This window comes from Macaca nemestrina, chromosome 11 (genome assembly GCF_043159975.1).
Source record: "Macaca nemestrina isolate mMacNem1 chromosome 11, mMacNem.hap1, whole genome shotgun sequence".
NCBI lineage: Eukaryota > Metazoa > Chordata > Mammalia > Primates > Cercopithecidae > Macaca > Macaca nemestrina.
In genome coordinates this window covers 84,775,125-84,847,213 of record NC_092135.1, presented here as the reverse complement: position 1 = coordinate 84,847,213, position 72,089 = coordinate 84,775,125, and the positions used below count along the sequence as shown (strand labels likewise).

The following is a 72,089-nucleotide window of genomic DNA, read 5'->3' as shown; positions in this document are numbered from 1 at the left end:
ATTTCAGGAAAAATAAAGTTAGTTTGAATTCTTAAAGCCAGGTAATTTGTAGTCTGAGAAAAGTAAAGCATGTTTTAAATATGTATTGTGGAGAATGGGAACATGAAATAACTAACACTGAGAACCCAGGTGCAATTGAAAATGAAGAACCAGCGCTGGCACCATCCTGACCTATTCTGTGATTTTCACCACCAGTGCTCAGCCAGCCACATACTGAGGCATGCAGGGGCCTTTAGGTTAATCCAGGATTGATGGTGCATGAAACAAGAAGTCAGTGGGGCAAAGAACAAGGGAAAATGAGGCTTGGAGACAGCTGAAGTTTCAGTGTTTCAATAACAGGCATAGGAGAATAACTGAATGCTAGAGTTTAAAATGTGGTTCTTGTCTGTGGCTGCATATCGGTATCACCTGTGGAGCTATATAATATACTGATTCTTGGATCCCACCTCTAGAGATACCAGTTTAATGAATCCGAAATGCAGAAATTTTGAAAATGTCTCCAGATACTCTAAAGTGCAACCAAGACTGAGAACCATTGAGCTGTAATGGATATGGAATTGATAATTGGTTGTTTGACTCTAACATTTGAAAGGAGAAGAAGTAATTAATTATTTTTTAAAAAGTCTAGAATGTAGCTTAGAGAATAGCTGGATAAAGTGCTGTGGAAGTAAAGGACACCACAGATGTGGGAATTAAAGACCTGAGTGGAGAAGCAGATGAGCCATGTACATAGACGATAATGTTACCCAAGGTGATGGCCAAACTTGGAATGGGAGTCAGTTGGCTAGTTTAAGTTAATCTTGGATTTAAAAGACAAGTAGGAGCCAGAAGTTGATGATTTACTTTACAAATTATATAACATAACTCAAACAAATCTAAAACTTAATATCTTATATGAATTTATACAATGTTAATATATTTCATACTATTATGTATAAAATATAAAATGAGATAAACTGTAAAGCTAAATATGTGGTATTAATAAAATCAGTTCAGATGACTTCATTGACCTCTTCAGTGGGGAAAAATGTAGTATTGTATCTGTGACCTAGAAAGCATAGAATACAGAACAGAAGCAGTCATCTGTATAAGCAAATGACATTTTATGGGGATGAATTTTTAACATAAATGAATGCAGCAACCCTTTTTTTCAGAGTTTATATTCACCTAATAAGAAACTGAGTATTCCTCTTCCCTGATGTTTACCCACCTCAAGATACTTTATCTAAGTTAACAGTGAAAAGGAAGAAAATATTTCTAACAATTTTTCACCTGGTCCTACACTCTTCTAGTTCCTACCAGTTGGTCAACTGGAAAGAAAATACTTATATAACACTAGATAGTATTTGACAGTGCTACAATAGCAACTGCTTATATTTAGATTAGAATGTGACTTTGTGGCTCTTTACATGACCATTTCATTTGGTAAGACTATACTAATGAGGTCCTTCGGGCATTTCAGAAAACAAATTGCTTTGGTTGAAGTTCAGGATTGATTCATCTTACAACAAAATTTTTATGTGGTTGACATAATCCTGGAATTTTCTCTTTAAATTGCAGTGTACAATTTGGAATTATAATAGACATGTTTTGCTTGCTTTGTTTTCTAAATTGCATGTTACATTCATTTTTTAAATATTTTCCTTTCTCCGGGATTTTTTGGTAGTGTCAATTCTGTGTATCCATTGATAGCCTATGACTTGACTGACTAGGAAAGTATCATTAACAATAATTATAGCATCCAATTTCTCCAGTATGCTTTCACTGGGTAAATATAGTTGTTAAAAACTAAATCAATACAAATCTTTCCCTACAGTGCTCAAGTGGAGCTTTCATTATTATATCCACCACATATTAGAATGTTATTTAAAGATGCTCAAAAAAAGACTAGATTGTAACTAGAGTGAAAAATGTATTAATCATGAGCAATATAACCAGAAAGAAAAGTAGTCCATCCAAGCAGAGATAAGTAGACATTGTTTACTAGCCTACACTTATTTCTATTAGAGAGACGCTAGGAAAGCCTCAGATCAAATATGTAACTTATTCTGATCCCATGTACCTAAAATCCATTTCTGGTTATTTGTGGGGAAAAAAAAAGCACTCTGGCAAGAGGACAGGAGTGTTGGATTATGTTGGCTCTTACATTCCTTATTGTCAAATAACATGCTGTCTTTCTGATTTATACACTTCTGTCTCCTGTGAATTTAGTTAGTGTGAGTCATCCAACACATCCTTATTGTCAAATAACATGCTGGCTTTCTGACTTATACACTTCAGTCTCCTGTGAATTTAGTTAGTGTGAGTCATCCAACACATCTGACTAATTATAGGGTATTGACAAGATTGAGTCTCTGGGCCTGTAAAGTTGGACCAGAGTGAAGTCACCAATGTCATAATTCTACTCTGTGTGACCTGTTGACCTCTTGGAATTTGACTGTCTGGTTTCCCCAACCTCAAAGCTTCCAAAATTCCATAATGATATTCTGTATTTAAAAGAAGAGACTAACTACAACACAAAGAGTAAATGGGGTCTCCTTCTGTCAATCAAGATATATCTGCGTGATTGACATGTGAACATTATAATTGAAAACTTACATCAAGACTCCCCTCCTCATCCCCCCAATTCACTTACACAGAAAAAGTCAGAATAAATTACTGTAGTTACAGAATTATTTTATTGTAACAATGCCTTTACAATAAACAAATATCATTGAGTTTTCTAAAAGTGAAATCATTTCAAGTATAATGAAGAAAATGAGAGACAATATGATGCATTTGAAGAAAAGTTTTTAAGATATTAAAACTTTTCATATCTTTTAATAGTTTTAAGATATTAAAACTTTAATATCATGGTATTATGGCATGTACCCAGGAATGGACAAACCTTGCCCTACGCAGCATCATTCTTGGTTGAATGGCAGGAGGGTTCTGCACACCAGGATCGAGAGGAGAATGAGAATCAAAGGATGACTTCACTAACACAAAGAGAGAAAAGCTCAGGAACACCCATTGGTGTCCTCTGCTTATATTGTCAGAAATAAAGCCTAGGAGAAGCCATGTAGGCACCCACCTTTGCTTACCATGATCTTCATCCTTCACACCCTCCACTCATACAAACAAACTTGAGTAAAAACCTTGAGATCTTGCCACTTTCTGAATCATACCTCTGTACGGATAAAATTGAGAAAAGAAGGAATTGGCCTGGGTGCAATTACTGTATGAGTTTACAAAGTAAAAGAGGAAAGAGAGAGCAGAGTTTAGGCTCACACCTCTCAAGGTACAGGGTCCCTGCCCACTTAATTGTGGCCAAACAGGGTGAGGGAGTAATGAGTGGTAAAGGGTGCTGGGTAGTCAAAGGAGCATGGAGAGGCAGGATTGGCACAGAATAGGTCAGCTGAAAATCCCCCTAATGCACAGTGTAAAGGGAAAAACCTTAGGCTTTGGTATCAGATAAATCTGAGTTCAATATTAATTCATTCCTAATTGGCTTTATGGTTTCTATATGATCCTCAATTTCCTAATTTATGAAATATGAATAGTAATTTCTATTAGGAATATTATGAATATTAAATAAAAATCAAAACAATAGTGACTGGCACAAAGTGAGTTCTCAATAACAGATTATTATTATTAAATATAAAACAATTGTTAATCATACATACTTTGTTTAAAGGAGGGTTCATCTAATAGACAAAAAAGCCAAATTTGTTATGCTCTGTATTTATTTATTTAGCATTTTTCTATACTAAAAATAGCTTTAAAATATTTCACTTAAGTATAATTTTCTTTTACATACTACCAAAATCATTCTAATAACTTCATTTCTCTATAATTATCTAAGGACTGAATCATTCTCACACAATATATTCACTTTCATCAATACTTAGGAGTGTCTAAGAATACTCACTTGAGATCAGTCTAGTCATACCAAATGTGTATTCAATCTGCTACATTAATTGAGATAAATATTGTTAGTCATAGTCACTACATCATTTTATTACCTTGTCATGAAAATATATACAAGCCTTTTTTCATTTTCTGAATATGAATTTTATTCAACATTCCCATCCCCTGGGATTTAGAGTCACACCAAAGGTTGCATAGCATCAAATTATTTCATCATGGAATTGTGAAATTAAGAACTGTTCTGCCAGAGGCTCCTGGTCGACAATAAATGGCGAAATTCAAGACTCTTTTACTAATGTATGCCCTTAGTAGCTTGTTTTTAAGACAGCAGTACAGAATGTCTCCGTGTGATTAAACTTGAGAAAACCTTAATTCACGGTTAACTTTTACTTAGCTTCTGTTCTCTATCATTTCCCTTTCTTTCATGTTTGTATTTGTATATGAAGAGATCCCAAAAGGAAAATATGTATCATTAAAAAAAGGATTTATAATCAGAAAATGTGAGATTCATTCTCTAGTTCCAACTCTGTGACTTAGATAAGTTACGTACAACCATAATCAGCTTCAATTTCTCATCTGTAACATGAAAATTGTATATAACTCTCAGAGCTGTGGGAAAAATTGAATGAAGCATCTGTAAAATACCTAACCTCTAAGATACTCATAGAATGCTAGATTACTACTTTCCTTGTCTCCTCTTATCTTTTTCTTTTCAGTAATAATAACAATAGCAACTACCTTAACTACTTCGTAACTGCCTTTAGAATATGAAGAATACGATCAATTTAAGAGAAACTTGAAAGTACAGCTTCAGCTGTTATTCCACTAATTTTCATTCACTTGGAACTCTAATATTAGTCACGGTTACAGAAAGGCTTTATATATCTCAGAGAGTCGTGAGGACTAAAAGAACTTTTTCAAAATAGTTGAAAAAGTCAGTTCTTTGAAGCATCTCTGTGCCTCAAAGTGAATTAAAGTGGTCAATAAATATTTGTTTAAAGAATGCTTGCTAAAGACTTAATGAACAAATAAAGGCAAATGTGCTTGGTTAATTGTATTACATACACACACACACACACACACACAAGTATTTGTTATGTTCTTAAAAAGTCAAGAGGTAAATTTGTTTGGATTAATCTTCCATTTTATAGTCTTCCCTTGTGGTTTGACTTGAACTGGTTCATAGAAAATGAAAAGTTACCTTAGATTACATACAAAACCCTGAGTTTCTAATGAGAAGACATTATCACTAATGAAATAAATGTCTACGTACCACTCTGAAAACACAATTGTAGCAATTATTTTTTCCATTCATCGGTGACAAAAGTATGTTAGTGGAACATGAATTCAAAGAAGAATATCTAAAGTTTGGTTTTTGTAGTTACAAAAATAGAATTCTATTAGATTAAATCATATTGACTACAATAGTTTCATAAATACTGTATCATGAATAATCTGTTACATTTTTTATTATTTTTATTGTTATATTCTATTCCTAGTAAGATACTTTGGAAATCAATAGCATCATTGTATGTAAAGTTTTAAAATCTAATTATCAAGTATCTTCTTTAAGGGAGGATGGGGGAGTGAAGGATAGGAAGGAGAAAGAAGATGAAGAGGAGGAGGCAGAGAAAGAAGATAAGGAAAAGGAGGAGGAAAATAAGAGGAGGAGGAATCAAGCAGACTCAGTAACAACAAAATGTAACGTCTTTGGGTCCAAGAGGGCACAGAATAATGTTCCTGAGGACGATGATAAGTACTCTAACAAATTGTTCCTTGCTCTTGCAACATTAACTTTGCTCTAAGAATCAAGTTCTTACTTAAGGATGTTGAAACATCTGTTCTATAATTCAAAGAAACCCAGTGGTGAATATAGCTGGGACTATTTCAAAATGTGTTTTTAAACAGAATTATATGAGTTTTTTGCATTTTCTATATTCAATACTCTGATTAATAAAGTATCTGTAAAACTTTAAAATAGTATTACAGAAACGTAGACTTCTTTAAACTGACAACTAAACTGAAGTTTCTTCTTTGAAATAAACCTATGGATATACCATTTGTCATTTGTCACTGGCATTTACCATTAGACTTCTGAAAGCAAGTGAAACATTTTTCAAACGGTCTAAGAGCTACTAGCTACATATGTGTAATATCAAGAAAAGGCAAGCCCTATGTTAACATTTAGGGTGAAAAATCAGGTTACGAACAAACCTCAAGGGATTACTTCTGAAGTTTCTCAGGGTGATGGTGAGAGGAGGAAATAATGTACCATTGACCCCGCACCCTCAGACCTAAGAGCTCTAAGTGTAAGCACTCCACCCTCACACAGCTGCATGGCCCAATTTAGGCATATGATCTTGAGAGGAAAAAGACGGGAAAAACCAGGGAGATTGCACAATCCCAGAGATTTTGCCAACGTGCTCCCCAGCTTGCCTGAGACACCCTGATCTGGCTCTCAGACATGCTGAAAGGGCTTTCCTTGATCTCCACAAAGCCAGAAGCAGGGCTGCTCTAGCAGCCAATTGATTCTCCTGGGTCAGTTAAACCCAAGTTTAATTGCCTCGTAACATCTGGATGCAGCAGAGAAAGATTCTTTGTTGTCATGTCCAGCATCAGCCCAACACAAAACTAAACTAGCTAAATCGTATTCTGTCTTCCTTTTGATATTTCAGTGTATGCTTTTCCTAAATAAAAACAGGCAGAGTTTATTTTGGGGCAGTAGGCTTCTCTTTTCTTTACATTATGGTTTTTCAAGAAAAATTCTCTGTGAAAAAACATTACACATATTTATTCAATGCTACAATTAGAAAAAATATAATTTTCCAATGGTAAAAAACTGACAACGTCAACAGAAATTTAGAGTCATAATAGAATTATTTAAAACATCATTATTCCTATGAAGAGCAAAATAATATTTTATTTCATATTATCCTCTGTAGCACAAGATACTCAATAGCTAAAATGTATCTGTTTTTTTAAAAAGTCTGGTTTTTGAGTCCTCTCCTTTAAACCAAGAAAGAGATGTAGGTGGGGCAAGGGAGAAAAGAAACCAAAAATAAGAAGAAGAAAAAAAAAAAAAAAAAAGGAAGGGAGGGAGGGAGAGGTGAAGGTGGAGAGACAGTAAAGTAATAATGTTTTCTTTCTTTATTGTCTGAAAAGACACAGTAATATTCCTGGGGATGATGACAAGCACTCTCTGACAAAGGTGTACTGTGCATTAGGACTTTTGTGTTTGGTTCCTCATGAGCGACATTCAGATAAAATAATCAATGTATCACTAGTAGAATGTTTCTTTGGTCCTAAAAGCAAAAGTGCAAAATCAGCATAGTGTTCCCAATACAAATGGGCATACACATATCATATATATCCCAAGTAGGGTATGTAACATTCCCAAACAAGAAAGCACTCATTAAGACAGAGTTTTTGTACTATTTTTACTTATTAACCCTGGTATTATCTCAAACATGAGTTTTCTCTGTCTTTACTTTGGCAAGGAACCTACAAAATTCTGTTCTAACTGGACAATATCTATTTTAAGTCTCTTCAACAGATTACACTCTTGAATCCAAACTGGAACTGAGTCATGTTTTTGAACAGAACCACAATACTTCCTATGCAGCACCATTAACTATCCCCTAGAAGCAGCAACTTTACATTTTACTATTTAATTACTTTATACTAAGGGCACATGCATTACAATAGGTCCACTATGTCCAATATTTTATTCACATGGCAAGGCCCTTCCTGATCATGGCCATTAGAAGATACAAGATATAGAAAGGCACTATCCCTAAGGTACTCAGGAAATGTAAGTGTCCCAGTAAAGAAAAATATTTGTACACCCCCTACAATTGCTCACTGAATAAATACATTATGGCTTGTTCAATCAATGAAACCAGATACAGCTATTAAAAATGAAGACTATGACAAATACAAAAAACATGAAAATGTTTGATATAATATTAATTTGTTAAAAGAAGGTGATATTCAAAGTTATAAATGTATCTGTGTATCTATATGTTTGTGCATGTGTATATATGTGTATATGTATACATGTGTGTATACACACACATGCAATGGACTGAAATCTTGAAAATATGTTGAAAAATATAGATATAAAATGAATTAAAATGTTCAGTCACTGTGTTAATGCAGAGTTCTATATAGTATTATTTTTGTTTATTTTCTCTTTAGAAGTTTTTGTAATTCATAGTTTTTAAAATTTTTAATGGAAAGAATTTAGAAAACATTATACAAAACTTTTCAGATCTTTTTTTTAAGAAGTCCAGTATGGAACATAAAACTCTATTGGTATATATCTCTAGAATATATCCACCTTGACCCAGGTTAACACCTTAAAACCAGACACACACCCCTTCCTCAGTGAAATGAGTTCTTTAGTTTTTAAAAGGCACAAATTTGTATTTATGACAAAACATTAACACAAAATAGATTGTCTTTTCTTTTGAAAAAAGATAATATAATTAGGAATTTTTATCATACAAAGCAGAGGGGAACAATTTTAAAATTATTAAGAACTTTTTAATTGCATGTTTTGAGAAATTGTGCTATTTCCAGACATAACTTTAATTTAACTGTTATTTTCCTATTTTAAAAAATGGGTTCATCGTTTCAAATAAAGGAAAATAATATGGCCACAGCCACTGTTTATATTTTTTCAATGTTTAAGGATTTCTGAGTACTCTATGCTGAAATTTAATCATGTATCTTCAGTTCTGTCTGTAATGTTATTAGCATAATATTCTCCTAGCACAGCTCTACCAGCTTTTAACCTGGCTGACACTTTTCCTGTATTTGTGCTCTGTTTAACACAAGCAAGCCCACAGCTTCCTGTGTGATGGTGATAACATATGCCTGGTTTTGTTGTTGGCTGCTGGATTGAAGGGAAAGACAGTGCCCTTTGACCTCTGTCAAGTAGAATAAAGCTTATCAGATCCTCACCAGATATCATTAAAGGAAATGGGCTGAGAAGGCTGCTTCTGGTAGGAAACATATATTTTAGAAAACTGTCACTGCTAATCTTTTTTACTATGGCACTAGAAAATCACTTCTGCAAATTTCAGTCCTTCCAGACAATGAAACCATACTGAGTTAAACTGAAGAAACTAACAAGAAAACCATAACAGGCAGTAAATTACTCTCTTGCAATGCCCTTCACCAAAAGAATTTACTCACTATAATTATTGGAAATTGGTTCTCAACTCTATTAAGTGTTAAAAAGGTCAAGGATTACTGTAAACTTTTATAAATTTTTTTTCATCAAATATATGGATTATCTACATTTAAGCTGCAATAGGTTTATTCCCAACTGAATTAATTCAGTATCTTAGGAGATTCCATTAGTCAGAATTATTGATAGTCACCCATTCAAATCTTCTTGCCCTTTCCCCATCCCCACCCTTAAACGCAGATCCTTTTATTCAAACTATCCCAAGAGAAAGAACTATGCTGCTGTGTTATGTCAGGGTCACAAAACCAAAAGGCCACCCACACAGGAAAGACAATGTAAATGAATATAGTGGACAGGGGCAATTCAACAAAATGAAGAAAGTATTTCCCACATAAAGAAGGCAGCTGTATTCAATTTCAACTTATTATTACCTTAAGGAAATTGAGTCCATTCTTTTGGATCTTTAATTTTCCAGGAGAAATCTAGAATCCAGATTTCTATGTAAAACAACCCAATTTTAAAATTTTGACAACATATTCAAAATTATTTTTTACAAACACTGGGCTAGACAGACAAACAGATCTATTAGCTGAACTTGGCTCATGAGCCACCATTTTGCAACCTCTAGTCTGGGACAAACTAAATGACATACAGTTAGTCATCCTTTCAGCATTGCATTGAGTTTGTGGTAAGTAAATTGTGTCTCTACTTCCTGTGGGTTTTTTGTATCTTGAAGCTAGTGGGGAAACTCCAGTAGAAAAGAAACATAGAGTGGGAAATTTAGAATAATTCTATTCTGCACCTTGGGATAAAGGATAAGAGGTGCTTCTGAGACTGCTTTGAATTCTAGTTCTGCTCACTAAGAAGACTACATCGGGATTTGGGCTAAAAATCATGGTCATAGAAAGAACTGTATGTTGGTCAAATGTATCCCTTAGGCATACATCATTCCACTACTACATGTGATAGGCCAATGGATAACTGAACAGGGATTTGAGTTTCAGATTCAAGTGCTGATAAAATTTACAGGAGTTCCCCATTAAAATCTAAGACTGGAGAATTAGATACATTATTAATAATAATACCTTAAATGTGTAAACTTTTTACCAATATTTTCTATTTTCTAATTCATCAAGTCTGTGAGTAGTCCAAACTAGCAGCTTTATATAAACATTAACTTTTGAGAACAATTAGAAGTAAAATTAGTACCAAATTTATCAATGTATATATAATTACTTACAATGAATAAACACTAATATCAATTTCTACACATAATATTTTAAAAACTCAATCACACACAAACAAGGTTATAGGTAACATCAGCAAGATGTCAGAATAAAAAGCTCCAGACCCTCCTTCCTCTCATGGAGATACTAATTCAATAATACCTACCCCAAATCCCTTTATGACAAATCTAGAAACCAGTTAAAAGACTCTTTTTATCCCCAGGGAAACAGGAAACCAGTTGCATCAAAGCTAGTAGAAAAATTCATAGCATCCTATTCTCTTTTGCCACAGTACTTTTCCCTGGCACAGTGCCACATGATCAGGAGGAAACATTCAGCTCCTGGCTTCTCCCTAAGGAGTAAAAGAGAAGATGGAAATATATGCCCAATGTTCTGACTTTAACGGAAGCTGCCAAGTGGATCAGTTTCTGTCTGATCTTTCTTGGAATGCTGATGGGACCCAGAATACTCTAGCTGCCTGGGGGCCACTAAAAACAATAGAGCTGAATAGCATGCTGTTGCTTCAGAGGGACCACAGTAAAGCAGGCAGAGGCTAATAATGGCTTTATGGTCTGTTGCTCAGAGCGCAAAGAAAAGAACAGGTCAGGTGTTTTGGCTTTTGGGGGAGCTGTCTAAAGGACTGATTTCTGTCTCTTTTGTCTCAAAGCATGGACAGCACTCAGTATACTCTAGATGGCTAGGGACCAGTGAAAAGAAAAATGAGCTGAGCAATGTGCTCCTGCTCTGGAGGGCCAATGGTTCAGCAGAGAGAAGCCAATATAGCTCAGTGGCCTCTCCCTCAGGGGGAAAAGAGAAGAGTGGAATATGCATCCAAAGATCCAGCTTTTGAAGGGGATGCCTGAGGCACTGGTTTCTGTTTAGTAAAACTCAGGGAATTGATAAGACCCAATATCTTCTAGATGCCCGCAGGCCACTGAGAACAAGAACAAGCTGAGCAACATGCTCAGAGAAGATACATCTGTAGAGAACATTTCAGAAATTCTCAAAATCTCTAACTAAGCTGATTGGTGAATGTCTTTTCCTTTTACAAAGTGAATCTATAAAGACTAGGAGAGTTGACTGTCTTTTCAAATGCATAGATACCAACACAAAGTTATAAGGAACATGAAGGAAAAGAGGAAAATAATCCAATCAAAGACAAAAAAATTTCCAAAAACCAACCATAAAGAAATGAAGTTATGTAAACTTCCCAACAAATAACTCAAAATAACCTTCATAAAGATGCTCAGTGAGCTGAGAAAAAAATGATACATGAACAAAAAGATAATTTCAATAAAGAAATAGAAAATATAAAAAAAGAACTTAGCAGAAATTTTGGAGAGGAAGAATGCAGTGAGTGAACTAAAAAATTTACTAGAGAGTTTCAACAGCACACTTGACCAAGAAGAAAAGAGAATAACTAAATTTAAGACAAGTCATTTGAAATTACCCAGTCAGAGGAACAAAAAGGAAAAAAAGAAAAGAAGTGAAAACGACCTAAGCTTCTTTAGAACACCATCAAGTGGACCAATATTTGCACTACAGAAATTGCAGAAGAAGAGAGAGGAAGAGAAGCATACGATTTATTTTTTTTAATTGATGAAAACTTTTGAAATCTGAGGAAGAAAATAAATATCAAAATTTAAGATGCCCAATCTAACCAAATTAGGAAGATCCAAAGAAATCCACACCATGCCACATTATAATCAAATTGTCAAAATTCAGACAAAGAAAGACTTTTGAAAGCAGCAAGAGAACAGCAACTTGTGATTTACAAGACAACTCCTATTAGACTATCAGCATATTTCTCTACAGAAATCTTACAGATGAGAAGATAGTGTGATGGTATTGATGGTATATTCAAAGTGCTAAAATGGAAAAACTGCCAACTAAGAGTACTACATTAGGTGAAACGTTTCTCAAAAATAAAGGAGAAATACAAAGTTTCTCAGATAAGCAAAAACTGAGACAGTTCACCACTGTACGACCTGCTTTACCAGAAATGCTAAAGAGTCCTTCAAGTTGAAATAAAAGAGGCAAAACAGCAACAGCAACTTCTATACAATTATATAAAAGTATAAAGCTTGTTGGTAAAGGTAAATATATAGACAAAAACAAAATACTATAGTAACGTAATTGTAGTGCAAAAATCACTTTTAATTTTGGTATAGAGTTAAGAGACAAAAGTATGAAAATACAACTATATTAACACAATGTTAAAAGATGTAATTTGTGACATTAATAACATGAAGAGGGGGCAAAATGTAGTTTTTGTATGCAATTGAACTGAAGTTATCAGCTTAAATGGATTGTTATAACTCTAAGATGTTTTATGTAAGCATCATGGTAACCATACAGAAAATGCCAATATAAGATACACAAAAGGAAATGAGAGAGGAATCAAAGCGTGTCCCTACAAAAAAAAAAAAAAAAAAAAAAAAAAAAAAAAAAAAAAAAAAAAAAGAAACACAAAGGAAGACAGCAAGAGAGGAAAAGAGGGGCAAAAGAACTATGAGATAGAAAACAAGTAACAAAACTGAGGTAGTAAATTCTTCCATATCAATAATTACTTTAAGTGTCCATGGATTAAACTCACCAATAAAAAAATCTAGAGTAGATACAGTGGTTAAAAAAAAGACAAGATCCAACTATATGCTGACTATAAGAGACTCACCTTAGATTTAATGACACACATAGGCTGAAAATAAAAGAATGGAAAAAGATGTTTCAGGCAAATGGTAACCAAAAGAGCAAGAACAGCCATACTTGGACAAAATTGACTTTAATAAAATGTCCTTATTAAAATTGACTTTAATAAAATGTTACAAAGAGACAAAGAAGGATGTTATAATAATAACAAGTTAAGGACAAGTTCAACTTGTTACTATAACAGGAAGATATAACAATTTATCTATCTATCTCTCTGCACTCAACATCAGAGCACTTAAATATGTGAAGCAAACATTGACAGAATTGAAGGGCAAAATAGGCAACAACATAATAATAGCAGACTTCAATATACTACTTTAGACATAGATGTAAAAATCCTCAAGCAAACACTAGCACACTAAATTTATATATATATCTATATATACACACACACACATATATATACACATACACACACACATATGTATATACATATTCCACCCAACAGCACCAGAATACACATATTTCACAAGTTCACATGGGACATTCTCCATGATAGATCACTTGCTAGGTCATGTTAGGTCACAAAACAAGTCTTAACAAATTTAAGAAAATTGAAATCAAATGAAAGTATTTTTCCAACTACAATGGAATGAAACTATATATCAATAGCAGTAGAAAAACTGGAAAATTGACAAATATATGGAAATAGAAATGAAATAGAAACAGAAACAAATTAACAAAGAGTTGATTTTTCAAAAAAGTGAGCAAAATTGACAAATCTTTAGGAGACTAAGAAATAAGAAGAATCAAACTAAATCAGAAATAAAAGAGGAATAACTGGTACCATGGAAATACTAAGGATCACAAGAAATTATTCTTAATAAATAATTATATGCCAACAAATTAAATAGCCTAGAAAGAAAAGTGGTTAAATTCCTAGGCACACATAACCTGCAAAGAATGACTCATGAAGAAAAAGAAAAATCTGAAGCAGACCTATAACAAGTAAGGACAGTGAATCAGTAATACAAAGATTGCCATCTAAGAAAAGTCAAGGAACTGATAACTACACAGCTCTATTCTACCAAATATGTAAAGAACTAATATCGCCAGGTGCGGTGGCTCATGCCTGTAATCCTAGGACTTCAGGAGACCACGGCAGGTGGATCACCTAAGGTCATGAATTTGAGGCCAGCCTGGCCAACATAGTGAAACCCTATCTCTACTAAAAATGCAAAACTTAGCCAGGTGTGGTAGCATCACCCTGTAATCCCAGATACTCAGGAGGCCAAGGCAGGAGAATTGTTTGAATCTGGGAGGCAGAGGTTGCAGTGAGCCGAGATCATGCTATTGCACCCCAGCCTGGGTGACAAAGGTGAAACTCCGTCTCAAAAAAAAAAAAAAAAAAAAAAAAAAAAAAAACTAATATAAATCCTCTCAAGGTCTTTCAAATAACTGAAGAAGAAGGAAAACTTTCTACCTCCTTTTATGAGGCCAGCATTACTTTGATACTAAAGTAAAACAAGGACACTAGAAGAAATAAAAATTATAGGCCAATACTGTAATGAACATAGATGCAAAAACCCTTAACAAAGTACTAGCAAATTGAATTTAACAGCATTTTAAAAGGATTGTTCACTATGCTAAAATGAGATTTATCCCAGGAATGGAAGGACAGTTCTACATATGCAAATCTATAAATGTGATACACCACACATTAAAGAATGAAGAACAAAAATCATATGATCATTTCAATAGATGTAGAAAAAGCATTGGACAAAATATAACATTATTTTATAATAAAAACTCTCAACAAATTAGGTGCAGAAGGAACATATCTCAATCCAATAAAAGCCATCTATGATAAACCCACAGCTAACAGAAACTTTCTCTCTAAGATCAGGAATAAGACAAGGATGCCCATACCTACCACTTCTATTCAACATGGTACTGGAAGTCCTAGCCAGAACAACTAGGCAAGAGAAAGAAATAAAAGGTATCCACATTGAAAAGTAAAATGTTAAGTTGTCCCTGTTTCTGGATAACATGATCTTATGTACAAAAAACTCTAAAGACTCCACAAAAAAAAAAACAAAAAAAAAAAACACTTTTATGTCTAATAAGCAAATTCAGTAAGATTGCAGGATACAAAAGCAACATACAAAAATCAGAAGGATTTCTAAACAGTAACAATAAACTATCCAAAAAAGAAACCAAGAAAACAATCCCATCTATAATAGCTAAAAATATAATATAATAAAAAATTAGGAATAAATTTAACCAAGAAGGCAAAAGTCTTGTATATTGAAAACTAAAACATTGATGTAAGAGATAGAAGAAGACACAAATAAACAAAAAGATATCCTGTGTTCATAGGTTGGAAGAATTAATATTGTTAAAATGTCCACACTACTTAATAGGATCTACAGATTAAATGCAATCCCTACCAAAAAAACAATAACATTTTCACAGAAATTGAAATAAAACTTAAAATTTTATTGAAGCACAAAAGGCCCTGAATGGCCAAAGTAATCTTGAGCAAAAAGAACAAAGTTGGAGGCAACACACTGCCTGACTTCAAAATATACTATGAAGCTACAGTAATCAAAACAGCATGATAGTGACATGAAAACAGGCTCATTGACCAAGAGAACAGAATAGAGATCCCAGAAATAAATCCACGTTTATGGTCACTGATTTTTCTCTAAGGTCCCAAGATACAGTGAAGAAAGGACTGTTTCTTCAATAAATGGTTTTGGGACAACTGGTTATCTACATGCAAAAGAATGAAATTAGATCCTTATCTCACACTAGATACAAAAAACGACTTAATATGGATTAAAACTTAAGGGTAACACTTGAAACTGTAAAATTTGCCAAAAGAAAAGCAGGAGAAAAGCTGAACGAAATTGGTTTCGGCAAGGATTTTTTGGATATAAACCCAAAAGAACAGACAACAAAAGCAAAAATAGACAAATGAGATTATATCAAACCAAAAGCTTCTGAGTAGCCAAGAGAAAAATCAACAGATTGAGACAACTTACAGAATGGGAGAAAATATTTGCAAACCATACCTCTGATAAGAAGTCAATATCCGCCGGGCGCGGTGGCTCAAGCCTGTAATCCCAGCACTTTGGGAGGCCGAGACGGGAGGATCACGAGGTCAGGAGATCGAGACCATCCTGGCTAACCCGGTGAAACCCCGTCTCTACTAAAAAATACAAAAAAAACTAGCAGGGCGAGGTGGCGGGCGCCTGTAGTCCCAGCTACTCGGGAGGCTGAGGCAGGAGAATGGCGTGGACCCGGGAGGCAGAGCTTGCAGTGAGCTGAGATCCGGCCACTGCACTCCAGCCTGGGCGACAGAGCGAGACTCCGTCTCAAAAAAAATATATATATATATAAATAACTCAGACTCAGTGGTAAGAAAACAACCCAATTTAAAAATAGACAAAGGACCTAAATAGGTATTTCTCAAAACAAAAACAAAAACATACAAATGGCCCACAGATATATTTTTACATGCTCAAAATCACTAGTAATCAGAGAAATGCAAATTAAAACCATCATGATAAATCATCTCACAGCTGTTAGAATAGCTGTCACTAAACTAAAACCAGAAAAAGATAACAGTCTTTGGCAAGGTTGGAAGGAAAAGGGAATACTTGCACACTGTCGGTTGCAATAAACATTAGTATAGGTATTATAAAGAACAGTATGGAAATTTCTCAAAAATTTAAAAATAGAACTACTATATGGCAGATCCATAAATTTCACTCCTGGGTATATCCAAAGGAAATGAAACCAGTACGCTGAAGAGATAACCTGCAATCCCATGGTCCTTGCAATATTATCCAGAATGGCCAAGATATGGAGTCAACCTAAGTGTTCATCAACAAATGAATACAGAAAATGTGATCTACATACACAATAGGATACTTTTCAGCTTTAAAAAAGAAGAAAATTTTGCCATTTGCAACAATGTGGATGAACTTGAACGACATATTCTTTAGAGAAATAAACCAAGCACAGAAAGATAAATACTGCATGATCTCACTTAGACATGGAATCTAGAAAAGTTGAGCTCATAGAAGTAGAAAGCAGAATGGTAGGTAGCAGGGGTTGAGGGTGGCAGTAGATGTTTGTCGAAAGGCACAAAATTTTAGTTAGATAGAAAAAAAAAATTCAAGAGATCTATATGGTGTACCACATGGTGATTATATTTAATAATAGCAAAGGAGGGGACTTTTTTTTTGAGACGGAGTCTGGCTCTGTTCAGGCTGGAGTGCAGTGGCACGATCTTGGCTCACTGCAACCTCCACCTCCCAGGTTCACGCCATTCTCCTGCCTCAACCTCCCGAGTAGCTGGGACTACAGGCGCCTGCCACCATGCCCAGCTAATTTTTTGTATTTTTAGTAGAGACGGGGTTTCACTGTGTTAGCCAGGATGGTCTCGATCTGCTGATCTCATGATCCGCTCGCCTCCGCCTTCCAAAGGGCTAGGATTACAGGCGTGAACCACCGCACCTGGCCAGGAGGGGACTTTTAAAAATTCATGGAAAAAATATATATTATCGAAAACTATGCATAGATTTCAAAGTTTTCCTGCACCAAAATAAACTCATACTAACTTGTTATGGCATGTCTGAACAGGACCTAGTTTCAGGCATGGGGAAGGACATCAGTTTGAAAGGAGCCCCTATTCGAACAACATGAATTCAACTAAAATTGAAGCAAAATTAAACATCAAATTTATGGTGAACCCTGGGTAGAAGAATGGTGAAATCATTGGTGCTTCATGAAAAGTTTACGGAGACATTGCCCCAAAGAAATCAGCAGTTTACAAATGGATAACTCATTCTAAGGAGAGAGCAGACAATGTTGAAAATGAAGCCTGCAGTAGCAGACCATTCAAATCAATTTGCAAGGAGGAAATTAATCTTGTTCATGGCATAATTGAAGAAGACCAATGATTAACAACAGAAAAAATAGCCAACATTATAGACATTTCAACTGGCCCAGTTTACACAATTTTTACTAAAAAATTAAAGTTGAGCAAACTTTCCACTTGGTGGTTGCCAAAACCATTGCACCCAGATCAACTGCAGAGAAAAGCAAAGCTTTCAATGGAAATTTTAAACAAGTAGAAGAAAGATCATGAAGCATTTATTTGAAGAATTGTATCAGGAGACAAAATATGGCTTTACCAGTATTATCCTGAAGACAAAGCACAATCACAGCAATGGCTACCAAAAGATGGAAGTGTTCCAGTCAAAGCACAAGGGGACTGCTCAAGAGCAAAGATCATAGCAACAGTTTTAGAGATGCTTAAGGCATTTTCCTTGTTGACTTCCTGAAAGGCCACAAAATGATAACATCTGCTTATTATGAGAGGGTTTCAAGAAAGCTAGCCATGCTTTAACCAAAGAATGCCCAGGAAATCTTCACCAGAGAGTCCTTCTCTACCATAACAATGTTCCTGCTCATTCCACTCATTAGTCATTCAACTTACAGTGTTGATTTGGCTTTTTTGGCTTTTTTTTTTTTCCCCGAGTCTTAAAAAAATCTTTAAAATGCACTCATTTTTCATCAGTTAATGTAAAAAAGACTGCACTGATATGGTTAAACTCCCAGGACTCTCAGTTCTAATGGGATGGACTAAATGTCTGGTATCATTGCTACAAAAGTGTCTTAAACTTGATAGAACTTATATTGAGAAATAAAGTTTTTTTTAAATTTTTATCTTTTGATTTCATTCTTCACAAACTCTTTGAAGTTCCCTCATATCGTATTCTTAAAATTTGTAGAGAGATTAGATTTTAAGTGTTCTCACCACAAAAACAAGGATGTGAGGTAATGCATATATCGATTAGCTCAATTTCGCCATTCCACAATATATACCTATTTCAGAACATGTTTCATGTGATAATATGTGTAATTTTTATTTCTCAATTAAAAATATATAAATTTATTAAAATATGGTTTATATATATACAATGAAATATTTTTCAGCCATTTAAAAAAGGAAAATCTGTCAGATGCGACATGGATGAAATTTGAGGACATTATGCTAAGGGAAATAAGCCAGTCACAGAAGGACAAATATTGCAAGATACTCCACTTCTATGAGGTAAGTAAAGTAGTCAAACTCATAAGAGCAGAAAGTAGAATGATGTTTTTCAGGAACTTGGAGGAGAGGGAAATGGAGAAATGCTTTTTAATGGGCATAAAGCTTCAGTTATGCAATATGAAAAGTTCTAGAGATCTACTCTACAACAATGTGCTTATAGTTAACTATTACTATACTGTGTACTTAATAGTTTAGATAGTTAAAAAAGAGTACTATAGTTTCATAGCACACCAATCACTTTGCTTGATGATATAATTGCAACCCAATGATGAAATTCAAAGAGGCCAGGCATGGTGGATCATGTCTGTAATTCCAGCACTTGTGGAGACCAAGGTGGGCAAATCACGAGGTCAGGAGATCGAGACCATCCTGACTAACATGGTGAAACCCCATCTCTACTAAAAATACAAAAAATTAGCCAGGCGTGGTGGTGGGGGCCTGTAGTCCCAGCTACTCCCGAGGCTGAGGCAGGAGGATGGCGTGAACCTGGGAGGCGGAGCTTGCAGTGAGCCAAGATTGCGCCACTGCACTCCAGTCTGGGCGACACAACGAGACTCTGTCTCAAAAAAAAAAAAAAAAAAAAAAAGGAATTCAAAGAATAGTCATTGGGACATTTGTATCAACTTGTCCATTTTTTCTCAAATGAAATTACTCAGGTAAATTAAAAATCTAGTTCATGGAATGTATAACACTCAACATATTTTGACCATCTTACAAGTGTAAAATAACAGTGCAGATTTTTTTGGAAACCTTCTAAAACTGACATTTCACTCCACTCCCAGCTCTTGGGACTCTAGAACAGTGTTAAAATTCGGAGTCCAAATTTGGCACATGGAAATTCTCAGAATTTCTAGGATTTCAATATAATCATTACTTGTAAATCCCACTCTCTCCGTCTTTGCATTATTTCTGTAATCCATATCTCTTACACCCAGTTGGAGATGTCTTTGCTAAAATGCTACCCTGTCTGGTATTTCATACACTATAAATACCTCCAGTAGCTTGTTTCTGCAGTTTTCTACTCTCAGCACCTAATTTCCCAACGTTTAGCACAGGCTCTTTTTGTTTAAGGAACAAACTTAGCTCATGTAAAAATGTGAAAAGATGGTATAGGGTAAATCTCATAGAACACAAAAAATGAAGAAAACATAGCCTTTAAGAAAACCAGACCTGAAAACTGAAAAGTTTTTAGTATCAGGCTGCTCATCACATCTCAGCTTCTCTCACTGCCTAAGAATATGGGTCTTGAGTCAGACTACCTGAGTCCAAAATATTGTTCTACTGTTTACTAACTAAATGACTTTAGATAAACTATTTAATAGTTTAAATAAGTTTTATTTTCCTCATCTGAAAAATGGGGCACAAAATAGAAGCTTCCTAATAAAGCTGTTGGGACATTAGAGATGTAAAGTCCTTAAAATGATGCTTATAGTATGTAGTAAGTGTTCCATATATGACTATGTCTTCTTATTTCTGTGTCTACACTGAATCGTTCTCACTCATTGGGGCTGCCACCTTAAACTCTCTAAACTCTACAACCACCTGATCCTTCTCCCTGATTGGCTCATCATCCTATTTGAGTCATGCAGCACAAAAATTATATGGTTAATATTGGTTAACTCTCCTCCAATGACTAAAATAATGTTGGCTGCAGTCAGGATTCTGAGACAGAAGATGTGACCATGGCAAATTCACACAGGGAATGGGATGTTTGTTGGACACAGTGTCCCAAATCTATAAATTACATACATTTGGTAAGTCATTGGTCATAGTTAGAGTCATTTTTCTACTGCCATTTCAAGCAAGTTAATGGCGCATATAGGAACAGGTCCAAAGTGTACTTATTTCTACGTGAGGATATTTTTTCCTAGGTCTCTGAATAGCTTTTTTATATTAAGCAAGTTATTTATTTCACCTCTCTGACCACTGGTTTTCTCAAATATATAGTGTAATTTAAGTAGATCTGTTGTTTCTCAAACTCTATCTCCATGTACCCATGGCAGATGGTGGCTCTCAAGTGCAAAACTCTCCCATGGACTGTAGCACAGATGAGATATGGGAATAGATTATGGGCAATTGTAGCTACTTTCTCTGTAACTTCACCTCTTTTCCTCCAACTCGGGAAAAAAAAAAAACGTATGCACATCATTGGGTAAATCAGAGTCCTTGAAACAACAAAAATAGATGTCTCTAAGGACCTTTTTGATTCTGAATTATAAATCAAGACAAGCTCAAGACAAATTCAAAGATCCTTTAGATAATCTACTTTCTAATTCTTATTTATTCTTTCTTATTCTTATTCTTTCTTATTCTCTTGAAATATTTCTTTCTTTCTTATTCTCTTGAAATATTTCAAGAAATATTTCATAATATGTCTTAAATATAGAAGAATAATTTATTTAAAATATCTTTCTAGTTTATTTTTGGATTAAAAAACTAGTTGCATATGGGCACTTGCTTTAGTCAATAACACTGGCCCTCCTTGAAAAAGAGTTTGATATAAAACAGACTTAAACCTGAAATTATCTTCTTTCCTCTAAATTATTAGCATAAATGTATTTCATTTAAAAAATCTTACAGTTTTTTATAGTTTTATATTATCTTATTCCAATATTTCTGTAATTACTCTCTCAGGCTATTCCCAATAGGCGCATCCCTACATTAATGCCAAAGAGAACAATTCTTTAAGCACAGGATTTCCTGTTCAGTTGCTGAAAAATTACAAGGACCTTGGTTGGAATAACTTGGAGCCAAGTACTTAATAGTAAGTAATAATAGCATATATTGGATAGACTCCAAATAAAAATGTGGGTCTACCTAAAGAAATTATTTTTATTCATTTTCTATTTTGTTTTAAAGGTATTAACATGTTTCCCCAGTCCACAAAGTAAAGGATATATCCTATTATTTAAGGTTATATATTATACCTAACTTAACGTAAGAAAATGTATTATTTGAGTAACTGTCTATGAACTATTGTGAGACTCTAACGATAGCATTGCTAACACATTGTGATCTAGACTCCTTAAATTTTCTAGTTAATTCTCTCCTCTTTTCTAGATAATAATATAAAAATCATGCTAAATTTGACTACAGAAGATAACTGCAATATCTTAATCAGTGAATAATATAGTTTTCAGAGATCTAAAACCAGTACAGAAAATATTGGAACAAGTACAGTAAGTGAATACCAAGACAAATCCCAAAGAGGTAGAACTGCAGTCATTCAAGTGGACGGATAGGTTGGAAATTCTCAGGAAAATGATTAGGTACCAACTCATTTCAAGTACAATATGAAGTTACTGTAGAAAGTAGTGGCACAAGTTTTCTAACTATGGTAATAAAAATTCTGTAATTGTGTGCTGCAATTGCAACCTGAACTGGCTTCTAGACTGAATGGCAATTTTCTCAGCAAGGAAAGCCATTTACTGCAAATAACATAATAAAGTGACCAAAATAATAAACACTTTCAGTTATCTCATATAATCAATAATCTGAAGGTGAGCAGTTTCAAGGTTTGTTGTTGAGCTAATGATGACAAAGTTCTGGGGCGCTCTACAGCTCTCTTGGCCTTTCCTTTAGACTTGCAAGATGGCTACCATAGCTCCAGATATAATTTGTCTAGAAGCGGGAATCTGGAAGGGGGAGGGAGAAACCAGTGGGATTGGAGTATGACAATTTTGTGTTTGGTCCTTCTTTTTATATGAGAGAGAGACATCTTTCCTAAATGTTCTGCAGCAGATTTCCCCTTACTTCTCCTTTGTCTGAACAGTCACATGGTGATTCCTAGGGGAAAAGAATTTTGAGAAATGGACACCTTGACTAAGGGAAATAGGATTGCCATGATTGGCTAAGACCATTTCTTTTTGTTTTGTTTTGTTTTGTTGAGACGGAGTCTCGCTTTGTCGCCATGCTGGAGTGCAGTGGCGCGATCTCGGCTCACTGCAACCTCCGCCTCCCTGGTTCAAACGATTCTCCTGCCTCAGCCTCCTGAGTAGCTGGGATTACAGGCTCTTGCCACCACGCCCGGCTAACTTTTTGTATTTTTAGTAGAGACGGGGTTTCTCCGTGTTTGCCAGGATGGTCTCGATCTCCTGACCTCATGATCCGTCCGCCTCAGCCTCCCAAAGTGCTGGGATTACAGGCGTGAGCCACCGCGACCAGCCGACTCAGACTGCTTCTAAGTTTGCCCAAACGCATCTTCGATTCCCTTAGCATTCAGAGGGGGTGAGTCTCCAGAAAAGAAGAAAGAACAAACAAGCGGGGTGGAGGGGGTGTGGGGGAGGAGAAGGAGGGGGAGGAAGAAAGAAGACAGAAGAGAAACTACTGATACACGTAATAACATGGATGAATCTCAAAAGCATCATGCTAAGTGAAAGAAGCCAGGCTCAAAAGCTACACACTATGTGATTCAATCTATGACATTCTTTAAAAAGTCAGAACTAGAGGGATAGAAATAAGATCAGTGGTTTCCAGAGACTCCGGATTTGGGAAGTGGATTGATTACAGAAGCATGAAGGAGATTGTTCCAATAATAGAAAAGTTCTGTATCTTGATTGTGATAATAGTTATACAACTGTAAAAATTTCCCAAAATTCATAGAACTGTACATCCAAAAAGGGTTACTTTTACTACATGTATATTATATTTAAATTTTAAAAAATAGTTGGGCGATTTATCTGGCAAAGGCAACTACTAGTGTATATTACAACTTCCTACATTAATATTTCTCCTCAAGACCCTCAATATAGTCTGAAACTCCATCTGGGGAAATAGAATTAAATTGTATTTTAAAGACCCTACCCCTAAAGTAGCCTAAGCCTAGAAAATCATTTCGGTAGAGACTAGTTAATTTAAAAAAAAAAAAAAAAAAAAAAATTCCAGGTGTTCCAGAAAGTTCCTGAAATATTCTTAGCATTTGTTTTCACCAAAATCTGTTTCCCATGGTCAGTGGCAACGTGTGGAGCCAGATTTAGCCGGTAAATGTCCTTCTGGCTGTGTTCTCTGTATACATCATTCAGAATCTCATGTGCCTTTAGAAGGTGGCTAATTAACACAAATTGATTATATAAAACACAGCATAGCAGTCATTTCAATTTAAAAATTTTTCAGAAAATGTTAATCTTACAAAATTTATTTGTGTAGAAATTACTTACATAGAAAACCTTAGTTTAATGTTAAGGCATTAGCCTCTTTATACTGCTTCAACTATATCATGAATATTCTAGTTCAAAAAAGTAAAATATAAATTAGTAAGTATTTTCTTACAATAGTTATGCTCTAGTGTTTAATTTTGTTAAAAGAAACATTTTAGCCTCTCATTTTGGGTTAGATGATGCCTCTGAATTAACACCTAAGGCCATATTAAAAGAAATTTTAGACATATTTCTTAAATGAGTATCAGCCATTGGCCTAATGCTTAAATGGAAGCAGTGTTGGCACAATGAGAATGAACAGAACAATCACTAAAACTACTCAACAGGCCAAAAAGGCTTATAAATTATTTTCCCTATGACATTATTTCTTTTGATTTAGTTCACATGGGTTTTTTTTATAATACAAAAAACAGTTACTAATCAGTTACATCAATGACTAATGCACTAAGTATATACAATAGCAAGTTTAAATAAAATTAAAAATTCAATTATTTCTGATTTTAAACATCTAGATGGTTTTAATCATATAGACCAAACATTCAAATATTTAACTATTCTTCCCTCCACCTAGATGTTTTGTAATTTTAGAGAAATGCCAAAGGTGAAAAATAAAGGGACCAAAATGAACTAAGTAGAATTTTTACTTTGAATACGTTTTGAGAAATAGTTACTAGACATTGGAATAATATCTTTGCCTTTTGAAACAATGGAGAATCTCCAGTATCAATTCTAAAACTTGAATTGTGATTTGCTACTACCTTGCATCCATTCTCTAATCTTGAAAAGTCATTTAGAGATGAAGCATACCCTATCAGTTTAGCTTTATATTTAAAATGTGCAGCATCTCCCACCAACTTTCTCAAGCTTCCCTAGTTGAAGATTCAAACACAATACCTTTACAAACACAGCAGTTTTGCTGAGTAACCAAACTTAACCTCCCAAAACAAAGCATTCTATTAAAATAACTTGTTTGGCACATCATTAGGATTGTGCTATTATTAGTTCCAGGCAAACAGATGTCTTCCTGGATAAAATCCAAGCCAGGCATCTTTTATTTTTTTGGCAAGCGAGTAACATACTAAATTATACTTTTTCCAGTTCAGTAACTTTTTAGCATTAGAAAGAGATAAAATCTTGCAATTCTAGTAGACCTGAATTTTTAGTCCACCCTTTTACAGTAGAACGATTTGGTTCTTTGTAAAATCAAGATAGTTAATTTTGTTTTCTAAAAGTATTGATACACTAGCCAATGACATCAAAAGTACAAAACCAAAGTATTTGTAATTATTTTGAGAGTATCAATATCTGTTCTTTCAAAAGTAAAAATATATGTTAATATTCTTTCTGAAATGCACATAATAATGTCAAAAATTAAAGCATCTCTCAATTGTACAGCCATATGTGAAGGACTTTAAAATATACTAACCATTTACACTGATTCTTTAAATGTGGAACAGAAATTTCATTTTCCATTTTCCCATATTAAGACACATTTTTAGCTATGTCCTCCTGTAAAAGTAATTTTTAAATTTAATCTTTGAATGTTTGTATATCTGAAAGTTAAAAGAAGGAAATGGTACAGAGACAACTACTTGTCCTATTATACATCCTGACCTTCCTCCTTTTAGTAACAGAACTCTATTTTTCCTGGCTGCTTCTGCCATCAGGCATGGTTATATGATATGAAAAGAACTAATGTGAACAACTTCCAGATCATTTCCTTAAATGGAAGTTACCTTCCTCTTTTTCTTTCCTCTACTTCCTCCTTCACCTTTCTTATGGGCTGCTGCCAATGAGATAGCTTCAGCATTAAGGAACAGAGAAACAACAAAATGGAAGAAACTTCAAATCCCAATTGATCTTAAGGAGAAGAGCTACTTACATTCCCTGAACTGCTTACCTTCCTTTGGAATTCTTCTACAGAGACAATCTATTTGGGGGAGGTGGGCGGGGGTGGGATTTTTAATCCAAGTGGTTCAGATAGGGATGCCTCCATCACCAACTCCTATGGTTTGAATGATGGTGTCCCCTCCAAAATTCATGTTGAAACTTAATCCCCAATGCAACAGTATTAAGAGGTGTGTCCTCTGGGAGGTGATTAAGTCATGAAGGCTCTGGCTTCAAGAATGAGCTTAGCACCCTTATAAAAGGGTTTAAGGTTTAAGGTTAAAGGGGGCACTTTCTTGCCTTTCCCTCCCTTCTGCCATGTGAGGACAGCATTCCTCAACTCTAAAGGATGGAGCAACAAGCCACCACCTTGGAAGCAGAGAGGGTAGCCCTCACCATACACTAAACCTGCTGGAAACTTGATCTTGGACTTCCTGGCTTCCAGAAACAAGAGAAACAAATTTCTATTGTTTATCAGTTACCCAGTCTGTGGTATTTTGTTTTAGCAGCACCAACAGGTGAAGACACCGACCTTTTCCCCAGGGACACAAAGAGACCAGCTCTGGTCACTCAGAGAACTACATTGTGCTGACCATCAGAAATCCTTCATGCTAGATATATAGCCCACACCAAGCCCACAGAAGCCCTCCCAGCTGTTTTGGTTAAAGTTATCAGGAAAAAATGTGTTTTCCCTCAGAGTTTCAGGTACCATACAAGCTTGGACTCTTGAGGCTCTTTTAGTAGGGAAAGTCTACATAGAAATAAATGCAACACAAAAGAAAACAAGACCAAGAAAAAAAGAAAGAGGATTGTCTTAATGATATCATTTAACCCCCTGCATCCAGCTATGCTAAAGCTAGGTGTACCCTGGGCTTCCTGGATGCAGTTTTTGGGAACCAATAAATCCCCACCTTTGGTTAAAACTAATTAAAATAGGATTTCTATACATTACAACTAAACAATTCTTGACTACAACAGCTGTCAATTATAGCCATTTTAATTGGCAGAAAATATCATTAAGACTGTTTTCTAAAAACCGTTTTTAACTTCGAAATCATTCCCATGTTTCCAGGAATGTCAGTTTAAGATTGTTGCTTGTTTAATTTTACATGATCATTCTGGCCTATTAAAAATAAGTCTCTGACAATATCACCTCATGACACCAAGTTTAAGTGACACTTTTAGCCTTTTTTTGTCTGCTGTCACCCACTTTTTTTCTTTATGTATATTGCCATAGCAAATAATTTAATGCTAGTATATATAATTTATTTTCATTAATAAATTATAATTTGAGTTATGATTTATTTTCTTTGGGGGGATTACATGTAACACTTCTATCTCTTATTTCAGCTAATGAAAAACATGTGAGATTTATTTGAAAGAGAACTTTCAAACTGAATTATATGAACATAAATATGTATTTCGGCCTATTTTTGTTCCTCTCTATATAGCGTGAACACATAATGTATAAATGCAAATAGGCTCTGTTAAAAGGCCACTCTAGTTCCACTAAGTGAAGACTCAGGAGTCTTAGCTGTTGCCAATCATTGCTAATTCATTTAACAGAAAATATCTGAGTGCCCTGTGCCAGGCAGAGTTCTAAGCTTTGAAAATACTTTATTGAAGAAAGCAGTCAAGCTCTTAATCCTCAAGAGATGAGTTTTCTCAGATACATTGAATCTCCTCCCACCATCTGGTGAAAGTGTTCTCTTCAGGATTCATCCCATCACAGTCATTGTCTTGAATGCCTTTCTAAAATCATGAATCCTGAGGGAAAACTAGACTCACAGATAGTTGGCCTCGTTGAACATCACCTGAGACTTCAGTTCACCTCTACTGGGAACTCTCAAACCTAGAATCATTGATTCCATTATAGCCCTGTCTACCCAGCCCAGCACAGAATTCAAGCCCCTTACTGACCTTACCTCTCATATGTTCTCATTCCTATTCTATTCAATCCTCCTTCAGTTCTGAGTACCAATGCTCTTCTCTTTCCCAACACTTTTCTTTGTACCCTGTGAGATTATTTTTCTTTTTTTGTTTCATTTCTAATTAGTTTATGTGCAATGACTAAATATTACTTATGATGAAGGACAGTGTTCAGCATAAATTTAGTTCCTAATTTGGTTGTTTTTATAAATATGAGAAAAATTTTTCATGTAACAATGCGGGATAGGAGAGATGGAAATGGAAGTTTTGGTATTAGCAATGTAAATCAACGATTGAAATCTTTTCATGTTATATGTATATAAAAGTCACACAGGGATGTATTATCAAAAATTATATTTTAATGATATATCAGTTCCTTCAATTGTTTTGAAAGCAAAGAATTAGAAACTCCCTGACATTCAAAAAATTTTGTTTCTGAATTGAGGAAATTCACTTTCTCATCATCAATACAAATTTTTCTTTTGTTTGAGGTCTCCATGATTTTATACCTTGGGATGATCAACATCAGATTAGATAATATGTGATTTTGTTTCACAGGCAAGAGAAGTGTAGTTGCAAAAGGAAACTAGGAAAAGAAAACAAGTGTGATATTTTAACTAAAGCTCTAAGGCCAATTAATATTAGCAAAGAGTGTATGAAGGAGTGGAGGATCCAGACATTAATCTCTAAATTATTTCAAGCTGATGTACTTGGTTAAGTCTTTGTGGACCTCAAAAAGTTTACATATCTCAGTTTGAAGACTGCTGATTAAGTATTCCATAAAATCTCAACCTCGAGGCAGCTGGCGTTAGCAAACTTTGAACTGCCAAGTTCTTTATTCTCTTTCTTTGAATAGTCATATTCCATCGAAATAGAGTCTACAGTCTATATTCACTATCTTCACTCTTTCATGTCCTATGTCATCCTCACTCATACTGTAAATAGTAATCTCTTCTCATAACTCCACAGAACCAGCTCATGTCAGAATCACCAACAATTTCCTAATTCATAAATACATGGCTTTTATTGCTTATATAGCTGGACTACTTTGCAGCATTTGACCCTGGTAACCATTCTATTTTTCTTGAAATTCACTACTTTGTTGTTGTTGTTGTTTGAGTTTTGGTTTTTGTGTGTGTGTGTGTGTGTGTTTTTGTTTGTTTGTTTGTTTTTTGAGATGGAGTCTCGCTGTGTCGCCAGGCTGGAGTGCAGTGGCGTAATCTCGGTTCACTGCAACCTCCGCATCCTGGGTTCGAGTGATTCTCCTGCCTCAGCCTCCCGAGTAGCTGGGACTACAGGCGTGTGCCAACACGCTCAGCTAATTTTTTTATTTTTAGTAGAGACGGGGTTTCACCATGTTGGCCAGGATGGTCTCGATGTCTTGACCTCATGATCTGCCTGCCTCAGCCTCCCAAAGTGCTGGGATTATAGGAATGAGCCACTGCACACAGCCAAAATTCACTACTTTTTATGCTTAACAATTTATTCTTTCCTTTCCAGCTTGTTTTTCAGGATTCCCTTTCATTGTACAATACTCCTAAAATGTTATTCTGCAAGGTTTCTGCCCTTGGCCTTTTTCTCTCCTCATTGAACAAACCCTGCCTGGGTAAACTTATCTACTCTCTGACCCATTCTACATCATGATAATTATTGTATCTCCAGCTCAAATATTTTTACAAAATGTATGTGCTTTATAGCCAATGCCTATCAGACAGCTTCAGTTTGCTGTCCACTCCAGTGCGTCAAAATGGCAGAATCTGAACTCATTATCTATTCTGCTGAACTTACAACTCTTCCTGGAGTCCCACATAGTTGTGAATGCCACCACCAAGACTTCTAAATTAGAAACCCCAAGGGACTTTCTCATTTCCTAATTATCTGCATCCATAAGTGACCAAGTCTCAATAATTAAATCTCTTACACATGTATATTATCGAATTGTGTCTTTAAATAATTCATTTGTCTAACAAATATTTATTGCATACCTATGTTTCAGCCACTTTTCTAATTATAATAAACAGAGGATAGACATGCTCCTTGTATTTGTAGATGTTTATATGTGTGTGTGTATATATAAATCCACGTATATACATAAAGGTATATGTATAGCTGATGTTGAGATGAGTCAAGGTCAAGTCAACACAAAGCCAAAGCCAATGATGCTACAGTGATTAGTCAGAGGGGGAATAAGTAAGTTAAAAATATCTAACAATAATTACCCAACACGTCCTCTTAACAAGAACACTTATCAGTCGCCATGGCACTAAACTAGTCAATTATTGCTCATATCCTTTAAAGCATATTTATAAACTAGATAACAGATGGTGGAAATGTTATACTTTTGATCTTCCCAGTCAGTCAAATGTCTCTCTTAACATACTAAAAAAAAAAAAAACACTGACTGAAAACCCAAAGTTCAGACGCAGGAAACACATTCGTTGCTGTCATTTCTGTCAGCAATTGTTTTCTTTTTCTATTCCCTTGATGTAGATTAGCACCAAAGGTTAACTAATTTAAGCAGCTCATACTAATCTGAATAGGTACAGGAAAAAGGAACATTTGAGTAGAGAATAATGATTGCAATGCAGAAGATGATTACATTATTAAATCTAAGTTCCACATCATCATTTTTGGAATGATAAATAAAAACATGTTTATGAACAAGCAATGATTTAATGATTGCTAACCCAACAGCATTCAGGTTCACGGTACTATGCTGACACCTAGTGGAATGCAAATAGGATCCCAATGCTTCCAAGAAATCTATTTTTAAGCTTTTCACCCTTAAGCTGTAGAATAAATAACACACAAATACACACAGACTCAGATGATACACATATCATAAATATGCCAAAAGGCAAGATGGCCTAGGTTCCAATTTAGTGAAAAATTACCTGAAATGATTGAAAGCAGATGCTGTTGGTTTTCAAATAATATCTCACTAAATTCTATAAAAATTTGGTTTTTAAAAGTAATCAGTAGTTTTTTCTTCATTTTTATTTCAATCAAAGTTGGTTTTTTAAATGTAGCTAAAATAATCAGTGTTTGTTGAGACAAAAATGGTCGCCTCTTCTCTACATCCCATTTCCTCTTCCCCAAACTTACCATTATGCAGATAAGAAACATTTTCAAACATGTAAGCTTTTATTTTATTATGCTTTTGCTTTTTAAAAACCTTTATTTCAGTTTCAAGGGTACATATACATGTTTGTTATATAGGTAAACTGCATGTCATGAGGGTTTGGTGTACAGATAATTTTGTTACCTAGGTAATAAGTATAGTACTTGGCTAGGCATAGAACTCTAAGTTAGAAATTACTTTACCTTAGAATTTTGAAGGCATTACTCTTTGTCTCATGGTTTCATTGCTGTTGATGAGAAGTAAAAGTCAATTCTGATTCTAGATCCTTTAGTTTCTCTCTCTTTCTCCCCTTCCCTTCTTCACTCCCTCCCTCTCCTTCCCGCCTCTCTCTCTCCCCCTCCCGCTTCTTTCATCTCTCTCATTCTCTCCCTCTCTATCTTCCTTTCTCTGTCTCTCTCTCTCTCTCTCTCTCTCTCACACACACACACACACACACCCCACAGTGTAGGATCATCTTTCATTCCCCAGAATTACGAAATTTCATATCCATTGGTTTTGGTACTGAGGACACAGAGCCACCACCTGTAGGTGTGAACTGCATGACTTCACTTATGCATACAGACTGCTTCCTTGGAGCTGTTCCATGCCCAGCCTATACATCTGCACTCAGCAAATGTGTTATACTTGAGGAGCTCTCGAATCAATTCCAGGAAATGTTGTAAAATTATTTTTAACATTTTCTTCCTATTTCTTTTATCTGGTCTCTTTCTGGAATTTCTGTTAATTGGGTAGTGAAACTGTTGTGCTCTCTTCCAATATTTCCTCACTCGAATTCTTACTCTGTTTTTTGTGGTGATGGTGAATTAGTTTTTGTTGTCTTTTTGCTGTTGTTGTTTGATTATTTGGGGGTGAATTTTCTCAGCTCTTACAATCATCTTGAGTTTTCTTTGTAATAACTTAAATTACTAATATCTCTTTTTTATTATCTTAATATATCTTTATTATAGCATTCTGTTCGTTTGTTTCTATAGACATTTCTCTAAAAAGATTATTCAAATTTTATGATTTTCTCTTTGCAGAATCTCTGTTTCTTCCTATAGTTTTTTACTTTTAGCTGTTTGATCTGCATCTTTCATGTTAAAGGTCACCCTTAGATTTCTAAGCCTTGATTGTCAGCTCATATTTTAGAGTGGGTGATGAAAAACCCCAGGTTGAAACACTGAGTGGGCAGGTGGGGCTTTCTGACTGTAAACATCATTGCAGGTAATCTGGCCGGACCAAGGAATCAGGGAGCCCCTCTAATTAATATTTACATTTTTCATCAGATCCTCTAGAGAAGACTCTTACTATTTTCATCTTGGAAGGCAAATTTCTGATAACCAGTAATCTAGTTATAGGGTAGAATAAGGAGGGGCTGGGATTCAGCCTCCAGTATGCATGTTAACTTAATACCACTTTTTTGGTAAGATATCACTAACTATGCTTGATATCCCTCAATGCCCTTTTGTTTGACCTCCTCCAGATAACAAATCTCTGCTGATTTACTTGGATGGAGGCAACTACCTAAAATTTTCAGACTGAGAAAGGAGAACTGGGAATGTAACTCCTTCCTAAGCAGCTTTCAATCAGTTTTCCTTTTTATAAAATACATCCCACTGGACCCTCCAACTGCTAGAGGTAGCTAATCACATAAATCCTTGGCTCTTTTAAAATTCTTCAAAGTAAACTGAACTGGTTCTTACCTTTTGCAACATAAGTTTAGTATAGAGCTTTCACAAGTTTGCTATAATGCCTACCACTTATCCATCATTTCATTTTCCAAAATTATGTTGCTGTTGGCTCCACTCTGATTATTTTTGACTTGTGGGTTCACATCTTTCACAATATTCCTTTACTATAGCTTCAGTGGGGTTTTGGAAAATATATTTATTTAGATTCATGTGTTTAATTTACCAAGAAGCAACCTTATGTGTTTATTTAGCTAATAGATCTTTTTATCACTTGTGTCACTGAGAAGAAAGCCAAAATACACTAAAGATACCGGTTTATAAGTGCTCCAATGCAATAGCACCAAAGACGATATTTAGAGAGACTAGCTGTGCACTTCCACACCTAAATTACCTTAGAGACATCATAAATTCATGGCTAATTCTTCAAAATTTGTGCCTCCAAAACCAGGTTATTTTAAAGGAATGAAACCTCATTAATAGCATGATGTTATATTAGTTTGATGCAGTGTATGTCAGTTTACCAGTTAAACCTTCAATTGTCAAAATCTTTAATTATAACTAATTGAATATAAGATTTTTATATCAACTAAACCTTCTTTCCTAGAAAAGAAAAGAGTAGTACATGAAGCTGAGTCCACACTTACATATCCAACTTTTTAATATGCATCTCCATTAAAAAAATCTCACAGTTGGCTAGGCACAGTGGCTCATGCCTATAATCCCAGCACTTTGGGAGGCCAAGGCGGACTGATCACGAGGTCAGGAGATTGAGACCATCCTGGCCAACATGTTGAAACCCCGTCTCTACTAAAATACAAAAAATATTAGCCAGTCATGGTGGTGCGAGCCTGTAGTCCCAGCTACGCCAGAAGCTGAGGCAGGGGAATCGCTTGAGCCTGGGAGGCGGAGGTTGCAGTGAGCCGAGATCACACCACTGCACTCCAGCCTGGAGACAGAGCAAGACCCTGTCTCAAAAAAGAAACAAAAACAAAAACAAACAAACAAACAAAAACCCACAGGCACCACAATCTTAACATGTCTAACCTGGACTTCAATATGTTTCTTCCAATCCCTGTTCTGTCTTCTGTGTTACCTATTCGCAAGGGTTGGGAGTCATCTCTGACTCTTCCTTATCCCTATCATCCATATCTTATGGATTTCTAAGGCATTTTGATTCTATACCTTAAACCCATTCTTTCTTTTACATCTCTGCAACCATTAAGTTAATGCAGAGACTCATTTTCGTTACTCATTTGATCACAAAAAAACAGAGACTCACTTAAACTAGTTCAAACAAGCAGGTTAATTGTAGTAAATAACTGAGAAATCACACAATAATCTGGGAGGAGGGACTATAATAGAAATAAACTTCAGTGAGATTAGGACTAGAGAGTGTTATACATTCATGGTAGCTCTGGTGACTTTGGCAGCAGGAGTCCAAAAAGCTTTACTTTATTGCTTTTTCATTAGTGTGACCATGCAGCACTTCACATGCTGCTTGTTACTCTACTCCCATGACAACACTCCCCACCAGAAAAGAAAACAACCCTTCTCAAATCTTAGTTCCATTTCTAACAAAGGAAGCCTAGATCATCTTCATGAGCTAGGCCACTGAGGTCAGACTAGTCTGTGAACTCTCATTAAATATAGGGTCCACTCTTGTCCAGGTAGCTGTAAATAGAGGTAAAATGATGCATACTATCTCCTATGCACCAGAGATTCTAGAATGAAAGAGTTACTGAGAGATAAGCATAGGTGCGCGGTTGAGTCCTCTTTCTTTTTTCTGTCTTACTTATGCCAACATTGCAAAGACAAATGTAGAACCACATCATTGGAGCTCAGGAAATAACTTTTGGAAATCAAAAGATGGAATAATATTCACATGGATATTTGCTCTGGGGCATCACGTCTCTTTAAGATTTCTCCCAAGGAGACTTCTCAGAGAACTAAAAACAAAACTACCATTTGACCCAGCAATCCCATTACTGGGTATATATGCAAAGAAAAATAAATTATTCTACAAAAAAGACACACACAGTTATATGTTCATTGCAGCACTATTCACAATAGGAAATACATGGAATCAACCTAGGTGCCCATCAATGGTGGATTGGACAAAGAAAATGTAGTATATATACACAGTGGAATACCATGCAGACATGAAAAAGAATCAAATTATATCCTTTGCAGCAACATGGATGCACCTTGAGGCCATCACCCTAAGCAAATTAGCACAGGAACAGAAAACCAAAGACCACATGTTCTCACTTATTAGTGGAAGCTGAACATTGGGTACTTATAGATATTTAAAGATGAGAACAATAGAAACTGGAGAATACTAGAGGGAGGAGACAGAGTAAGTGGGGAGGGCTGAAAACCTACCTATTAAGTACTACATTCTCTGCCTGGATGACAGAATTATTTCTACTCCAAACCTTACTGTCATGCAATATACCCATATAATAAACCTGCATATGTCCCACCAGCATCTAAATTAGAAGTTGAACTTAGTTTTTCAAAAAAAACCACATTTCTCCCATGTCAAAGTACAATGTATTCTTGCTGACTCTGAACACACACACACACACACACACACACACACCCCACTCATACACACACTGCCATTCCTTTTGCTTAAGGAATGTCATATTTTTCTATTTATAATCATATTCTTTTGGCTGTTCTCTGAGAATTGCAGGTGCTGTCATTTGTTACAAAGGCAATATTTAATAATATATTCTAACTATAGACCAGCTACTCACTCCTGTTTTGCAGTCGAGAATAATGCCAGTATAACATCAGAAAAACCACCATCTGGATGGTAAAGAGAAGAAATAGACTGGATATATTTTCCAAGATAATGACTAAAAAATTAAGACAAAAAAAATACACAATTTTATTTAGTATTGTTTTTTATTTGCATAGACCCTAATATCACATATTTACGCTGGTGATATTAAGGCCCATGAGTTCCACAAGAAAGATTCTCCAACGAATAAGATACTTACACATTGAATTTTGGAAGTTGTGTATATGTTTAGAAAACTCTCAAAATGCGTTCACGTTGATTTTCTTTTAGTATGATAACTAAGACAATACTGCCATATATTATATTTATCGAAAAGATTCAGGAATACTACAGAAACTTGTATAAATCTCAAATTAGACACAGTTTCTATGGCAAGTAAACAATGAGCGGTAACTAGTTTAAGCTTTAAAACAACATTTAAAGCTTTGTCATATAATTTAAAACAAAATAATCATAGACTCTTAAAGCTGAAATGTCTTTTAGATAGGATATTATAGGACACTTTCCCATCTGGGCAAGAAAACCTTCCACAGTATCCCTGAATATGGGCATTCAGAATGCCATGAAATGTTTTCTGTGATAGGAATCTCCAAGCAGTGTAAGAGAGCCAGTTCATTTTTGGAAAGCTGAAATTGTTGGAAAGTTCCTTTTCATAATGAGCCAAAGTCTGTGTCTCCAAAACATCAAGCCCTCTTGAATGACATAGATCAAAATTGTATTCTTTCATATGTGTGCCTTTTTAAAAAGCATGCCCTTTTAAGTGTTCTAAGAACCCCTCATAAAATGTAGTGCCCAAGCCAGGTGCAGTGGCTCATGCCTGTAATCCCAGCACTTTGGGAGGTCAAGGTTGGGAGGTCATTTGAGCTCAGGAGTTCCAGACTAGCCTGGGTAACATGGCAAAATCCCATCTCCACCTAAGAAATACAAAATATTAGCCAGGTGTGGTGATATGGACCTGTGGTCCCAGCTACTCAGGAGGCTATGGTGGGAGGATCTCTTGAGTCCAAGAGTCAGAGGTTGCAGTGAGCCAAGATGGTGCCACTACACTCTAGCCTGGGTGACAGAGTGAGACCCCTGTCTCAATTTAAAAAAAAACAAAAAACAAAAAACAAAAAAAAAGTGGTTCCCAGAATCCAGTTGGCAACTAAAACCAAACCATCTGACCCTACTTGACTTCCTTATGACATAAAGATGAACTATATGCAAAGTATAGAAGAAAACCCGGAACACTGATCTGCATTATTTATTATTTGAAGAGAATTGTGCAAGAGGAACCAGGAAGATGCACCATCCAAGCTTGTCCAACCCATGGCCTACGGGCCACATGCAGCCAAGGTGGGCTTTGAATGAGACCCAACACAAATTCATAAACTTTCTTAAAACATCAGGTTTTATTGCAATATTTTTAGCTCATCAGCTATCATTAGTGTTAGTGTATTTCATGTGTGGCCCAAGACAATGCTTCCTCTTCAACTGTGGCCCAGGAAAGCCAAAGGATTGGACACCCCTGATGGAGACTGTGCTAGTAATCAAGGAGCTTCTCTACAAAAAACAATGACTTGAACACTGACTATGTGAAATGTAGTAGCAACAGGGACAGCAAGGTGACTTCAAGAACCTAAAGATCAAGAAAGCCACACAAAATAAAATACTAGTGTCATTAGTAAGGAGTTTTGCCCTTTAACATCAGACCTCTTTTTGATGCCGTGGGCGACAGATTTAGAAAGGAGCTTGGACCACAGTCGGTAAAGCCACTGAAAAAATTGTTTCATAAAACACAAGAAGAAACCTCACAGAGACAAGTTCCCCAAGTGGTACTGACCACAGCCCTAGCTTCTTCCTATTCCCAGATCACTGAACTATGAACAATTCCACATGTCTAAAATGCTACAAGAGGATTCTAATAATCCCAAGTAGAAACTGAGGCAAAACAAGAAGACTCCATCTGTCCTCTTTTAGGGGCAAATACCAAACTCAGAAGGAATTAACCCTATTAAAATTGAATAAAAAGAAAAATGCAACTAGGAAAAATTCTGTAACAATAACAAAAAGGCATACCACTCAAGAGGTAGAGAAAGCATGTGCTTTTAAAAAAGATGTTATTAATAATTAATAACATCTCTGTTTTATATGATTAGTAAAATTAGCTAAAACAAAGCCTCTATAAAAAAGTTAAAAAGGTTATGTAATAACTATCTGCAGTTAAACAAGCAGCTGAGATTTTTTTAAACTGCATGAGCGGCAGGCAAAGATAGCAAAAGAACAATAATTTTTAAAGTGTTCTAAAATAAATATGCAAATGACATAATTTTCAATGCATCAGGATAAAGAAGAAAAACATGAAAAGCTCTCCCAGAGTGCAGAAGATTGAGAAAAAACATGAGGAAGAATAAAATAATAGACAAGACTAACTAAAAACAAGCAAATAAAATAGGAACAAAGTACAGATAATTTGGGTTCCTTAAAAAGAATCTGCAGCAATAGAACAAAAGCAATAATCAATAACATCATAGACTAAAACATTCGGTTGATGACATATCAGAAAAAATCAGTGAAAGACAGCTTATGAAATTATCTTGGTTGAAGTCTTAAAAATGAAGAATTTAAAATCTTCCAGGAAGAAACACGCTACCAATACATAAAGGTTAAAAAATTTGGCCGGTGTCAGATTTATACCCTATATATTATGGTTCACTTGCAAAAATATAGCAATATCTTTACAGTTGTAGGAGAAAGATTTTAATCCAAGTATTGCATAACCAGCCAAATTTTCATTTATATGTGAAAGCAATTTTAAGACATTTTAGGTTATTCAAGACAAAAAGTATACTACTCATGCTTTCTCTGCAAAAAATTATTCAAGAAGTCATTTAAATCAACCAAGAAATGAATCTGCTAAATAAAGAGAATGGAAAAGCTCTGATATAAAAAGGAGAGCTGGTGATGATAAGAACCATTTAAACATAAAATTATACATTCCTGGTTTTTCTCACATATATCCCTGTACTTTATTCATTATTCATGAATGGGGGATAAGCTTTCCGAATCTTACACTTCTGAAAATGACTTGATTTTGTCCTTACATTTGTTTGATAACATAGCTAGACATAAAATTCTAGTGTCAGTATCATTTTCCCTTAGAACTTTTCCAAGTCATTTAGGATCCCTGATGCAAATAAAAACTCTAATTCTTATCTTGTTCTTGCCCATTTGTATCTTTTTTTCATTTTGTAAATGGCTAGGTTTTTCTCTTTATTTTCAACATTTCAAAATTTCTCAGCCACATATCTAGGTATGAATCATTATTCACTTGTACTGCTCAGCATTTGATAAGCCTTTTATATTTGAAGATATAGTTCTCCCAGTTATCCTAGGACTTTTTTTCTGTTGTCATCTTTCATAATTTCCTTCCCTTCACTCAGCCTTTTGAAAATCATAATGGTCTAAATTTGTACATTTTAGCTTAGCCCTCTTTCTTTCTTTTAATATTTTTCATCTTTTTTTCTTTTTGCTCTACATCTGGATAATTAGCTTTATCTTTCAAAATCTCTGTTGAGTTTCTTTATTGAAAAATCATTTCTAGAACAACAACAACCAAAAAACCTTCTTATTCTGATTGTCTTTTTAATATCTTGGTCTTTTGGTTTGTCAAATTGTTTTAATTCTCCTGCCCCCTTACCCATTTTGGTAACTCTCCAATTTTTTTCTACCACCTTTCCATATTCCACAGATTTTTATTTAGTTTTATTTATTTATTTATTTTGAGACGGAGTCTCGCTCTGTCGCCCAGGCTGGAGTTCAGTGGCACGATCTCGGTTCACCGCAAGCTCCGCCTCCTGGGTTCATGCCATTCTCCTGCCTCAGCCTCCCGAGTAACTGGGACTACAGGCACCCGCCACCATGCCCGGCTAAATTTTTTTGTATTTTTAGTAGAGACGGGATTTCACCGTGTTAGCCAGGATGGTCTTGATCTCCTGACCTCATGATCTGCCCGCCTCAGCCTCCCAAAGTGCTGGGATTACAGGCGTGAGCCACAGCGCCCGACTCAGATTTTTTTTTTTTTTAGCTTTCAGATTATAAATACCTGACTGTATTCTGCCAGGACTTAAAAGGCAATAATAAAGTTCTTGAGACCACACAGCCCAACTAGCAATCACAGTTATGAAGTCCTTTGTTTTCACTGCAACAATGAAAATAAAGGTACAATGTTTAGTCCCCAACTTTTTTAATGACTCAGAGGAATTTCCACTGGAAAAATCTCATGGTATAAGTGTACAAGTTTCCTGAATACCTCATTTTAGGGTGGAATTAAAGCTTGATACTGGGCCCTTCTAGTCAGCCTACAGCCTAACATATATCCTATAGTAAATTCCTTTGTAAGTAAAACTAGCTAAAGTGATTCTATTGTCCAACTCAGTGCTGGCAGATGAGATGTAAACTGTTCCATGTTTTTGCCATCAATTACTCCCCATTTCATCAGTTAGCATTCTTCTATCCATATTTGTTCTTCTAGTAGGTTGTTGAAATTATTGATTTGCCAATGACCCCATATTCTTTTTCTATTGCTGCAAAAGAAATTATCACAAATTTAGTGACTTAAAACAATATCCATTTACCAGTTTACAGATATATAGGTCAGAAGTACAGGCAGTCTCAGCTAGGCGCTCTGCTCACTGTCTCACGAGGTTGAAATCAATGTGTTATCCAGACTGTGCTCTTCTCTGGAAGCTCTGTAGAAGAATCTGCTTTCAAGCCCATTCAAGTTGCTGCCAAAAATCCAGTTCTTTGCTGCTCAAGGTCTAAGGACCCCAGTTCCTTACTGGTGGTCAGCCAGAGGCCACTTTCTTCTTCCAGAGGCCACATAATTCCTTGTCACATGGCCCCCTCCATCTTCAAAGCTAGCCCAAAAAAATGTGCTTCCATTCTGGCTTCTCCTTCTGTCACCAGCCAGAGAAAACTGCCTTTAAAGAGTTCATGAGATCAGATTAGACCAACCAAATGTATCTCCCTTTTAATTAACTCAAAGTCAACTGGTTACTAACCACAATTATATCTGCAAAATCTCTTTTGCCACATAACACTACATATTCACAGAGGAAGAACTTATACAAGGGTAAGGGTTGTTGGGGTCACTGCGGTGATTCTGAAAATTCTGCCTACCTCAGCCCTCTTCAGTTCTCTTCATTATCAGAGGTTGAAACCTGATTTTTTTTTTTAGGCTAGTCAATAGGGGAGAAACTAACATTATCTACTTAGTCTGGCATCTTAAAGTCCCAATCACACTCATAGTGGGTTATATATTTATTCATATTACACTTATATGTGCAAAAAGTTTAAAAATATTTCTCTATAAATGGTCCAGTCACTTTTGATAGACTTCACTCTCTTTGTTCACAAGAAAAAAACTTAGCAAAATATAATTTAGCCTGATTTAATTACCAAATAGTCTTTTAGAGAAATGGTGTTCACTGTCAAAGAAAAACTGCACTGGATGGAGTTAAACAAGTAAGGAAGACTTTATTAAAGTCTACCGCAATATGGGAGTGAGATTAAACATGACAACTGAAACAAAAGGTGGCAGTTTTTGTTTTTATTATTATTATTATACTTTAAGTTCTGGGGCACATATGCAGAACGTACAGTTTTGTTATATAGGTGTACACGTGCCATGGTGGTTTGCTGCACCCAGAGGTAAACTAGTGGAAAAGTACTGGAGGACTTTAGGGTGAAGGTTGGCCAATGTGATTAGGCCACCTGTATTTGCTAATTGGCACTTATCTAAATTAGGCTTCTGTGCTGCTGCAAAGACTAGGATACAACAACACTATTTTTATTGATGATTCTATTTCAAAGAATGCCTCCCAGGTCCTTGAGAAAGACATGACTGGTTGTCATATCTCCAAGAGGCTGCAAGAATATTTACATCTTAAAGGGGTAGAGAAATAATTTATAATTCCAAGTTTTCTGAAGTAAATACTCTAAGAAAAGGGAGGTCAAGAATCTACACTCAGGAAAAAATCTGTCTAAAGTTTAGTCAAGCTAAGTGGAATGTTAGGACCATCATTAACACTATTAAGGATAAAATGCCTAGATTTTTAGATTTCCACTCATTCCCTATTTCATCTCAAAAGGTTGTATGAGTGTATGAGGAAATAAAAGCTCTGTAAACGCATGTCCGATAACAAAAGATGACGACCTTAAATTCACGTAGTGTCCCCTAGACTCTTGCTGGTCACTTCTGCAGTATGGGCAGTTGGAATTGTTCCATTAGTGAACACTGAGTTGCAAGTTTTTACTTTTTTTAAGGTGGTTGTGCTGGTGCCTCCCTCTGGAATCCTTAGTTCTATTTGCTTCCAGTCTTGAAGTCAATTAATTCTGTATCTTCTTTGTCAGATACCAGTATTCTGCCTTTCTTTTGTGCCTAATCTCTAGAAATAAACACAAATTCTTGTATCCATTTCATGTTTGTAATCCTTGAGAACCAGATCATTTACCTGTCTTCCACAGCACCTCTGAATATTGCTTGCCACGTGTTAGACATGGCAAAAAGCTGAAGTTTCCTAGCAGCCTGAAATTCTCTAACACCATTACAGAAGTATGCTATACACACACACTTGCCCCAGGTATTCAGTCATCTTAAACTCATCTCAATGTTTCAATCCATTACTCCGTATATTCTACCCTCAACCCAACACACACATGCCCATTTGGAGACGGGCAAGCTGACTTCTACTGCTTTCTGTCACTGTTCTTCCTACCTTATAGAGCATTCTTTTCCATATAATTCCAAGGTCTAATACTCTAGGTTCAGCTTTTTCTGTCTTAACAGGAGCCATTATAACTTTTTAATACCTGCCTTTCATGCCAATTGTATTGCTAAAGAGGCTAAAAATTATCCAAGAAACTCAGGTTTATCAATCCATGAAACTCAAGCATCATTTTTTTAAATTTTTTATTTTTATTATTATTTTTTTTTTTTTGAGACAGGGTCTTACTCTGTCACCCAGGCTGGAGTGCAGCGGCACAGTCTCTGCTCATTGCAACCTCCACCTCTCAGGCTCAAGGGATCTGCATACCTCAGCCTCCCAAGTAGCTGGGACTACAGCCATACATCATTAAGCCCAGCTAATTTTTGTATTTTTTTTGTAGAGACAGGGTTTTGCCATATTGCCCAGACTGGTCTCAAACTCCTGAGCTCAAGCAATTCCCCAGCCTTGACCTCCCAAAGTGCTGAGATTACAGGTGTGAGTCACCACGCCTGGCCCACTGCTTTGTTTTTTGCAGTAACCACCTCCTTCTCACCTGGGGCAATATGCCACAAAATACACCTTAAGGAGGATATTTAATTCTCCATTTTAATATTTTCAAAATATTACACCTATCGTACACTCTTAAGAGATGAAGCAAACATATGGGATAGTCACCTGACTATAAAAATGTTTTTAAAGTCGTAACTGACAGATGTCAAAACAAATGTCTTATAAATAGACTGAAGTTCTGTCTAGCAATCTGTGCTTTCACTTTTTAACTTCTATGAAGGTATAAACACTGTTATTTTTACCATCTCCCAAAATGGAATTTATGAACCTATATTCCATTGATATAATGACTATTGTGTCTTAAACATATGACCCTTCAAAAATGTTTATCACTTATACACAGAGCAAGTAAACAAGTATCACCATCTAGCTATAACTAAAACACACCAGCTTTAACAATTTTTGCTGTTTGTTTTTAAAAATTCTATAATAACTTTATTTTATAAGTACACACACATATATAAGGAGAGAGAAAAAAATTGATGGTTGAATAAAATGTCTTCACTCTGAAGCCCAACTCATCATATTATATAGCAAAATATGGATTGTCATTAATTTATTGAGTTTTTAAAATTATACATATCAATATGTAAAATAATTTAATCCAATTTATAATTTCTTTTGCTCTTGATATGTGAGTTTTTTTTCTAATGTTATAATGTATTGCTTTAACATCTAGTACCATTAAATTGATTCTAAAGTTGGGAGTATGGTAGTATGAATGTTAGTTGTTATTAGTCAGAATAGGAGATTAAAAATAAAATTTAGTAAATTAAAACCTTAGATCTCAAACCTAAGATTTTAAGGGTTGGATGATGTTTAGCCAGTTGTCTCACATGTAAAAGCTGCCATTACCATCATCTTCTTTCATCTTTTGCCTTTGCCATTTTCTGAGAACGTTCCTGCTGTTTACGTAATCTAGTTATGATTTCTGCCCATAATAAAATAGGACAAATATCCTCTGTCTTTGGCCACCAAGGCAAAGGTTACTGGGCCTCCAAGTAGTGCTATCTCCCGCTTTTAATTTCCTATAGAGATTCTAGTAATATGGCTTCTTTTTTCAGTAATTATGACTCAAAATGTTGACACATACTTTATTACAGGTTTCCCCCAAAACGTGGTAAACAAAGCTCAGAGACAATTTAAATTATTAGAGGTACAAATACTGCATACCTTGAAACTCTTATTCCTTAGTATACAGATTTGTAAGTTTCATGTACCCATAGTCAACGGATTCTGTGCCACCATTCAGGATGTACCACCATCCACCATTCTGGCTGTACCATCCCCAACACCCACCCCTACCCAAATATGCAATTAAAAAATGTTCCCTCACTTGGAAGACCATTTCCCCTCCAACACACATACACACACACACACGCACACACACACACACAGAAAGAGAGAGAGAGAGAAGGGAGAGACAGAGAGAAGGGGGGTGAAAGAGAGAGAGAGAGAGACAGAAATGGCTAAAGGATCTAGCTTCCTCCCAAGTAGTTGGGGCTACAGCCGGCCCACTACGGATGATGCACTTCCTAGGGTTTAGAACTCCTGTCTTCTCCATCTACCCCCAGAGACTCGGTCAATCTATGCACATAGTGAGCAATCAGAAAACGTTTGTGGAATATTGTTGAACGTCAAAAATCACTCTGGGCTCCGTAACCTTGGCTTTTTGTTAAAGATGATGAATCATCACAGGATAATTTTAGCATCCAGAGCCCAGACTGCAATTGGGTTAGAAACTGTCCTAATACGTAGATTTCACCATCTCTGCCCCGAGGAAGCAGAAGGAACCCAAGAAAACGGACAACTATGCCTTCGGCCGCCAGCTTCCAAGTCGGCCAGATGATTATTAAAAACACGCCTCAGTCAAGGGCGTCGCTTCAAAATGCAGTGCAGGCTGGGGCGAGTTGCAAAATCCACGCCATCCCGCACCTTTGTCGCTCGCTCTTCTTCCGCGCAAGGCACGCCGGGACAGCGCGGAGCCCAACCACCGTCACCAAGGCAACCAGCCTGCACGCTGTTGTCTTGGAGACCGGCTGGCACCTTAGGGAGCCCAGCAGAGGGGCCGCCTCCGCCCGCACCTAGCCAGGATGCTTCGTCGAGGCTATAAGGCCTCTGAAAGGCGAAGACACTTGAGCGAGAGGCTCAGCTGGCACCAAGACCAGGCACTGAGTAGCAGCATATACCTCCTACGAGAGATGGGCCCCACTGGCTTCCTGCTGAGGGAGGAGGAGCCGGAATACATGGATTTCCGAGTAACTACCGCCTCTACCGCCCCTACTTCGCCACCATCCCCGCCCACCGTGTTCCCCTCCTGGCCTACCCAATGTGCATAGCCACCATCACAATCCCTGAGGATACTTGCTGCCTCACCCCCGAAAGCGTCTCCCCGCGAGTGTTCCAGACCCTAAAAGACGTGCAAATTACAGAAGGAAATAGTATTTATTGGAAGTTTCTTTTTTGGAGGTTAAGACTTCAAACTGCAACTCTTGTAGAAGATAATGGCTCTTGATCTTTAGGCTTGAAAATGTCAGAGGCTTTATATGAATATCTGGTTTGCATTACATGTGTTCTTGGATCCGTTGTTAGTGGTCTTTAGTCATGTAAATCAAACGAAATGAAAATTCTACAATCTGCTAGCATACTGTAAATATTTTCTAAATAAATAAATAGGTTTCCCTTTACTCTTTGCTCACTCTGAAATCATATGAAGGCTCTATTAAAGGATGGTTTAAATGGCAATACCTTGGAAAGGTATTAATGAATAAAAATTCAAGTTTGCTGAAAGACCACAGATGTTTCATATTTGCATATTCCACCCTTAACCACTCAAAAGTCAACCTCCTAGGAGTTGACTTATAAAATTTTACGTTAATGCCATGCAGTTTGAGAGTTGAATGCAATTTACTAGTCTGTGCTTATTTAAAGCATATTTGTTACTTTGTTGCTTCAATACTTAACTGTATTTGATTGTTTTAGCCAAACTAGGCTTGGTGAATAAATTTTGTCCTCTTGAATAAATAAATTCACCGACTCAAATGCACCAAACAAAAATCCAAAATGAGCTGCCTTACGAAAGTGCTTAGCTCCACCCCAAAGGAGAATTTTCTTACAGTAAGGAATTTATGGGTTGATTTTTGCTTTTTTTCTCTTTTGACTTTGGAAATTAGATTTATTTTCACCTGCTTAACGGCAGGTCACTTTAAAACTATCTTAATTTGTTAATTTGCTAACAAAGACAAATAATGAAATGAAAAATCAGCCTAGAGACTGGTATCAAGAGTTAAGATTCTCCGATAGAATCTATTCAACCTTTTTGAATCACCTAAACTAAATTACCTCTTCAAATCTCTTTTATTAACTCAGTTTTGCTCTCTCAAATTTTACTGATCTTTTTAAGTACGCATTTTTCTTTTAAAGGTTTTTCTAGGAAATCCTCATGTTTGTAACTGTTCCACATTTCTGAAAGGAGAGGAACTTTGTAAGCATATCTGCTGGTAAGTGATTTTTCATGAAGATCTTCCACAAAGGAGCATATTGGTGTGTTACATATTTTGCCTTTTTCATGCTTTGAATAACAACAAAATTAAATAAATTTGGTGCTTGGGGAATATAAAGTTAAAATGGTCATAGCTTACCAATAAAATTTTCAGTATTTCATTTTATTCTGAAAACTGAATAACGTTTAAATTGGGAAACAATTTATAATGTTAATGCTTTTAAATAGAAAAAAATCAATTTTAGATTCTCATGTACAAATGTGAAATCTAACTATAAAACAGGGGGGGATATCCTGATCTTATCACTGATGATAATTATGTGGTTCATTTGAGATATTGCTGTGCTTCAACAAATTGTGTTTCCAAAATCACATTTTCTTGAATATCAAATGTTCCATTTTCTACATGTATACATAGGTTGAAAGTATTCACCTTTTCCATATTGGCCTATGGCAGTCAAGTTTCAAAATATTTTCCTTTTCAATTAACATTTGACTATGAATCACTTTTAAATTTTTCATTTATTTTTATATATTTAGGGGGTACAAGTTCAGGTTTCTTACATGCATATATTGCATAGTGGTGAAGTCTGGACTTTTAGTGTACTAATCACCCCAATACTGAACATTGTACCTAATAAGTGATTTTTCAGCCTCTACTCCCTTCCCACCCTCCCAGTTTTTATAGTCTCTGATGTCTTATTTCACTCTATATGTCCATGTGACCCATTGTTTATCTTTCACTTACAACTGAGAACATACAGTATTTGACTTTCTATTTCTGAATTATTTAACTTAGGATAATGGCCTCCAGTCCCATCCATGTGGCTACAAAAGACATGATTTCATTAATTTTTATGGCTGAGTTGTATTATATTATATATATAGATACACACACACACACACTACATATATATATATACACACACACACATTTTATTAATGTGGTATATTTATATATCACTTTTTATGTATCCAGCCCACCATTATGGATACTTAGGTTGATTCCACATCTTTGCTGTTGTGAATAGTGCTGTGATAAACATATGAGTTCAGGCATCTTTTTGATATAATTATTTCTTGCCCTGTAGACATATACTCAGGAATAGGATTGCTGAGTCATGGTAGTTCTATTTTTAGCTTTTTGAGGAATCTCCATACTATTTTTCATAAAGGTTGAACTAATTTACATTCCTAGCAACAGTATATAAGCATTCCCCTTTCTCCAGGTCCTTATCGACATTTGTTGGTTTTGGACTTTTTAATAATAGTCATTATGACATGTATAAGATGCTATCTCATTGTGGTTATAATTTCCATTTCTCTGATGATTAGTGATGTTGAGCATTTTATTATATGTTTGTTGGCCACTTGTATATCTTCTTTTGAAAAATGTCTATTCATGTCCTTTGCCCACTTTTTAATGAGGTTATTAGGTTTTATCTTGTTGAGTTATTTCAGTTCTTATAAATTCAGGATGTTAGCCCTTTGTCAAATACATAGTTTGTAAATGTTTCTTACCATTCTTTAGGTTGTCTGTTTACTCTGTTGATTGTTTCATTTGCTGTGCAGAGGCGTTATAGTTTAAGTCCATCAAACTATTTTTCTTTTTGTTGTGTTTGCTTATGAAGAATTGATCATAAATTCTTTGCCCAGGCCAATGTCTGGAAGAGTTTCCTAGTTTTCCTTCAATTTTCCAAGTTTTTTGTAGTTTACAGTCTCACATTTAGGTCTTTAATCCATCTTGAGTTAATTTTTGTATATGGTGAAAGCTATGAGTCCACTTTCCTTCTTCTGCATATGGCTAGCCAATTTTTCCAGCACCATTTATTGAATAGGATGTCATTTCCCTAGTGTCTAATTTCATTGACTTTAACTATAAATCTTTGAAGATAGAAGTAGAACTCCATTGAAGATTATGTCTATTAAATCTGAAATTTTTCCTCTAGTGTCAGAATCTATTTGTAGGGTAATTAACCTCTAGAAATGAAAAACAAAATCCTTGAATTTAAATACAAATCAACTCCTTTTGTTTTGCTTACCTATACTCATACTAATAAATTATTAATATTATTTTAATTTATTTGATAGTTAACATGAAAAAATAAAAAATTAAGAAAAGATTATGACTTTCACATTTCTAGTGCTTTTCTTTACAAGTAAAAAACATTATATAATTATTTCTAATGTTTTTACTTATTTTTTTGCTCTTTTATTTTGATCAGTTTTTATTAAGCATCTAGTAACACAAGTTATTTACTCTAGTTGACATAAAGATAAAATATGGTCCTTTCACAACTTACAATTTGGTATTATGATTATATTTAAAATAGGGTTTTTTTCTATTTTCATTTTATGTCAGGGGAAGGGTATTCTCTTTTATTATATAATTCATGTTGTACAATATTGTAACCATTAAGTAAATGGAAATATAATCAGTGTTTCATATACTAAAGTATATTTAGTATCATTGAATAATAATTTAATAGGTATTTCCCACTTTTTAAAAAAAGTTGCATTCCATTTTAATTGGTAAAATTTTTAAGTATTTTTTTCTATCATGTGTTAAAGAGGTGTATGTAGGAAAACAGCCATTTGGTACACTATCCAGAAAATTATTCCATTTCCAGAGAAATTTAAAGGCAGTACCATAAATACCTAAATCCCCTCTTTATCCTCTCCCTGTGAATAATTGTATGTCATAAGAAATACGTGGAGTCTGTCTGACAAATCTCTTGACACCAGCTGTCATTTGTTTTCATTAATCATACTTTTTTCACATATGCTTATTTTAAAACATAAGCTTAGCAACTATTATAAGAGGAAATTGATGAGTTTTAAGTTTATTCATAACACTTCCCATAATATAAATCTCATAATTTAATTTCTATTCTAAATATTTTTAAATGTCTTTTGAGTTTATGTCAAAAATAAATGTCTCAATTTTTTTTCTACTTGTGAATGTTAGGGTCTTGTTGAAAAAATTCAAGCTTCCAAGGAACCATGAATGTAAGTTTTGGGGTTTGGGTTTTTTGTTTTTATTTTACTAATTTAAAGTTAAAAAATATAAGAATTTTTTTATTTAACATTTTCTAAATTTAGATGGTTATTTTTCTAGGGAATCTGGTAACTATCAGTAGCTCAGCTTCTTAAACTTAAGACACTTGGAACATTTTTCATCTTAAAAAAATGTAACTTTATATGTCATTTTCAAACTCGTAGGCACTTAATAAAAACAGGTATGAAACAATGGCCAGTTATTAAGTAGAAAAACATTTATGTATTCTAAGAAAAGGTTACAGTGGTTTCTGTGTCTAAAATTTTTAAATTGTGAGAAAAACAGCAAATGTGATTTTTTTAGATCCCAGAAATAGACTGTTGGTATGGCACATTGTTTTACTCAAAAATGTTTGCTGAATGAAATTTTTTTGCAAAACAAAAGCAGAGTAAAATGTAGTTTTTAAGTGAGTTCTTAAATTGAGTTTAGAGTCAGTTATATATTTATATAAGTTTAAATTCCAGAGTTCTCAAAAATAAGAGAGAAAGAAAAATAATTGCAATACAGGTCACCTAAATTTGTACATTTTATAATAAAGATACTGTCATTGTGAAAGGGTTAATTGCAGTTAAGGAATTGTTTGATCTATACTAGACCCATCTAAGAACTGCATTTTTAAAAGTATTAATAAATGTTTCTGATATTAATGCATAAAGTGATAATTAGTTTTTTATTTTTTTTCTATTCAAAAAGAATTTGTTTTATTTAGACAAGTTTATTTCCCCCTAGCTATTATAGAATTACAATCACAGTAGACATATTTTTAAAATTATCCCAGATAATAAATTACCATTAGTGTTTTACAGGGATTTTTCTCTTTTTTCACTCTACATATTTTTTTAGAAATGTCCCCCATTTTCCATGCCTCCAACTGTTAACTCTGTACGGTGATTCCCAATCTTACCAGCAGACCAATATTTCCAGTTGCCTTCTGGGGCAGCTCAATTTGGAGGTCCCATGGGCATCTTAAATACTGACTTCTCCATCTGTGCTCCGCTCTTAGATTCCCTACCTCACATAGTGGCTTTCCTTTTTATTTTCTCTTCAAAGCTATAAACCTTGATATTCTCTCTGATTTTTTCTCTCTCATTCTCTTCTGCCATATATCTACCCATACCACAAATCCTGCTTGTTTTACATCCTACATATTTCTCAAGTGTTTCTATTTCTCCATACTCATTCTTACATTTGTTCCACTTTCCTCAGCCCTTAGTACCGTTCTGAGTAGCCTCCTTGTTTCCAGTGCCTGCACTTTGCACTTTGTCTTTCACCCGCCAGATAGTCAGATTCTTTCTAAAATGTCAGCCTCCTCTTAATCCTCTCTCACAGTCCCTTCATGCATGATGACTAGGTTGTATGATTTTATATATATTGTTTTCTTTTTGACTTCTCCATTGTATTCACTGAAGTTAAATGTTGACTCTTTCTCCAAAGTCTTATTCTCTACACTATTCTTCCATATCATTTTCACAAGCTTCATTACTGAGGCTGTCCAATAGAGATATAACATACATATGTAATTTTCTAGTAGCCATATTATAAGAAGTAAAAAGAAACAGGGAAGTAATTTTAATATGTATTTTAACTTAACCCAGTACATCAAAATACTATTGTGTCAACATGTAATCAATATAAAAGTTATCAGCTATTTTACTTTTTTTATACTAAGTCTTCAAAATCTAGCGTATTTGTTATACTTACAGTAAATCTCAATGCTGACACTGTATTTTCAATGGAAATATTTGATCTGTATATAGACTTCGTCAAACTTTTCAGTTGAAAAATAGATTCACATATCCAAATTGTTACATACTTATACATTTTTCTGTAACTATAGATTATCAGCTTTAAGTTAAAAACTAAATTTTTAATTTAACAAAATGTAAAATTTGTTTTGTCAGTCACACTCGTCAAATTTCAAGTACACAAGAGCTACCTATGGCTAATGGCTACAATATTCAACAGTGTAGTTCTACCCAATTAAATTCAACAAATATTTATTGTACCACATATTAGCCAGGAGCTCTGCTGGGTGCTTTTTCTAAATTGAAAAATATGTATTGCTAGCATATGAATGTCTTTCATCTGCAAACACAGCAATTTTGTATTGATCAATTTAATATTTTACATTGTATTATTATTCTTTGCACTTATTGAAGACAGCAACCATTCAGTCTACAGTAGGGAATTTTTTAATGTTTAAAATTAATCCTATATAATTTGAGAATTTATATTTCCTTCTGAAATAAATATTTTTATATCTTTTATATTTAAAAGAAATTTTAATTAGTAAACATTGAGAAAATCCCATGTGTACAAAATAATACTAGAGAGTGTAATAATATTCAAAGTAAGTCTTAGTGATCTTAGAATTTATCATTTAAATTAAAGCTAGAATAAACATATATGAAAAATAAACAAAACTATAAATAACTACTCCTTAGGATTATGTGTAGTATTTAAGTAAGTGTAGAGGGAATGTTACTTGTAATGGAAGAGGAATGTTTTGAACATCATTCAGAGATTCTTTTCCAAAAGGAATCTGGAAGCAATTATCTACATTCCAGTGTTGCATATAAGAAACCTGAGACTCTCTTTTCTTTTCAAAGACCGACAAAAAATGATTATATGGGAATTTTATTATGAAAAATGTTAATTTTTGAACACTGAACTTTTTTTCACAAACATTTTCCCAACAAAAGCTAGATTTACCACCTGATAGTTCCTTTTAAATACAATAACTAGTGAATACTATCTGTTCTTTTTGGAATTAAATATTTATGAATAAAATTAAAACCTCATTAAAGGAAATTTTTCTAAATTCTCACCAGAAAGATGTAAACTTTTTATTTTCTATTTTCCGTTTATGATTTTATATATATCATAAAACAGCCTAATATTCTGTCAGAATTATGTGTTCTGCTTTTATCAGACATTGTTACTTTATATTTTCTTTTTTTTTTTTTTGAGATGGAGTCTCGCTCTGTCGCCCAGGCTGGAGTGCAGTGGCAAGATCTCGGCTCACTTCAAGCTCCACCTCCCGGGTTCATGCCATTCTCCTGCCTCAGCCTTCTGAGTAGCTGGTACTACAGGCGCCCGCCACCACACCTGGCTAATTTTTTTGTATTTTTTTTTCTTAGTAGAAACGGGGTTTCACCATGTTAGCCAGGATGGTCTCGATCTCCTGACCTCGTGATCCGCCCTCCTGGGCCTCCCAAAGTGCTAGGGTTACAGGCGTGAGCCACTGCGCCCGGCTACTTTATATTTTCAATGCTATATAATCTCTGCTATATAATGACTTTCATTAAAAGTCATCAAAGGCTAGCTAATATTTCACTAAATATGGTATATTATAATCAATTTAACATTCTTCCACTATTAGGCATTTATTTCTAACTACTTGTTATATTCTTTGTATATGAAGCTTTTTGTTCTTTTCAACTATTTCCTTAGCCTAAAGTCTTATTGTGTTTTGGAGTAGAAGTGTTACTATTTTTATGTCTTCCCCTCATATATACTGCCAAATATGTTGTCAGAATACTTTTGCTGATTTACATGATTTCAGCAATATGTCAATTTCTTTAAGTTTTGTTTTTTGGATTCCTGTATTGGCACATTTTAACTGTAGTACTTAAGCATACAAAGAAAGATATTAACAGCATATTTAAGAAATATGAAAATAAAGACACATAGAAATATTTTTCCATGTTAGTAATATTTCTATAATTTTGGAAAGAAAGACAGCCACACAAAGGAGGAAAAATACCAGATACAAGGTTCATAGTAATCTACCCATGTCTGATAAATTAAATAAGAAAAGAGTTTCTATTCTCTGGTATATTTATTTAACATTCCTTTATGGAAGATCTAAAATGTCTTCAAATACCTTTTTTATTATACTTTAAGTTCTAGGGTAAGAAATAACATAAAGCAAACAAATCATAACATTTATTATAGTGTTTATTCAGTCAGTTTTATTTAGTGTCTGTGCTTTATTCTTATTTCAACTCATTTGCCTTTGATGCAAATAAAATTGAACATCTTCCACTGCCTTGTTTACTATTTGTGTTTTATGTGAATTGTATTTTGGCTATTTATTAGGATAAAACTGCAAACATAATTATTATAAGCATTACTTTTTTCAAATGCTTTTCTAATCTATAAATTTTTCTCTATGACTTTATTCAATTTTGTTATACATATGAATTTTTGTGTTATTAAATCGGATCATCTGTTCTTTTCATGTTTATTGTTTCGACCCTTTAAAAATTGTCTTTCTTCCATAGTATCAATAGTTCTTTGGGGTTTTTTTTCTGCTCTTTTTATTATTTTTGTTCTTCATTATATAATAGCATCAGTGTGTAGTTGTTTTGGTATAAGTTGGAGGTTGGTATTTGGTTTGAGTTAATTTTCTTCATATTGCCACCCAGTTATCTCAGTAACAGTTATTAGATAATACTTCTTTTGCTCTTTGTTTAACAATGTCTATTATTTAGAGCATCTCATATATTATTACATTTATTACTTATACAACACATTGTGATGTCAGTTCAGATTAGCTGCCTTGCTCTTCTCTTTCAAAATATTCATGTATAATCTTATGCATTAATTTTTCCAAATTCACTTTAAAGAGTTTGTTTCTTCCTTTTATTTTCCAGTTCACATTTTACCACACAGAACAATTTGTTGCCAGCTTCTTTTATGAAATTTTATTCTTCAGTATTTCTGCTGACCCAATGCATCTTTATTCCCCAAAGCACAATATTTTGTTATTTATTTTTCTCTCCTTTTTTAGAGAGCAGATGTTGCTGTGTCTCTGTGACAAATAGTCCTTCTTCCCCAAAGTAATGGTTAACTAATGTATGATGCCCTCCCACATTCCACTTGCCATTCCACCTCAGACAGGGGGCCGCGATTTCTGTATTGAAATGTAACTGTGATGTTTTCAGTGTTTTTAGTGTTTAGTTGGGGGGTCTTTCCAGAAAAGCAGAGCATTTTATTATCTTGGAAATAATTTTTAATTCATATATAGTAAAAAGATATATAAAATGAATAGAAGGCAGGGGACCGATAACAACTAGCATTTAAATTATGACATGTTCAGGAGTAGGAGAGGGAAGGGGGAAGCAGCAAAGAGATGGGCCAAGGAATAAAGAATCTAGGATTCCCTGATCAAAACTATAGGCACTTAGAACATCATTCCCTTAAGGATTACAGAATGGAGAAAATTCAGAATTCAAAAAATGCACCTGCTAATGGTGCAGGCAATATAGGAACTAATAGATTGTCCTGAGAACCGCTGATCAATCTGTTGAGGACGAGGCTAATGAGACACTCTTTTGTAGGTACACAAAACAGAAACAGAAAATAGGCACAATTAGTTAAGTCTTGCTCTTCCATTATTTTTTAATTCACTTATTCATCTAACAAATAATTACAGTAGCTACTCAGATATCAGTTTCCTCCTTATGTATTCATGTCCCATTTATTTTAATATTCTTATATGTTCATAAAATATTTGTTATGGACAAGTGAACAGCTCAAAGTATAAGACATGATTGTAACACCAATCCAAGGATGAACACTATCATATTCAAGTGCACTGTTTGCATTGACTCTTTTTTAGTAACAAGAAAAAAAAAATTTATATTTTTTCATATGACTCTCTTCTGACATTTTGGCTCTGAAAAAAATGTAAAGCAGTGGTCAATGTCAGTGTGATAATTCAGTCAAAACTCTGATATTTGAAAGAAAATTCTAACTTTCAGCATAAGTTGTTACCTCTCTGTAGCTCCAATTTTGTGACTGAATTTTAATACTTTGAAATTTTTCACTAGCTGCTTTACAATTGGGTCTTGGAGAAAGAGAGATAAGTGACTTGCTTCGGGGGATACATCGAGTTCAAACTCCCCAACCAGGAACAAATGACCACAATGAACATGTTGAAGAAGATGGGTACATTAAACAGAAGGAAATTGATTCCGAGGATATCTGCTCTATTTGTCAAGAGCTACTTTTAGAGAAAAAGCTTCCTGTCACCTTTTGCAGGTGATGTATTTTTTCTTTGGATTCTTAAAACTAATTAAAAATTCTAAAACATATTTGTGATTTATTACCTTAGGAGACATGATAGGGAAAAAATAGACAACTTTACCTACCGCTAATTTATACTTAATTAAATTCCTTTGTTTCCTAACACACACACACACATATTATATATTTATATATATAGTATATTTATATATAATATATATTATATATGTTAGGAAACAACATATATATGTGTGTGCATATATGTTGTGAGCTAAATATACGCTCTTACTCTAAATCTTTCTGAACTACACTATAAGGGTAAAAATTGAAGCATAATTCCACAATTATTCCTCCTCCCACCTTAAGTAACAGGAGTAGAGTAATTTTTGTGTTTTTATTTTATACATATGAATAAATGTTATGGCTTATTATAGTTATAAAGACTTCTCTGGAAGTAAAGATTATTTTACTTTGAAATTACAAAAATTATTTTCAGTTTTTCAAAATTCTATCTTTAAACCTAAATAATTCAATTTTCACATATGTACAAATGTTTACTGAGAGTCTAATGTTCATACTTTTCTTCACAGCACTATAAGGTTGAACTTGAAAACTTTGGACAGCCATTTGCCATTGCTATCTTTTTCTCCTGATCATTCTTTGTTCTTCTGATAATTTAACAAAACTTTTGTACACACTGTAGTTGTTCATATGTCTGCTTCTATTGCATATTGTAAAATTAACTACTTTCCAAAATATTATTTCTCTCAGCAGCTATTTCTTTGGTACTACCATGTATTATGTGACTTCTGGAAAAGTATGGTGGCACCCCTGCTCTCAGTGAAGCATTTTATTAAAATAATTATTATTATTTTCCTTTGTGTTAAGCCTATATTCATTCTCACTTTAAAAATGAAAATATTTTAATGTTGCAAAATCTTTCACCATTTCATTGCAAAGAAGGAAAATTTAAGTTTGGAATTCTGATGTATTAAAGATGATAGATTACTAGAGTGAGTGAGTGTGTGTGTGTATGTAATCAAGCTATAGCTGAAAATCAGTTCAGAATCTATTTTTATGTGGAATAAAGATGGTAGCACAGGAAATTTTACTTATATAAATATATATGTAATATATATATACAACAGATATGTAAAACTGCTCTATACAAATGATAAACTTGAATTTTTATCTCTCATAGGTTTGGCTGTGGCAATAGTATTCATATAAAATGCATGAAAATCTTAGCTAATTATCAGAGTACATCAAACACTTCCATGTTGAAATGTCCTCTGTGCAGGAAAGAGTTTGCACCATTAAAACTTATTTTGGAGGAGTTCAAAAACTCTAGCAAACTTGTAACTACAGCAGAGAAAGAGAGACTGGACAAACACCTTGGAATTCCCTGTAATAACTGCAAACAATTTCCAATTGAGGGGAAGTGTTATAAGTAAGTGTTCTCTGTAAACTATAAGCGTGTGTTCTTTTTATTTTTTTACATCAGGAAACTTTGAGCATTAGAGCACCCATTCTATAGCCTCCCTCTTCCTGCATATACTGTTTGACTTGTGTGACAACTGCTTATTTAGGACTTACAGACTGACCTCTGTCTCGGTCCAGTATCTCAGGAACTCCAATCATTTTATTTTCTTCTCCTGTGCAAGGGTATTGTTTTGAGCTCTGGTCTAGATTGGGTCTGAAGTAGCACCCCATTCTAGAAGCTCTGGACACAGGATAGGTGGCTTTAGCTTAGATGAGTTTCCAAGCTCAGAGCCTTGCTGGATCTCTCACCCTCTATAACTTTATTTGAACTACCTTTGAGGTCAGTTCCAAAAATTCCAAAGATTGGGCCAGAGGGACATTGACTAGATTGACTGAATATTTAATCCAGTCCTCCCTACTCCAAATTGCAATGAGTACAGATTTTGCTTTCTTTCATATCTTATACTTCAACAACAACTACAAAAACATAGTAATTATTAGAGCAAACAATTTTCACTATGAGTAACCCCCAAACTTTCCCACAATTCTCAGGATAAAACATAAATTAATTGCTATGCCTAGGAAATTGTATTTTCTTAATTAAAATTTTAAGTTAACAGTACATTAATAAGAAAACATTATTTCAATCTTTGTTACATTTTTTTGAAATGCATCAGTTTATTTTTCAGCCTTCTTGAATTACATTATGAGCCCAATTTAAATTATATATATATTAAAATTCATAAAGCCATAAAACATTATCACATCCAACAGCAAATTATACCTATTTGCTTTGAATTTAGTTTTGTTTTCTGTATGTGTTACACAGAAGAAAGTTAATTATTCACAAAAGTGTTTGCTGGAAAATGGATGGCCTCAGAAGGCTCCTAGGGAGGACTTCTGAGACTTGGGGAGGAAGTACAGAATGTTTACAAACTTTTAGCAAGAGGTATTTAGCTAGGTTCAGGAATGTTGTTTAAAGAGGATTCCAGGAAAAGGAAGGACTTGATCTTTGGTATTAGCAGCCGTCATATGGGCAATTTAAATTTTCTCAAGAGGGGTGGATAGCACCAGTGAGGGAGGGGCTAAGGTCACATGTGAAAGAGGGGGCTGGGATATGTGGGGGAACAAGGACATGTGAGGGCCACAGTATAAAATTCTCAGTGCTTACAATGTTCCCCAAATGGTTTACATACAACTTTAGTATAAATCTTGCTTTTAGGTATGTTGTTGATGACAGTACACTCCTGTCACTCAGAGCTTTCTGACTGCTTTTTCTGTCCTTGGGCATTATTCTTCCTACTAAGTAAACACATGACCCACTATCCTGCCGCCTGCCCACTAGTGACCCTACACTCTCCTTTGAGAGTCTTTTCTTGTCTCATAGCTTCTCCTCTAGGGATCTTGCTAACAATTACTCATCTCTGTCTCCATTCTCTTTTACAAATTAAAGAATACATTTTCAATGTTTGTGACTCCATCCATCTTCCATTCCCTCAAGTACTGACATTTCAGTCATCAGTCTGAAAAACTATTTCCATTTCTTTTAGGAACACATTGAGTAGGAGACAAGATTAACTAGAAAGTTTCTTCATTCCTTCTTCATTAGAATTTCAGAATTTAACTACTTCATCTTTTAAGAGGTTAATTCCAAAATTACTAGGTATATGTTAAAATACAGAGATGCTTAACTTTTTTTTAAGCCCAGCATACTTTGATGCATTGAATAAATGGCACCATTTCTTCAACCCATTGCTGTTAATTATTAAAATCTTCCCTGTATGTACAAAGAGTAATAATGAATAAATTAGCATTTGCTTCTTTTAAGATGTCTGAGGGACATATTTTCTTAAATTTTTCATGGCAATAATCTTCTAAATATTTGATAACTTGAATAATAAGTTTACTTGATTACTGCTCAGAATATTTTCAGTTTGATAAATTATGTTGCAAGTAATTTAAAATCCTCTGCTTGTGACACAATTTTATAAACAATATAACTTTTAGATTGGGCTTTTATGGAAAGCGGTTTTTTTTGACTTGTCAATAGTTTTTACTGAGATCTTTTATGTTTACCTTTTTCCATTTTGTGGGAAAAAAAGAATATAATTTTTATTTTCAAGAAGTATGCTGCCAACTCTAACTCTGGCACTCACAAAACAACTGGAAAGCAGCACTAGATAATCAAATGACAGAATATCTAATAGACTGTAGATCCTATAAGAATGTAGAGAAAGAGGTAAATGAAAGCTAAGGTAGTCTGAGAAGGCATCATGGAAGGGGCATGTGGTGAACAAAATAATAGACTTCCTAAAACGTCCACATCCTTATGCCCAGAACTTGTATGTCATAGAAGAATTAAGGTTGCAGAGGAAATTAAGGTTTCTAATCACTGACCTTGAAATAAAGAGGTTATCCTGGATTGCTTGAATAAGCCTTGTGTAATCATATAGGTTCTTAAAAGTAGAAGAGGGAGGCAAGAAAGTCAGAGGGAAATGTGATTGTGGAAGAAAGGCAGAGAGATGCTACTTTGTTTTGAAATGATCACAAGCTAATAAATGTAGGCAGCCTCTAGAACAGCAGTCCTCAAACATTTTGGCACCAGCGACCAGTTTTGTGGAAGACAATTTTTCCACAGGGGTTATTGGGGGTTGGTTTCAGGATGAGACTGTTCCACCTCAGACCATCAGGTACTAGATTTTCATAAGGAGCACACAACCTAGATCTCTCATGTGCGCAGTTCACAATAGGCTTCACACACCTATGAGAATCTGATGCCACCGCTGATCTGACAGAAGGTGGAGATTTGCTCTCCCACAGTTCACCTCCTGCTGTATGTCCCGGTTCCAAACAGGCCACAGACCACGTCAGCGCCTGGGGTTGGGGACCCCTGCTCTAGAAGATGGAAAGAGCAAGGAAATAGATTCTCCCCTAGAGCCCCCTAAAAGTAACACAGCCCTGCCAACCCGTTGGTTTTAGCACACTGAAACTCATCTCAGACTTCTATCCTATGGAAGAATAAGATAATACATTTGTGCAGTTTAAGCTAAGTTTGTAGCAAATTTTTACAGCAGCAACAGGAAACTAATACACATTGTGACTTGAGATGATCCTTGTCGTGTTTGAATTGTTCCCAGGAAGTTTTGGTCTGAATTTTTCACCCAAAACCATCACAATAATAGGATGTTTTTTCTTGCGTGTTTTGATGTTTTGTATTTTTAGGTGTACCGAGTGCATAGAATATCACTTATGCCAGGAATGTTTTGATAGCTGCTGCCATCTTTCCCACATGTTTACATTTCGTGAGGTACAGTATCCATCTTGAATCTAATATGGTGTTTCTATTTGTCCTGTTGTAGAGCTAAGTCAGTCTAAGAATAAGAAGAATAACATAACACTGTGGAACAGAGCTGATTGGTTTTTAATACAAACCTAAAGCTATATTTTTAGGAGAGCTCTTTTTCATAAGGCTACACAAAGCAACCAGTTCTTACACTGGTAATTTATAAAATCTAACATGATAAGAAACATCTGATGACATTATGAATAAATTTTCGGAACAGAAAATATAGCCATCAAACCTGAATATTAGTTTTTAAAAAGCTGTCAACATTACAAATGTCTTATAATGAAAAGTCAAAACATTTATGATTTTCTCTTAAATTTTCTTACATAAACAATAATGAAACATGGAATTTTACCAGGATAATTTAAATCATACACTTTAAAAGTATCTCCTGATGTTGAATAATACTACTACTTTCTGCTTACCAGACAAGATAAAATAAAACATGCACAATTATTGTTATTTTTTACCTTAAAAAGTAATGCCATTATAGTAGCTGTGCAATAGCATATGAGACTCACTAACAATTTGTAAATACTTTAACATGTTGAAAAATAATATATATGCTTTAAAATATTGTGTATTGGCCGGGCGCGGTGGCTCACACCTGTAATCCCAGCACTTTGGGAGGCCAAAGTGGGCGGATCATGAGGTCAGGAGATAGAGACCATCCTGGCTAACACAGTGAAACCCCGTTCTCTACTAAAAACAAAAAATTAGCCAAACGTGGTGGTGGGCGCCTGTAGTCCCAGCTACTCGGGAGGCTGAGGCAGGAGGATGGCATGAACCCAGGGTTAGAGCTTGCAATGAGCCAAGAATGTGCCACTGCACTCCAGCCTGGGCGACAGAGTAAGACTCCGTCTCAAAAACAAACAAAAAAAATTGTGTATTATTCACATTATTGATATGCAACCTACTAATTTTTATCCACAAAATGAAAATATCCATGACTTTGCAAAGTAACATCTACTTTTCACCTATTACAGAAAAGAAACCAAAGATGGAGATCACTAGAAAAAAGAACAGATGAAGCTGTAAAATACATAGATACTAAAAATGAGATAGAAGAAAAGATGTCACATTTTCAAGAAAAGCAAGAGTGAGGTTCCCAGTAAAATTTATATTTCTTGTATGACCGAATCTTTGAATAACTTTTCAATTTGAATAAGTTGTATTTATTCTCTTATTTATTATTTAATTATTATTAAGCATTTAGATACTAGGTGGCATTGTACCATCCAGTTGAAGAGCAAGGCTGTAGAGTCAGACTGCCTGAATCCAACCATAGTTCAACCACACATTGTCTATGTGACTAGTTACTTCACTTCTATCTGCCACATTTTCCTCATCTTTAAAATGGGAGTAATTGTTAAAACCAACCTTGTAGGAATTTTGTGAGTATGAAATGAGTTAATACACACAATAAATATTCAAATAATGTTATCTATTATTTTTAATTTGACCAGAAACTATGCTAGATAATAGGGATACAGTGGTTTCCTCAGTAATCAAATAATGATCGATGTAAATGTAAAATTGAAACTGATGTCAGTTATGTTTAAATAAAAGCAGATTCAAATATATTTGAAATTTTCCTTTGAAATAATTGGCCTCTGGGGGAAGAGGCCAATTTTTTTGCTTCATTCTCCCTCTTTCTACCCTCTACTTCACCTTGTTGGAAGAAGAGTGCTGAGCAGATTGGTTTTATTTCAGAACATTGATTCAGAACATTATTAGTGGAGAGGTCTCCAGACCTTTTGCAGTAGTCCTGTTCAATTACAGAAAATTTAGGCTGGGCACCGTGGCTCAAGCCTGTAATCCTAGCACTTTGGTAGACCAAAGCAGATGGATCACCTGAGGTCAGGAGTTCAAGACCACCCTGGACAACATGGTGAAACCATGTCTCTACTAAAAAAATACAAAAAAAAAAAATTAGTGGGGAGTTGTGGCACATACCTGTAATCCCAGCTACTCGGGAGGCTGAGGCAGGAGAATTGCTTGAACCTGGGAGCCAGAGGTTGCAGTGAGACGAAATGGCAACACTGTACTCCAACCTGGGCAACAGAGTGAGACTGTATCTCAAAAAAAGAAAGAAAAAAAGAAAATGTAGCCTGTCATAATATTAAGAGATTGTGTACATTATGAAACACATAGAAAAGAGACAACTTTTAAAGAATGGGATTAAATAGAAACTAAAAATACTTTCAGTGAATCAACTAAACAAAAAATGTGCTTGTGCTCACTAAATATATATATATATATGTATGTATATGTACACACACACACACACATATAATACACCCATACCCCCACACACGTGCACATACACACGTATATGTAAGTTTCTATCCAAACTTCAATTGATATATAGCCCATGCCCATGGGTACTGCACACACATTGGAGACTAGAGCTCTTGTGGGGCATCAAATGAGCCTACACAAAGGCTTTGCAACTCCATTTTCCCTGCACAGGTATCATACTTCATCCTGTTAGAATGCTAAGTTGTATAACTAATGGTTGGACTTAGGAGATATTGGGGGACAGGGAGTTCAGAAGGAGAACATTAGGGGAAGAAGGACATTTTAGGCAGAGAAAATGGAATAAATAAAGAGAATTTCAGGATAAGAAACAGTAGGTAACAAGCTTAAAAGAGTACTAAAAATATACATTTTCATTGAAATTAGATGACCCTGGTAAGAGCAAGTTCTGTAATATGATGGGGATATATCTGCAGAGTAATGAGAAGTACAAACTTTTCTGAAGAGTATATTTGAACTTTGTTCTGAACGACTTTTGAATGATAGGAACATATCTGACCTTTTAACCAAACTTTTTTTTCTCTTAAAGATTTGTTGTATCTGTTTTACCAGTTGCAATGGCATCAAATAGCAGTTAATTCATAGTATATCATCTTAGTTATGTCAGTCAGTATTTTTGGTACAAAAAATGGAGTTGGTACTTTTAGAGTTAAATTAACATAGTCTAACAATATTGAAGTATTAAGAATATACCCCAAACGAAAACAAATTTCCTTATCTCTTATGATCTACCAATTTATTATAGTAGCCTGGAATATTTAATGTGGCTTACTATACACTTCACTTCCTACCAGAAGACAGAGTGAATTGGGTTGTATTTTTCTAAACAGTTGCCTAAGTGTTGACTCAGACTAAAATATTATAATTTGAGTATATGGTCTGATTTTATTGACCTTAAAGTGCAACTCAAACTCAAAAATTTTGGGTTAGCATTTTTATTTGATATAACTACTTAAAACTTTTTTTTTTTTTTTTTGAGGTGAAGTCTCACTATGTCATCCAGGCTGGAGTACAGTGGTATGATCTCGGCTCACTGCAACCTCCACCTCCTGGGTCTAAGGGATACTCCTGCCACAGCCTCTTGAGTAGCTGGGATTACAGGCACCCACCACCATGCCTAGCTAATTTTTCTGTATTTTTATTAGAGATGGGGTTTCACCATGTTGGCCAGGCTGGTCTCAAACTCCTGACCTCAGGTAATGCACCCACCTCAGTCTCCCAAAGTGGTGTGAGCCACTGCGCCTGGCCAAAATCTTTGTTCTTTATGAAGTTGGATCCATATTGTTCAGGATCAATAAAATAGATTTTTTAACTTTATAATATATGAGATTGATTATCTTTAGTTCAAGAAAACCTAGGGTTCATTGCATTATTTATATAGAGACTACTTACCTGTGCTATTGATCGCTTCCTGATCTATCATAACATGTAAACACTCATGTCTCTTCTTCTTCTCATGCAGCCAAGTTTACACACCAAAACACGTTGTAAGATCACTGCCTCTCCAACTGATTACTAAGAATAGTAAGCTTCTTGCTCCAGGCTACCAGTGTCTACTTTGTTTGAAGGCATTTCATCTTGGTCAACATACAAGATTGCTACCATGTACTCACAAGGTAAAAGTCACATCATTTTAGTTTTACTTTCCCTGTAGGGTCAATTTTCACAAATGAAGTGACAATTTAAGTCTGTCCTTTTACTTTTGAGTTGTACTCTGTACAGAGGTGTTCACATTGCACAGCACATATAGAAAGAACTGCCACAGAGACTATTGCGAAGGCAGCTTTCTCCCTGAGGATGTGTTTATACTGATTAGTACTCATTTCTGTATATACTATCTAGGAAAGATAAAATGGTACTTTAAGTTAGATTCCTTTATCTACTTTAGTTATCTGTAGAAAGAAAAAGGTTATAGAATACTAATATTTTGCTATGTATTTTTATGAGTCTTAAGATGAAACAGAAATGCCTAAGTTGACAATTATTATTTCATATGAACTCACTGGAATCAGCATACTACTACTTGATCACTATATAATTGATAAGCAACTATATAGTGGTTGATAACCAACTGTTTTTCTGAAATAAAGTTGCTTCAGTAAATAAACAAAGCTTCAGTAATAAAGCTTTAGAGTCATCCTCACTTAAAATGGCTAATTGTTTTTTTCCAAAAATTTAATTTATTTTATATTTTACTGTTATCAGATCCATTTTCAACCCCAGTTGGTTATGACTTTTAAAATAATTTTCATTAGAAATAATTAGCAGTGAAATTAATAGGTTTAGAGAATTTTTAACAAAATTATGAGTGCTATTGATAAAAGTCTTTGCATTTTAATATAGAAAATGGAAATCAGTCCCTACATCAGTTATATATAGAAGTGAACTTCTTCAAAATATTTTCATGAAACTTGATAAATAATTATTTTTCAATTTTGCTAAATATTTTTAATCATACAATTCTGAAACTGGGGGAAATTTACTTGAATAATATTATAAACAAGATTAGTATAGTTCTGATTAGCTTATCTTTTTTTAAAGTTTCACAGGAAATGTATTGACAATTGGTTATTCCACAAGTGCAATTCGTGCCCTATTGATGGACAAGTTATATATAACCCTTTAACTTGGAAAAATTCGGCAGTGAATGGACGAGCACATCAATCTGTTTCAAACAGAGACATCATTCATCTATCAAAGCAGAAAGAACCAGATCTTTTTATTCCTGGTACTGGATTAGTCTTAAAACAAAATAGACTTGGAATTTTACCTAGCATACCTCAGTGTAATTTTGATAAATTGAATACACCTCAAAGCCCAAAAGATGCCTGTGAGAATATACCAATAGACAATCTATGCTCTATCCAATTAGATAATTCAAATTCAAGAAAAGTAACCTATGGATATAAAATTAGCCAACATTTTCCCAGATACCTTCAAGATTTACCCATGTTATCATTTGGGAAAATACCATCTCAAACATTTCTTCCCCCTATTGTTCATAAGAATATCGTATGTCCCACTGCAATGGAAAGTCCATGCATCAGTGGAAAATACCACACTAGTCAAAGCCGGATGACCAAAGGCTGTACATGTAATAACCACAACCTAAAGAAGACTCCTGGCACTAAAATAAGAGAGGACAATAAGAGATCAACTTTACTTTCAGAGGATTTCAATCTTATTGTCAATTGGAGCACAGCTAAACTTAGTTTGTCTAAAAGGTATAATAACTGTATGGGGGAAATTACACGAAAATGTAGTCATCTGTCAAGACAGCCTGTGTCTCACTCTGTAAATACAAAAGGTACTGAGCTATCTTTAATAATAGAAGGAGTTCAATTGTGAAAAAGTATTTTTATTTACTATTAGAAAATATTTGAATGTTGAGCATAAAAGCTGTTTTATATAGAACATAAAAAGCACATATAGTCTTAACAAATGTATATAAAATTATCTCTTGGAATTTGCCTACTTACCTATAAACAGCTCACTACACTTAAAGGAAATGATTCTATTACTTATACGACTTATAGCATTAGGTATCTTCATGAGTATATTCAGGATGTTATAAATAATGAATAATTTTTAGAGCCTTTATCTTATTTTATTCTAATGTTAGAAATGTTTTACTTAAATTAAGGAAATAGATTTTTCCTACTTTGAGTCACTGTTTTCAAATACTTTTATGGTAGCACATAACATGCAGGGATTACTTCCTGGTACTTCTGTATTTTTTGCATTTTTCTTGCACTAGTAATTACCACAAACTGATAAAAAAAGAAAAAAAAAACTTAAAAAACTCCATAAAGGAGTTTTCTTATACATGAAATGAAAATAAAATGAAATACTATCAGCTATGTCACATTTATAATGGTCTTACTGTTTTATTTTCAAGAAACTTATATAAGTACTTCCAAATTTCTTAATACAATCACTATTATTGAAGGATCTGTAATTTTAAATCTGCTCTATTTTCAAAGTAACCATTGTTTCAAAATGTTTATTTGAAAAAATATAACCCTTAGATTTTTATTTTAAATTATATGGCTCAGTTTCTTTTCAAATGTTTTTAAAATTATTGATGCTATATTGATTTGTATTATCTGTCACAAGGAAAAAATATCACATGATAATTTTTATCATGGTAATAATGGAATACATAGGTCTATGAAACAAATCTTGAAGATATCAAGCAAAATTCTCTGAAAAGAGTGTTTGCATTTAAAGAAGTGATTAAATTGAGGTTAATCATAAACAAAGTAGTTAATAAAATGTAGTTCAGAAACAGTAACTGAGAGATAATTATAATATGAGCTGCATTTGAAAATTGAATGAAAGTTTGTCTTGCTTCTGACATACAAATGGATGGCCAAATATATTTGTCAGCAATTCAGAATTTTATCAGCCTATTTGTCTTGAAAGAGAGAGCTAAGGAAACAGCAAAATAATTTTCCAGTTAATAAAATATTATTTATGTTCCCATAGATATTTCACCTTTCTTATTTATTTTATAATTTTTTTTCATGAACTTATATTTTAAGTACCAGGGTACATGTGCAGGATGTGCAGGTTTGTTACATAGGTAAATACGTGCTGTGGTGGTTTGCTGCACAGATCAACCCATCACCTAGGTATAAAGCCCAGCATCCATTAGCTATTCTTTCTGATGCTCTTCTTCCCTCTGCCCCCAAGACAGGCCCCACTGTGTGTTGTTCCCCACCAGGTGTCCATGTGTTCTCATCATTCAGCTCTCACTTATGAATGAGAACATGCAGTGTTTGGTTTTCTGTTCCTGTGTTAATTTCCTGAGGATAATGGCTTCTGGCTTCATTCGTGTCCCTGCAAAGGACATGATCTCATTCCTTTTTATGGCTGCATAGTATTCTATGATGTATATGTACCACATTTTCTTTATCCAGTCTATCATTGATGGGCATTTGAGTTGATTCTGAAATCAACCAATTGCGGTTGTGAATAGTGTGCAGTGAACATTCATGTGCATGTATCTTTAAAATAGAATTATTTATATTCCTTTGCATATATACCCAGTAATGGAATTGCTGAGTCAAATGGTATTTTTGCTTCTAGATCTTTGAGGAATCGCCACAATATCTTCCACAATGGTTGAACTAATTTACACTCTTACCAACAGTGTAAAAGCATTTCCTTTTCTCCACAACCTCGCCAGCATCTGTTGTTTCCTGACCTTTTAATAATCATCATTCTGACTGGCATGAGATGGTGTCTCATCGTAGTTATGATTTGCATTTCTCTAATGATCAGTGATGTTGAGCTTTCTTTCATATGTGTCAGCCACATGAATGTCTTCTTTTGAGAAGTGTCTGTTCATGTCCTTTGCCGACTTTTTAATGGGATTGTTTTTTTTCTTGTAAATTTGTTTAAGTTCCTTGTAGACTCTAGATATTAGACGTTTATTAGATAGATTGCAAAAATTTTCTCCCATTCTATAGGTTGTCTGTTCACTCTGATGATAGTTGCTTTTGCTGTGCAGAAGCTCTTTAGTTTAATTACATCCCATTTGTCAATTTTTGCTTTTGTTGCAGTTGCTTTCAGTGTTTTCATTATTAAATCGCTGCCCATGCCTATGTCCTGAATGGTATTGCCTAGGGTTTCTTCTAGGGTTTTTATGGTTTTAGCTTTTATGTTTAAGTATTTAATCCATCTTGAGTTAACTTTTGTAGAAGGTGTAAGGAAAGGGTCCACCTTCAATTTTTGCATATTGCTCTCTAGTTCTCCCAGCCCCACTTATTAGATAGGGAATCCTTTCCCCATTGCTTATTTTTCACTCTTCTTTTTAAAAGAACCCTTCAAAAAAGATAGATAATCTTTTAGAAAAAAAATAGATATAGGACTATCAACAGTAAAAAAGTTGGAATGCTAGTTGAGATAATGCCATAAAATTCATGTTTTAGTTATGAGAAAGATATAATATGGATACTATTCTTGCACTAGTCAAACTGGTTAATGAATATTTAGCAAATTTTAATTTTAATTTTATTGTTGCAGTAATATACAATATACCAAATATTCATGATTATAAAAGGAGAGTAGAAATTAGCTAATACAGTAATGATTCCTTGACCACATAAGCAAGCTTTGCTCAGAGTTGGGGTTGTAAATTAGGTGACTCAACAAGGAGAAGTTAAATAATTTTTCAGTTTTTTAATTAGGCAAAATAAATTGCACAAAATCTGTCTGATTTCTAAGAATAAAATTTATCTTATTTGTGAGGAAGAGGAAATGGACTGAGATCAGCATAAAACATACTTCTGGGCAGTTGTGAATAATATGACAGGCTGGTTTAGAGCCTAGAAGAGGAGAAATTGAAATATTGTAGGCAAGTAAGTCTAGGGTAAAGCCATGTGGATGAACATATGGGAGAAGGCACTGCCAAAAGCTGTCCATTGGAAAAATTTTTTCTCGCCACTGTCTTTTAAGGTCAGTCTGGGCAATGCGTCTCCCATCTACCATAAGGAGAGATAGAGAATATTCGACAAATTAAAGAAACATTTAGAAGGTGATCAGTAAGGAAAAGAAGAAAAGCAAATCTAAAAATGCTTTTTGTGTTAGGTGTTACTTGTGCTCACCAATAATGTCTGGCTCCTTTCCAGGCATTTGAGAAACTACACTTTCCAGCATCATTGGAGTTAGGCAGATTTGGGGACTAAATCTGACCAATGGCAGTTGCCATCCATTTTCAGATTGCACCCACATACCCAGATGACCCATCCAGGAACCAAGCCCAAGTCTTTTCCTTCTGTGTAAGCTTGTTGTAGATATGAGCCAAAGAAGGGGCAGTGTCCAACACTGGTGGATTACATGGGAGTCTGGGCTCTCTGCTCAAGCATCTTAACTTCTGATATTGTTCATGCTCACATCTGGACTTACCAATTCTGTGTTATGATGGATTGCTGCCAGCTCTGTGAGGCAATGGATCTATGACAGACCCCAGTTGCTGACAGGCATTTGTAGAATATCAATCAATTGGTATCCCACGGTCAGGTGCCCCATCTCCACCAGGGCATGCCATGAGTTGTTTTTCAAAGGTATATTGCATGGCCTTGTTCCAAAACTTCAGGTACATACATATGATTCCCCATATTGGGCTTTCCAGAAGCTCCAAAGGTCATCTTTACCTACCACCAATACCTCTAATACCATAGAGTCTACCAGGTTGCATGGCCCAGACAGTAGAACTGCTTATACCACTGTCTAGACTTGCAGCCCAGCCAAGGTTTTCCTGTTCTGGGTCCCCCCAAATCTGACAGCCATTGGTATTATCCAGCATATGGGCCACAGCAGTAATCCCATGTGTAGAATAATGCAATATGCCACCCATATAACTCGGAGATGTTGAACTTTTTTTTTTTTTTTTTTTTTTTTTTTTTTGTGGTGAGAACTAAAAGATGTGATCAGTTGTCTTTTATTTGAGAATGAATATCCTGGCATGTCCCCGTTCATAGGAACCCTATAATTTTAATAATGTGAAGGCTCCTGAATCTTTGTAGGGTTTATCTTCCATTCTGTAGAGCACTTGTGTCTTAAGGAGGATTATGATAACAACTTCTTGCCCATCTGGCCCAATTAACATAACAGCATTGATGCAGTAAATCAATGTACTCTTCTGCAAGATGTTCAAATAATTTGGAGGACAGGAGAGTTGACATAGTCCTAGGTCAAAACTGCAAATATGTAATATTGCCTATTCTATGTGAACAGGAGCCCTTTCTGACCTTAGCAGAATAGAATACATTCACCATATTAATGGATTTACATCATGTACCTGAGAACATAATGATCTCCTGTAGCAAAATACCACATCCAGCATGGCTGCTGCAATTGGGATTACAATTTCATTGAGTTTGCAGTAGTCTGCTTTCACTTTCCAGAATCCTTCCAGTTTTTGCAAGGGCCATATGGGTGAATTGATGGAGATTTAATACGGACCAACAACTCTGCATCTTCTAGATTCTTAAGAGAGTGGCACTAATTTTCACCATCCACTTAGGGATGTGATACTGGTTTTGATTTATTATATTTGCTGAATTTGTGTAACAATTTTAAAGACTTATACTTCCCCCTCTTCTATGATTATCTTTATGCCGCAGGCCAAGAACCCAATGTGAGGCTTGTAGCAATTATTTAGTATGTTATTCTCAATTATACTTTCAGGCACCAGGGAAATAACCACTTAAGAGATCTGAAGAAACAGTGGGCCCAAAAAAGCCAGATGTTTCCCAGGATTCCATTTACTATCTGGTTTCTATATGGGGGGGGCATAATGATGCTTCAAGTCTTGAGTATGACTGTCATTTCTGACTGTGTCCAACAAACCTTAAATGTTTGGCTGTCCCCCTTTTAATGCATGGCAGTAGGGTGACTAACTCAACTCAGTTTGCTTGGGAGATTTCTAATTTTAAAACAAGAGTCTCACGTTCCGAGATACCCCTCAGTTCTAGGCAAATCTGGATGGCCAATTATTCAAAAAATTATCCAAGTAAATGACTTTTGTGGAAGAAGTGGGAAATGCATTTTTAAGTATATTGCTACAGTATTTCAATTTCCTTCCTGCTGGAGTCTTAGCCTCCTCAGCCAGTGGGTTCTGGGTCTGAAAATTACCTCAGGTCCAACAACTTGGCACTAGATTATGACTCTTAACCAGTGCAGCTGCCTTTGGTCTCCTGGTCATTCATCCTTGATTTCTTCTGACAGCACAAGCTAGAGTACCTTTGTTGTAGTCCCATCTATTTTGCCCCTAGTGACAATTTGTTTAATAAACTATTTCCATCTCTGTGGGTCAGGCCTCCTGGCTGCTACTCTGACCCTGCCACTTATTACAATACTTGCATTCACTTAGATTTGCAGTTAAGTGGTACCACCTGGCCTTTATTAGGTGTTCAACCCACTGCTATCAGTGGACTTAGTAGTAAGAGCCTCTCCTACCATCAAACCTGGGTTATAGGAGAGAGCCACCGCCGAACTTTTACTGATGTCAAAGCCCCATACCAGCACATTGTTTATGACCTTGGTAATTGGTGTCTTTTATAGGCCTTCCCATAGAACATTACCATCAGGTGGGGCTCCTGGCTTTATAAAGTGTGTTTACTCCGGCATGCCCACTTCCATGTGCTTTTTAATCCTTTTATCTACTGTCTGCAAATATTGTCTATATTTGAACTTCACATAGCATTGGTCGTTGCTTTTTTCGTGCTTCCAGAAGCCATCTTGTATGTACCATCACCTGAAGTCCTTACCAAACCATTAAATCCTGCTTCACAAGAATGCTCCCATATCAATAAACTCTT

General features: G+C 34.9%; 1 protein-coding gene across 1 annotated transcript; it reads left to right on the top strand.

The window, feature by feature from the left end:
- Positions 1-45,047: 45,047 nt before the first annotated feature.
- LOC105468253 (zinc finger SWIM-type containing 2) lies at positions 45,048-66,768 on the top strand. The gene is made up of 9 exons (XM_011718357.2): positions 45,048-45,278; positions 46,444-46,520; positions 49,491-49,531; positions 55,418-55,628; positions 56,815-57,063; positions 60,318-60,402; positions 61,428-61,540; positions 64,223-64,376; positions 65,302-66,768. Exons 1-9 carry the CDS (start codon positions 45,114-45,116, stop codon positions 66,106-66,108), a joined length of 1,902 nt encoding a protein of 633 aa, XP_011716659.2. The 5' UTR covers positions 45,048-45,113; the 3' UTR covers positions 66,109-66,768.
- The last annotated feature ends 5,321 nt before the right edge of the window (positions 66,769-72,089 follow it).

Coding starts and splice junctions, on each gene's coding strand:
- LOC105468253 (XM_011718357.2), top strand. CDS start 45,114: ATGCTTCGTCGAGGCTATAAGGCCTCTGAAAGGCGAAGACACTTGAGC. Junction 57,064..60,317: donor ATTGAGGGGAAGTGTTATAA/GTAAGTGTTCTC, acceptor TTGTATTTTTAG/GTGTACCGAGTGCATAGAAT. Junction 64,377..65,301: donor TGCTACCATGTACTCACAAG/GTAAAAGTCACA, acceptor CTTTTTTTAAAG/TTTCACAGGAAATGTATTGA.